This window comes from Macaca thibetana, chromosome 14, assembly GCF_024542745.1.
Source record: "Macaca thibetana thibetana isolate TM-01 chromosome 14, ASM2454274v1, whole genome shotgun sequence".
NCBI classification, from domain to species: Eukaryota; Metazoa; Chordata; class Mammalia; order Primates; family Cercopithecidae; genus Macaca; species Macaca thibetana.
The window spans coordinates 79583282-79655370 of record NC_065591.1 but is presented as its reverse complement, the minus strand read 5'-3'; positions in this window follow the sequence as shown (position 1 = coordinate 79655370).

Below are 72089 nucleotides of genomic sequence, written 5' to 3'. Positions count from 1 at the left end.
TAGTTGCTCATCTGTAAAATAAGGCTAATAATACTTAGTTGGGAAGATAAGAGAACTAAATTAAAATACTTAGTTAAGTTGCCCATCCCATGCTTGAAATGAAACAAATTTCAGTACTCTGCTATTCTTTCTTCTCTTGCTCTCCAAGACAAAGCCTTAAGGAGCCTGGCTGTTAGTGAGCCAAGTTGCCCTCCCTCAGTACCCAACACAAGGATCTCAATCCTGTATTCCTACAACTTCTGTTCATTTTCCAATTTATATACTGTATTTGACACCAAGAGAAAAGCTATTTTAAGTGTTTATTTTCCCCCTCATCTGTTCTGTGTTTGACTCACATATGATATGGGCAAGAATGTTTAATGGCCTTCAACTTAGCAAACACTGTCATAAGCCAGACAAGCTGCTTTCTTTCCAGAGCCCCGCTAGAGCAATTCACCCTCATTTTACACCCGGGGGTGCTTTTCTTCTTCCTGTTAAACAAATTCAAGCTGATCTTCAAGTAAGCATTTCAGTTGAACTCCATCAACCCTACAAAATGGGGCCAGAGGGTCCTGAACAACAGCACATTTCTTTTACAGAAATTGAAATGACTTAATACTTTGACAGCTTGTAGCTGTTCCAGGAGTCTCATTTGTAATCAGAGCTACTTAATCCTTTCTTCTTCCCAATGAAAATAAATTCAATATATCTGTAGTTCTAGTTCCCCCATAATACTATACATTTTGCCTATGTTATCACCTCATGTCACAGAGATGTTATGGTAAGTAATATATATATATATACACACACACACACATACACGTAATTATATATATATATATATATAAAATGCATACATATTATTTCATACATAAGGCACTCAGCCTGTGTCCCACACACCAGTAGGCATACTTGATGTTATTTCAATTCTATAGTCTCAAATTTTGGAATGAATATCATCACTATCAGTTAAGACTATAAAATGCCAAATGTGTTTTTTAATAACACAGAGGATTATATATGTTCAGATGATTTTAATACAACTATCTCAAAATGATCTCTTTAAAAGGAAGCACACTTAGTGTAATATTTTTGTCATTAGTCCAAAGTATGTTGGAACTTCTCCCAGGGAATTTGTAGCATATGATATATTATTAACATGATTATCATCATCAATCATCATTATCCTTAAAAAGACTACTATAGTAAATATATATTGCTTCTGGCTGTCTAACAAAACTCCTTCACACTGGGGAATAGCATATCCTTTCCCTGTAGAATTATTTATTCCTCCCTCATACCTTGCCTCTCAATTACTGATTGGCCCTCTTATTTAGTTCTGGGGCTGTCCTATTATCAAAATTCTACCTCCTAAAGAAAACAATCCCATTTATGATAGCATCAAAAAGGATAAAATACTTAGGAATGAATCTAACTAAAGAAATGAAAGATTTATACATGGACAACTATAAAATGTTGCTGAAAGAAATCAAATAAGATAGAAAAAAATGGTAAAACATTCCATATTTATGGATTGGAAGACTCAATGTTGTTAAAATGTCCTTACTACCCAAAGGGATATGCAGGTTCAATGCAGTCCCTATCAAAATCCCAAAGGCATTTTATTTTCACAAATAGCAAACAAACAAACAAAAAAACAAACAAAAAATCCTAAGATTCATATGGAATCTCAAGGGACCACTGAATAGCCAAAACAATCCTGAAAAAAAAAAAAAAAAAAAGAACAAGTTGGAGACCTCACACTTCTTGATTTCAACTTTCACCCCAAAGTTCTTCTAAGCAAATAAACTGGTCACGAAAGGACAAATACTATATGATTCCACTCATGCAAAGTAGCTAAAGTAGCCAAAATCATAGAGAAAATAAGTAGAAATTTGGTGGCTAGAGGTGGTGAAATTACGAGAGGAAGAGGATTGGAAAAATTTGTTTTTAGTGGATATATAGCTTCAGTTTTATTAGATGAAAAAGTTTTAGGGCTCTATTGCACAACAATGCAAATATACTTGACACTACAGAACCATACGCTTAAAAATGGTTAAAATGGTAAATTTAATGTTTTGCTTTTTTGCTACAATTTTTTAAAAAGGAAAAATAAAGAAAACAAAGTATCTTCCTTCCTCCTGACCATAGTTGATTGGTCCAGCAGTGGGCTCTTGACCTAAGCTTAGCCAGTCAAATATCTATGTAAAAAATAATAGTAATATATAGTAATATAATATAATAATAGTAATATAATAATAGTAATAATATATATATGTAAAATATATAGTTATATATATTATATGTGTAAAATATATGTGTGTATAGATATATATACACACACATGCACACACACAAAATTTGGAAAAAAAGAACACCAGTCATCTTTGATAACTAAAACTCTGAGTTACAAGGTTTGGAAGCTGCCAGCGTGATATTTCCTGCCCTATGAGAGAACTGGTCTTTGGTGAGAGAAAAATACCAATAAAAAATGAAGAGAAAGCATCCCAGCATCTAAGCATTAGCCATAACTAAGCCACTAATATTACCATCAATATCGTGGAAACAATTTATACATGGAGTATCTATGGAGCAACATACTAAATGTTGTATGTTTATTGTCTTGTGTTGTAAGTTTACCATTATACCAGGGTCTCTAACATCTGTAAAGTGTATAGTCTACCAGGATGATCAAGTACACAAACAGGCAATTTCAAAAATATGAATAAGGTAATATGGTAATTTTAATAATGAATAAGGTCTAACAATTCCAATAATACTTTAAATAAGAGCTATACAATTCTCATCAAAAATGAGAAATATTGGGCTAGTCCTAGTTAAGAGAATACACAAGACTTTCTTGAAAGAAATGGTACCTGAGCTGAATCTTAAAGAAAGGATAGTATTGAGCTAACCAAAGAAATGGGGATATATCATGCCATTAGACAATGTAAGAAGTCAAAAATCAGTTCCTCGGGTGTTTAGGATGAGTAGAGACGGCAGTGGGGAGTGAGAGTAGTAGGAACTGAAGTAGAGAAGGGCTAGTCAGCTAAAGCTTGATTTGCCATGCTCTGCCTACATCCTGCTAGTAACCACAATCCCTGAAAAGCTTTGAGCAGGAGAATGACATGTTAGATTTGCATTTTAATTAGATTACACTAGCATCATTGTGGAGGACGAATCTGAAGGAGATGGAAAGGAAGTCCAGTTATGCAACTATTACAAACAGCCAGGAGAGAGATGGACCACCCTGTAAATAACATAGTGATAGTAGAGATTGAGAGGATCTATACTTTTCAAGCAAAATTTTTAGGACTCAGTAATTAGTTAGAAGTGTATAGGGAATAATGCTAAGGAAATAGAAAAGTAATATGCCAAGTTATGGCAAAGATTCTGCTACCTCCTTGGTGAGTGAGCTTGGACCAGAACTTGAGTCTTTTAATTTCCAGATTATTACCTAATAGGGCTGTCAGACTGCTCATGGCAGTTTGAATATCTCTTCCATGCCCATTTCTACTGCTTTTCCTTCACTCACACATTCCTCATCAAAGAGACATTGAACATGTATTGTGCTAGGTTCCATGGATAAAAGATGTATAAATTATGCCTCTTATCATTAAAAGGCTCAAGTAAGATAAACAGGCAGGCAAACAAATACTATATCACATGATACAGGGTTTCATTCAGCTGTGTATACAGGGTTGTGGGAGGAGAAAAAACAAAAGAGAAACTAAATGCATTATTGTCTTATAAAGGGTATGGAAATGAAAAGATATTTGATCACCTACATTCAAAGCTCCAGGAGGGCAAGACCTGTATTCTTTCTATTTACTCCTGATTCCTAGTGGCCTGGCTATAGTATTCTATAACACATTTCAAGTTCTTGATACACATAATGTACATTTCAAACTCTTGGTGTAATTCATTTGAACTACTGGGCAGCCTATTCACTGGGATGAGAAGAATTTTGTAGCCAGAAAAATGTTTCCAATTCATAGTTTAAATATATTTCTAATGAAAAGGGTCATTCTGATGTCCAGAAACTCTGTTCTTTAGATGATCCTTAAAACTCACCTAGTTTCTGCCAGTAAATAGAGGAAAGAGCAAAATCCATTTCAGCTTGCCAACCATTGGAAGCACAATCCAATCACAAAATCTGACCGATCAATGAACAAGTGGTAAGCAGTCTCATCAGGTGATATTCATTCTTCCTCTGTGTGTAATGATAAATATGACATACACAAAACATTAGATTCAGGGTCAGGGATTATATCTGTATTTTTTTCTTGATACTGAAGTAGAAGATTGTAAAGTTCCTTTTTTGTCACATTCTTTAGGGTGTCTGTTAGATGTCTAGTGTTTTAGCAAGGATGAAAAGCAAGAAAATGGAGGAACAAATGAAAAGCAGACTTGCTAAGGTCACTCCAAATGAAGACCTGTCTTTACCAATACTCTTCACATCACTGTGTAATTATTTTTCTTTAAAGATAGTAAAAGTTGAGGGGGTTTTGCTCTTTCTCATGGAATGTATTGTGAATCAACCTAATCTAGATGAGAGAGGGTGTGTCAGAGCTGGTTTCATGAGAGTGTGACCTATGCAGATGCACACGGCCTTATAGTTAGAAGGGTCTTACTCTTGGTTTAATGCTCTGCTCTTGCTATCTTGACATTCTTACCAATATTTTTCTTAACAAGAGTTCCCATGTTTTCAGTTTGGACTAGGCTATTCCTCCTGAAATGGATATACTAGTGCAATATCTAGCACATAGTGACTACTCAGTAAGTGAATGAATTCATAAATGAATCAAATTTTTCTTGAAAAATAAATTAGAGATTTCCAAGTTGAAGTGCGGAAGAATTAGTACAAGAAAAACTTGCACAAAAACACAGAGGATAAAGAGAACTTCTATGATTCAGGGAGTGGCAGGAAGTTTCGACTATGGCTAGAGACCAGCCTCTTTGGAGTCAGTTATGGGAGAGATGAAATTGGGAAAAAAACAAAACAAACAAACAAAAAAACCAAAACACAACAGTTAGTAAAAATTTTGAAAGCTTTAGATGCCATTCTAAACAGCTTAGGCTTTATTCCATAGCATAAAGAAATCCATAGAAGTCCATTAAACATGAAAGTAACAAGCATTGGGTATGAATTTTAGATGGTCACTCTGGCAGGTGAGGGATGCACCAAGGGCTTGGTATGGTCATGGGATACTTAAGCAGCAGAAGAACATAGGAGGAGCTGGCTGCTGGGAGGGAAGACACATCTCTCCTGGAAGGAAACAGGTTGAAAGTAATAGCAAAGTGAATGTGTTTGAACTTTAAAATACTTTTAATCTTAGGCAACATACTTAATCTTCCCATACGTACTTCTTCATACATATTATAAATAGTCTGGATCACATGATCATTGAATTGTTTTCCAGGCTTAAAATCTGTGTGATTTTATAGTTTTTCAGATTTTATTAAAGTTTTATAAAAATATACAGAGGTGATTCTGTAACTTTACTAGATTGGTGCTCCTAGAAAGCAGATGCTTTTTCTTCTTCACCTCTTTATAGCTAATTACTAGAGTAGTGTCCTGAACATAGAAGGTTTTTCACAAATATTTGTCAAATAAATAATACATACAATATTCTATCATTTATAATGTATATAATTTTTATACTGTTAATATCATCAACGAACATTTAGTGTTCCTCTAACATAATGAAGCTCTGTTAGATACTGAGAACACAGAGGAGAGGTACGATATCTGCCCTTAAGGACACATTCTAGTTGCAAAAATAACAACAAAAAAACCACACACAAACACACACACATCTACATGTTGAATAGAACAGTAAGTGTCATGTATAAGGAAAGTGTGATGTAAGAGAAAGACTATGGGCTTTGAAGTGAGAAAAACTCTGGATTCAAACCTGATGCTTCTATTTAGCTACTCTGTCGGTGTGGGAAGCTAACTTGGCTTCTGTGTGCTTCTTTTACAAAATTGGAGATAATACCTTTGTTGTAGAGATGCTAAGAGGATTTTAATATATAATATATGTAAACAATCTCACATAGAGTAACTACTCAAAAATTATAACTATCATTATTATTACTGATCATAATTATCATTATTGATAATTATTATAATTATTACTACATACATGCAGGAAAAAGTAATCCAGTCAACAAGTTAGGAAAGGCTTTTTCAATGAGGTGATCTTGAGCAGATTCTTGAAAGGTGAGAAGAAATAAATTAGGCCTCATCCTGGGCAGAGGGAAGAGCACATGTGATTTGGATTTGGGAGGTCACCGGTACTCAATGCAAGCATTCTTGTTTGGCCCCAGCAAACTCTGCATGGTAGAATCAGTCACAGGGAGGTGGAGAAGGGTGGGAGGTGGAGAAGGGTGGGAGGTAAGGGGCCCTTTGCTCCCACCTTCTTTCCTTCTTCTGTACTTCCTGGGCAGACAGCACCTCAGCAGTTTCCTGGCCTAATAATCAAGGAGTTCTTCCATTTGGAGAAAAACATAAGGTCAAACTTTTTTCACACTCATATTTTCAAACTTTAAAAACTATTGCTGATAAGAGGAAAACAAAGTTATTAGTGAGTGTTCTGTTCTGTATGTTTTTTCCTTTAGAGTTACATGAGCGCTAATTAGGGAAACATCTTTTCCTTGAAGCAGTATTCAATGTTTTGTCTAAGCATCCCAATGAACCGCTTGCAGACAGCACTAATTGCTAGTGGTGTCTCCTTGGAAGTAGCCTATGCCTCCATTGTCCCTTTGGAGTTCAATAGTGCAGTACTTCATTTCACCTTTTAGGCAACCAATCCATTGGGCTACGTGTGTGAGAAATTGGCTCTAATGTATTACAACAAAGGTAAAATAATCCTTGATGTAAACCATAGCTTATTGCTCCTCATCCCCTAAGAGCAGCACTAAATCTCATTTCTTGTATTTTTCCAGCAGGGTGGAAGGAGCAGGCAGCGAGGTCCCTTCTAACCCCCTTGTTCTTGAATATTTACTAGAAGAGCAGTTGAAGAAGAAGGAAAGGTACAGATTAGTACATAAATGATGCTTGCACATATGTAATCTGATTTCCAACATTCTTTCAAGGCACAGATTATTACCTTTATCTTAGAATGAGAACTGAGGCTCAGAGAGTGAAAGTATGAATGTTCCAGATCTCACAGATAAAGAGTGATAGAACTGGGATTTAGACACATATTTGTCTAACTCCAAAGCTGGTGCTCTTTTCATTATCACATGCTCTCACTTTTTCTGGCTGTTTGCAACTTACTGTATTACATCAATTCCAAGACACATTTTTTTCCACATTGCAAGCATAGCTGAAATGGAAATGCACAGTGTTTTACAACTGCTATTAGCCAAGAGAGAATTGTAACTATTAGTCACTGCCTCTGTGTGCATAAACTTGGGTGTTATTCTCGGAGTCATGATTGGATAACTGCAGTCACTTGATGTCTTTGTCAACAAACCACTTAGGAAACATTTGAAGAAGGATTATGTGTCCTAGTGGTCTTCTGAAAAATCTTCCTTTGGAACATGGTAAGATCAAGAAAGCACCACCACTAAAATATACAGAACAAGAGTCTGGGGCTTGGAAAAAAAAAATCTTTAGGAAAAGAGTAGAATACTTTTCAGAAATGCTGCATCAATAATGCCCTTGATAGTACAGGGGACAATGTTGTATAAAAAAATGCACCAACTAGAAGATTTTTATAGCAAAGTTTACTCAGAATAGTCAAACTAGTTTTTCTTATATTGTTATTACATTTTGCTGTATTACCTCTGCTTACATTTTATTTTTATGTAACATTGGTAGGTGATTTTAAAAATCCATGTTCAAAATGTCCCACATAATTCTGGGATTATTCATGAATTTGCCTTCTTCCTTTAGCCAGATGTATATTTCAAAGAGCAAGGTCTGGCCATGACATGAATAACATCATGTTTTTGAGATCCTATCATCTTCCAAATTTTATGTTATGACATATATCTTTTATTTCAAACAACAATCTTGTCAAGTAGCTATTACTTTTCTCATCTTATAGATAAGGAAATGAGGCTTAAAGACATTAAATAATTTGCCTAAATTCATACTACTAGAAAGAGAGCATTTTAACACAGAGTAGTCAGACTTTATCATCTTGGTGTGGAATATCATATTGTATTACTTTTCAAATATTTTCTGCACATCACACCAGAGATCCTGAAGCACTCTGCAGAGCCTATGCTAAGTATTAGTCAGTTTCTGGAAAATTAAGTAACAAATTCCTGTTTTGGCCACTGAGGAAGAAGAGGGCAAGGATGCTCAGGGCAGCAGTAAGTTGCTAAAGACATCTAGCCTTTTCTTGCCACAGCACAGTGAGGTCAGGCAGACTTTGGAGCAAAACATAACTGAGTTTTAATTTCAAATAAACCACTCACTTACTGCAAGAATTGGAAAAGTTACTTAGCCTCTCAGAGACTCATTTGCATGTAAGAGGATGATAGCCTCAAACCTGCTGGGCTTTTGGTTGCCTTAAAGGAAATAATGAAGGTGATTTTGTCACACTTAGCACACCACCTAGCACAAAGGCCCCCATGGGAAGAGAGTTGTTTTCCCATTTCATGGGGTTAGTTTGGGGCTGAATGTATTAGTCTGATTTTACTCTCAGGCTTTTACTTCATGAAAGTTATATTGGTTGATGAAAATTGTTTTCTGTTTGGGTGACAGATATAACCTTATATTGATGAAACATATACCCATTGAACATAGTGATGTATCAGAAGATGGGCTGACATCAGTGTAAAAAGAAAAAAAAAAGCAAGTGCTTCAGCATCAGGACATCTTCATGAAACCCAGCTCCATCAAGTGGTATCAGCTTGGACAATCAGCTCATCTTTCTTTCTCATCCTCATCTTGTTTATTGAAAGTGAATAACAGTATCTCTTTTCCAGGGCAGCCATGATGATTAGAGGAGATAATTTAAATAAAAATGTTTGTACCAAGAAGGAGTTAATGTAATAGCTATTTCCCCTGACCTTGATAGCCATGGGTAGAATCACGATCCTTGATTAGTTGCAAATTAACCAACCAACTGCTAGTGTGCTGGTAAATCCTTAACCACAGGTTTTCTGGGGGAAAACAATCCCTGTTTGTAGCACTTGATGATTTCCATGGTGTAAATTCTTCCAAGAAATTCAAGCCCAGCCCCGATAGCTATTTCTCTTACTCTGTCTAACAACATGCAGGCTCACCAGCGGAGGACTGGAATCATCAGGAAGGTTAGATCTCTCTCTCCTGCACATGTGCATGCACACACTCACGACATAGACCGTTTTTCCCTCCTGAATACTGTTGGGGTGATCAGACCCAACACCAGGTCATGGGAGTGATGAAGTCCAGTGGAATTAAAGGAATGAGAAAAAGTTTGAGAAAGAAAGTGGGACCAGCCAGAGGGTCACCACGAATGTGGAGGCTGCAAAGGCCCGGAGCTCTGGGAGCCCATGCTATTTATTGGTGATCAAACAAAGAAACAGGTGGTGAGGATGTGGGAGTTGAAAGGAAATGGTGTATCAGGTGAATGAGAAACATATGGCTACTTGAGATAATGGGAGTGCTAGAAGCAAGGAGCCAGCAAGTCTAGCAGACATGCAAGCCCTGCCTCAGCTTCTCTCCCAACACTCAGCTTTTCTCCCAACAGAATACTAGAAAAGAAAGAAAAGAATTATGAGGCAATACTTCAATAGATGATTATAAATTTTAGTGTAATTTTTGCACCATCCCTATTCATTCCTTGATTGATACAAGTAACTGCAAATTCCTGGTACCTCATTTTTTAAAAAAATCCCATGCTAGAGGCCAAGGCCACAGGGCAACTGGTCCCCAGTTTTACCTTTTAGGTAACACTGCTTTAAGAAGAAACAAAAATGAGGTTCATTACCCCCAAACTCATTTCCTGATGATTAGAGGAATAATCATGACATCTGCTCACATCAGCCAATATTAAGGCTAGGTGCAGAAGTATTTTGAAGAGTGACTTCAGTACAGCAGAACTTATAGCCCTGAATTTTACACAGGAATGGGCAGGGTTCCAGTGTCAGGCATTGCATGTGTTTACCTGCAGTACACTGCCAGCCTTGTCTCTCATTTCCTGCCTATGCTACATGGTTCAGGTGTCAGATAGGATAACTCCAAAGCAGAGAGAACAGAAGCAGGAATGTTCAGGGTGGTAAGTGTAGCAACAGAGCAACTAAGGATCACACCTGACACACCCAGTACATTTGAAGTATCACGTATCATTTTGATTATGTAGTAGGATGAATGTCTTCTCTTAAAATAGTAGTTCTCAATTCTGATTACATATGGAAATCATCATGAAGAAATTTTGAAAACACACTTGCATGCAGATGATTCGGTTGTTCTGAGATGGGACCTGTGGGTCTCTATTTTTTGAAGTTTTTCAGATGTATCTAATGTAAAGGTAGGTTTGGGAACCACTAACTTACAGCAAACCCACAGTTAAATGTTCTACCTGATCCAGGGCCATAATGATCAGATAATCAACATTGGAATCATCTGGAGATTTCGCTGAACTGTAGATTCTTGATACAATAAGTCAGAGGTAGGAAAATCTGCATTCCGAATGGCATCCAGGTAATGTCATGATAAAATGGAAGTGTAGGGCCTTAGTTGTTTATTATTATAGTGGGAATTAAGACAGGAGTCCCTCGACTGATTTTGATATTCCTTTTTTGCCCATCTAGTCATAGAGACTAAAGTGGGGGTATTTGGGACATTGTCTTTGGCTTCCATTTATTTTAGTGCTCAGTTTCCTACAGTAATAACTCAGAACCTCCAAAATTACCTCTCTGTTGTTAACCTGTGAGCACAGTGTTTTCCCGCTTACTAAGGAAGTAATGTACCAGTTCCATCCCCATTGCTATGTGAAGGCCTTCTTTCTTCAGGACAGGACACATCTTTCTCTGCTATGAACCATCTTGTCATTTTCATGGTGTTGCTCCAGGTGAGGCATTGCCCCATCTCCCAGTCTGAGGCCAGGCCATTTGACTAACAATTGATCTTTCCTTTGTTAATTTGTCCCACTTCAAGGAAATAACTATTATCTTCCTCCCCAAGGAATCCTGCCTTCCTTTACTTCAGGGAGCATTTCTTTTCTTCACTCTGACACATATCCCCACTCTTATGAGCAGAAGCAACCTCAAATAATGTCATCAGATGTTAATTCTAGGGGTTTTGTTCCATTAGTTATTACCATTTTATTAATAGGTGACCTATAGGTATCTAATCTAAAGATAAGGATAGATGATGGTTTATAGAGACCATGTATGTCAGAAATTCAAGGTCATCATCCTTAGCTCAATCGTATAAGAGAATAAAGCATTTTTTTCAAATGTGGTCATGATGCTTAATAATAAGAGTAGTGTATGAGTTTTCTATTTCTTCCATAACAGATCACCACAAACTCAGTGGTTTAACATAAAATTATTATCCTACAGCTTGGGATATTAGAAGTCTAAAATGACTTTCACAGGTCTAAAATTAAGCTGTCAGCAGGGCTGAGTTCTTTTCTGGAAGATCTAAGAAAGAAACCGTTCTCTTGCCTTTTTCAGCTTCTGTAAGCCATCTACATTTCTTAGGTCATGACTCCTTCTACTATCTTCAAAGCCAGCAACAATGCATCTCTCTGACCTGTCTTCCATTGGCACAGCTCTCTTTATAACCTGGAAAGGGTCTCTGTTGTTAAGAATACAAGTGATTAAGTTGGGCACACCTAGAAAATCCAGGCAACTTTTTCCCATCTCAAGGTCCTTAACTTTAATCACTTTTGCAAAGTTCCCTTTGCCATGTAAGGCAACATATTCACAGGTCCCATCCTTTGCAGATCATTTTTCTACCTACCACAAATGGCTGCCATTTATAATGCTTTTCGTTATGTAGAGATTCTTATCTGCATTTTGCAGATAAAGAAACTATGGCTCAGAGAAATGAATACGGTAAGGTGACCTAGCTGGGAAATTGCAAAGGTGAGGTTTGAACTGAAGTCCTAAAATTCTCAAGCCTATGTCCATATTCACCTCCTTCTGCTATCTCCCTTATCAAGGATTCTGTAAGTCAATTCCATGGTTTGACAGAAAATTTCCAAGGCAACAGTTGGCTTGCTGTAGTGGTGAGGGATGGAGGTTTATTTGGAGATATGTGGGGTGATCTAGAGTTGATAATGCAAATAAAATTTCCTCTGGATGGCATGTGCTGTCAGCAGTGACCTCCTGCAGTAACCAGAGAAATATCTACCAAGAGTATTTCTATACTTTAGCTAGGCTGATTCCACCAAGGCTTGTCGACCACAATCACAAATATCATATAGGACTAAAAAAAGTAAAAATAAATTAGTGAAAATTCAATGAATCATCTGCAACATAGTTGTGTTGGAACTCAGAGCTGTCTCTTAGAGCAATAAAAATGGGGAAAACATAGTACATTCTATTTTAATCTCAGCCAAACTTATTTTTTTTTCTTGGGGAGAGAGGAGAAAGTTCACAAAGACCATGCCTCATAAGCCATTTCCTGAAAAATAACTGAAATTCTCCTTAAGAAAATAGGTTACCTCAGTTTCCATGGGAATGGTTTCTAATGCCAAAATTTTACTGCTGACAACAAAAAGTGACAATGACAGAGAGCCCAAAATGAGTGTACCTATAGAAACTGCTTGTTTCATTATCACATCCTATTCTAATTGTTTCTTTACATGTCAGACATCACTCCCTATTATATTTTGAGGACAGAAACTAACTTATTCAGTTTGTATCCACATTATTTAACACAATGTCTAGCAGGAAGCAAATGATTCATAAAAATTGGTAGATACAATTGAATATTACATTACCTACTAGAGTGGTTCTCAAACATAATCTGCAGATTGATCGTCCTAGAATCACCTGAGGAGAAATGAAAATATAGGTTCTCTATATTTATCATAGACATTGTCAAGTATAAGATCTGATGGGGCCCAGCCATTTGCATTTCTTTAAAGCCCTTTAGGGACTTCCAATATACACCAAAGTTTAGAACCACTACCTAGCCTTATATACAAATTTATAGGCAACATGCTAGATTCACATTTGCCAAAAGCCAACCTTGAATTAATACCCCCCCATGCAAAAGCATAGAAATAACTTATTTCACTAATTATGGGCCTATTAATGTGGCCAAATCTGGGCCAGAGGCAGTCAAGGATACAAGAATGAGGAGCTCTATCCCCACAAAATGTAAAATTCTATTAGGAAACCAAGGATATTTTTAAGATTCAGGTCGGTCTGGGATAGTTTGGGAGACTGGTAAGGAGCTAAGGAGGCTTCTGACAATAACTGCTAAAGGGGGAGATTTGAGTGGCATTAATTTGCATCAAGGACAATGTACAACTGTGGCAGGAAAAGAAGAATGGCACTAGTTACTGTTGAATACAGGGGCTCTCTGCCAGACACCAGCCAGCCCTTTGCTCATTGAGCATCAGTGGTCTTGGCATGGACACTGAGGCATGGCCAGCAACATGGTTCACAGGTTTGTCTGTTATGCTTTTAGCAGGATAAAGAATATGGCTCTAACTTTTGGTGTTGAAGGTATAAGAATGTAATCAGAAAGCCAGAGCAGAAAATGGGGGAAACCTGAGGGAAAAAAACACTTAGTGGCTAAAAAGAACTAAATTATGGAGCTCATATTAGACAAACCCATAATAATCTTAAGTAGCTGGAACTAGAGAAAGATCATATTGTCATTACAGTCCTATTCTTACTCACAGGTTAGTGTAGTGTGGCAAATAATACTTTAGTTTTATAATAATGAAACACTGAGAACAGTAAATGAATGTAGAGAAAAGAATAACAGATCACTATGTGACATGATGCAGTCTCTACATTTATGAGTTCATGCCCAGAAGATACGGGTAAAAATTAAAATCATGTGAACCTAATAAAAAATAAAAGTAGAAAGAAAAAGAGAAGACAAAAGAAGAGTCAGAACTGCTTTATTAACAATTGGATAGGCATTCAATAACCAAGTGCCTAATCTGGAATCTTTCTTTTAAGTCAATAACCCACGGATAAAACATGAATCAACAAATATCCTGGGCTCTGAACATGAGGGCAGCAGGAGCCGTGCATTATCCAAACAACCTATGTTATTCCATTCTCTTCAGTATTTTCTATGTGCCAGGTGCTATTAGACATTGGAGATGCTATTACAACAAAGCAAAGCGGTCTGGGCATGATAGCCCATGACTTAATCCTAGCAATTTAAGAGTCCAGGGTGGGAGGACTGCTTGAGCCCAGGAGCTCAAGGCTACAGTGGGTTATGATCACGCCACTTCACTTCAGCCTGGGTGACAGAGCAAGACCCGTTGCTAAAATGAAACAAAGTACCTTCTTTATTTTTCACCATAGCACTCAGCACTAGTTGATACTTAATTATAAATTTATTTTTAAAGTGTCTGTAATATTTATTCCATATATGAATATAGTTCATGAAGTAAAGGGCTTGTCCTTGTCACCACTCTATGCCCAATGCCCTTTATAGGCCCCACTCATTAACTATTTGTGAAATAAATGAATAAATGAATGAATAATTGAGCGAGTGAATAATATTGGCCATTAAATGATTAAACAGCAAAGTAGTTTCTTTTGAACTATTATCTTGGAAGGTGCTTTTTCAAGTGTATAATGTAGAAAGAGCAATGTTGTGGGACCCTATATATTCTTTCTGCTCTCACTGAAAATACAAAGTGACTCTTCTCTCCAAAACTGAATATAAACTGCCTCAACTGGAAACAGTGTATTAGTCAGTGTATTCTAGGCTAAATGTGGCAAAAAAATAAACCCCACAATTTCAGTAACATAACACAATATGATTTCTTTTTCATATTACTGTCCTTTGAGTGGCTCTTCTATAAGCTGTGACTTGGAGATTTAGGCTGTTACCATATTGTGGCTCTACCATCTTGAACTCTTTGTTTTCAAGGCTTCAAAACTGGGATAGAGAGAGCAGGAAAGATATGTGGAGCATGTTGTGGCCAGGACTCGAAGGATGTACATTACTTCCACCCATATTCCGCTTGCAGAGTCTCACTGAGTTGTAAGAGGGCTACAAAACATAGGTATGTTGTATGCCAAGAAGGAAAATGAAGTGGTTTGGTGAACACATGGCATTGTCTCAATGTTACAGTTTCAACATTAGGTTTAAAATTAAAAAGAACAATAGTATTTCTAGTCATAGCCAACAAGTGTAGAAAATACAGATAGGAAGCAAAATTATCTATGGAAATCCCTCGATAAATATCTAAGAATCAGATATTCATTCATTGATTCATTTTATATCAGAACTTATTACTATGTACCACTATTCTCACTCTCTTAAAGCTTACAGTCTAGACAGGAGGACAAATGAACCATTAAATGAAGATGAGTGCTTTGATAAAGTACAGCATATTATAGGAGATCTATAATAATATTTAAAATATAATTACTAATATTTTGAACATTAGGTACTTTATAGATATGATTGTATTTATTTCTTTACAATGTGAGGAAATACTATTACTGTTGTTGTTTATGGTTAAAACAGCCACTTGCTTAGGGTCTCACAATAATTAATGCACTTTAAGTACCTCAATGAGCAATGACTAACATTGTTCATGAAAGTTACTAAAACAAGAACTGGTAGTTTTACCCCAGATTAGATAATGTAGAAGGAAAAGAATGGAAAATCTCCAGAAGAGAGCCCACGTGAGATAAGCATAGAGGTTACTCCATGAGCACTCAGAGGTTCTCACTAGATTCCTAGGGAAGAAAAACTAGAGGTGAGAGCAGAACCCACTCCACATCCCCTTAGTCCACTGCATAAGCTGTAAAATTAAAGCTCAGAGTTCCCATTCCAGAGAGCAAGTCTTGCCTTTTAAAATATTTTTTGTTGTCTTTTCATAGTCACAATTGAAAAAAAAAAAAAAAACTTCTCACTTACTGGAATACACTCCCCACCCCCATCCCCACACGTTGAAAAGTAGGCGGTCCCTTCCAAATCTGTCCCTTATGCCTGGTGCTAGGATGAATCATGTTCTCACAATGTGGTTACATATTCACATAAACACATAAGAAAATATTTATGAGTGTATACAGTGCATAGCCATGTAAATGAAAATTTTTATGCTCAACTTAAGCCATTTATTGTTTTGGTAATTGATGTAGGAATTGGTAAACAATGAAATTTATATTTATGATATGCCTAATATAAAAGCAATTATATTTCCACAATGAAAAAACAAAGCAAAACCACTAGAGTGTTGCCTAGCTTTAATATGACTTACCCCTCTCCTCAACATTTCTGTAAGAATTCAAAATCCTAGGCAATACATATTTTCCATTGAGGCAAAAAAAAAAATCAATAATTGCTCTGAAAATTAGACAAGCCAGCTAAGATAGAGTACTTAACTTGGATATTTTCCATTGTAATAACATGGAAATAACAGAATGCACAAGAATAGCATAATGAGGTAGAGTACAAATTTCATCCTTGAGCCAAAGTCACACTTTTCTCTCCACAGGATGAATTAAAAAGGTGGATTGAGCAAGAAACTCACCTGGTGAGCATATTGCTTTTGCAGATGTAAGTGGCACACAGCTGGCTTTAAAAGCTATGATTTGCTTACCCATATGTGGTATTACATGAACTAAAGAGAAGCTGAAACTAGGGAGGGGAAATGCAATTTTTAGCACAGCCTCACTGTCAGCAATGGGAATTGCTTTTTCAAAACTGGTAGTAGCTTTGATGAAAACATCCTCCGACATTCTCAACATTGCCTTGGGATGAATTCTTCCAGAAACCATAGAACACTTCCTCTTTATTTGCAGTTTTATAACATTCTATTGTCTACGTTCATTTAATGTCGTGAAGCTCTTGCACTGCCCTCTGCTGTTTTCTGAGCTGCATAACCAGGGTGTTCACTAGCAAACTACTGAGTTCATTTAATTCTTTCTATCTATCTATCTATCTATCTATCTATCTATCTATCTATCTATCTATCTATCTATCTATCTATCTATCTTTAGCACATATTAGGCATCCAAGATAAAGGAGCAATGTTTTAAAAAAGCAGTAAATGGATAAAGCATAGATTTTACAGTTAGGCAAAATGAGTTCTGATCCTAGCCCCACCAACATTTTCAGCTGTGAGACTGTAGATAATTTAAATGCTCTCTGGCTCAAGGCTCAGTTTCCCTACATACAAAATGAGATATTAATACTTATTTGCATCATGTTACAAGGATAAGTCAGGCATGCTTAGTGCCTAAAACAGAGAAGACACCATGGTATGAAGCTATTATAATATAAATTAGTCATGCACTCTACAAGAAGATAAGGCAAGTGAAGAATCTGGCAATTATGTAACAGAAGAAGAGATAGATTAGATGGCTATTGTAGAAAACCAGATAGTAAAGTGAACTTAAATGAGAATTTCAGCCGTGAAAATGATACTGCTTTAGTAACCAAGTGGAGACCATGCAATTAAGGGGGCAGAGACTGGAAAAAAAAAGAATAGCTAGGAGGGCTAGTGTTATAGTTGAGGATGAAATGTAAGGTGGACATAACTATGGAGGCACCATTACTAAAAGGAAGATAGGCACAGTCAACAGTCATGGTGGAGGTTGAATATGAATAATTTGGTAATAGATTGGATACAGGACACAAATGAAAGAAAATTGGATTCTGGATATGTTGGAAGGATGATAATTGGCATATTACATGGATGCACAGGAGTCAGAGTTAGCAAGAAAAGGAGATAACATGGGTGTGGGGGGAGGGAGGAAATTCATAGTTACCTGGCATCAACTAATAGAAATAATTTTCCTTTATTCCTTGCAATAATTCTGCAATGTATACTTTATTATTCCCATATTTCAAATGAAAAAATTGGGTCCCTGAAAAGTAAATATCTTGTTAATGACACCCATCGCAGCATAGAGAAGTTAGGATTCAAATAGTTTTATGTGCTTTCCAAATTCTAGGCCCTTTCCTCTATGGCTTTACAGATCAGTGCAAAAGAAGCGGTATAGTCCTGATTCCATGGATGAGGTCCTCAGCACTTATGGTACTTCCATGTATGATACTGTTTTCCTTAGGTATAAAAAGATGACACCTATCTGTCCTGTTTATACTGTTTATACAGAAGTCCACTCATGGATATTCTCATGATATTTACTGTTGATGGGGATTTCACTTTTGGTGATGGTGAAAAGGCACATTGATTTGACAGCTGATTTAAGATTTCTCCTAATGCCCATTTGCTGTTTTAGGATTCTCTATTGAAACTGCATTATGTGTTTAATTTCCTGAGAGATACTATAAGGACACTTCAGCTGAATGGCAAAGGAGAGAATGTGCCCGGTATCGCTGCTCATCTGCTACCAGGTGAGCCGGTCTAAATAGCATTAAAGAATACCGTTTCCTTCTCTCTTTCACCAAAGTCTTGTTTGAAGAGTAGTCTCACACAGGCCTCACTAGAATTTCATAATCCAGAGTGACTTCTAAGAAAAGAATTTTCAAACTTAAAGACAATGGAAAGTCAAAGATGTGCATGAGCTCTAAAGAAACCACCTATTAAGAAGAGACATAGACTCAAACTAGCCTCCCACCAACTCCAAAGTCCTAGAAGCTTTCTAAAGTCTCCTGTCTTCATAATCCCTTCATTCTAACATTTTTATTAGGTAAGAATTAATATTTGTTACTTTTTCAAAGCTGTGTTAGTTTGGATTTGCTGAGGAGAAGTCAAGAGAGAACCAGATACACAAAAGGTTTATTGAAGGAGGAAGAAAGAGGAGATGGAGAGAGCTTTTGGACCATCACACTGGTCTAACATCTGTGAAAGAAAAGAAGGAAAAAGGACTATGGTAGAAAAATGGCTAGTAAGGGGTCATCATCATGCCCAGATACCCACTAGAGGAGGTTTCTATCTCTATAATAGACCCACTTTATTCAGTCATTGGCATGAATGTGGTAGTTGATCAGAAGGGCATCAGCTAAGACCATCACTCAATTCTGTTACCTGCAGCTAGAGATCTTAGCAGCATGTTTTCATAGCAGTTTCAAATTCTACCCCCAGAGATCTATATTGAAATATTAGAGGAAATTATAGAGTAATAATTAAACATAGAGTTTGGAGACGAACTTCCTAAGTTCAATTCTTAACTTCATCACTTGGTTGGGTAAAGACAATGGATAAAGAGTCTCCCTACAGTGCAATAGATCTAAAAGATTATTCCTCCTTCTATCTGAAACTTTGTAACCTTTGATCAACAACAGATCCATATCTTGGCCATTGTGAATACTGCTGAAATGAGTATGGCAGTGTAAGTATCCCTTCAACATATTGATTTCAACTCCTTTGAATATATACCCAGAAGTGGGATGACTGGACCATATGGTAATTCTATTTTTAATTTTTTGAGGAACCTCCATACCATTTCCCACAATGGTTGTACTAATTTACATTCCCACCAACAACCTGCAAGGATTCCCCCTTTTCGCCTCATCCTCGCTAATGCTTATCTTTTATCTTTTTGATAAAAGGTATTTTTAACAGATGTAAGGTGATATCTCTTTGTGGATTTAATTTCCATTTCCCTAATGATTATGGATGCTGAGCATTGTTTATTTATTTATTTATTTACCTCTTAAGCCATTTCTATGTCTTTAAAAGGTATCTGTTCACATCCTTTGTCCATTTTTAAATTGGGTTATTTGTTTTCTTGATACTGAGTTGTTTGGATGCTTTATATATTTGGGGTATTATCAGATGTATGGCTTGCAAGTATTTTCTTCCATTCTGTGACTGTCTCTTCACTTTGTTGTTTCCTTTATTGTTATCAGTATTTTAATAAGTGAAAGAATGGTACTTCACACAATACACACAATATGCAATAATTAATTCTAGATGGGTCATAGATCATAATGTAAATGGTGAAACAATAAACTAGAAGTAAACATAGAAAAATTCCCCTATGAACAAGGAGTAGGGAAAGATTCATTAAACAGGACCAAGATGCATTAACATAAAGAATATTGTCAAATTGGACTTAATTATATTTGTAACTTCTGTTCATCAAAAAGTAACATAAAGAAAATAAAAAGGGAAACCACAGATTGAGGTATCTGTCATATGAAGACCTGAAGAAGAACTATTATGCAGAATACACACACACACACACACACACACACACACACACACACACCCATATACACTGGCAAATCAGTAAGAAATGTAAACATATTCAATTTTAAATCAAATTTATAACAGAGAGTTAAGAAAGAAATATAATACAAATTGAGTCAACTGATCTTTGACAAAGAAGCAAAAACAATTCAATGGAAAAAGGATAATTTTTTTCATAAATGGTGCTGGGACAACTGGATGTCCACATGCAAAACAAAATCTAGACACAGACTTTACTCCCATTGCAGAAAATCAACTCAAAATGGATTATAGTCTTAAATGTGAATGCAAAGTTTTGAAACTCCCAGAACATAACATAGGAGAAAATCTAGATGACTTTGGATTGGGTTTGGTGATTACTTTTTAGATACAACACCAGGGGCATAATCCATGAATGAAATCATTGATAAGTTAAACCTCATCACTAAATAATAAAAACTTCTGCTCTGCAAAAAATACTGTCAAGAGAATGAGAAAACAAGTCAGAGACTGAAAGAAAATATTTGCAAAAGATATATTTGATGAGCGACTGTTATCTAAAATATGCAAAGAAGCCTTGAGTTTTAACCCAATAATAAGAAAACAGATATTAAAAAGTGGGTAAAATATCTGAATAGACACCTCACCAAAGAAGATATACAGATAACAAGTAAGCGTATGAAAAGATGCTCAACATCATATATTACTAATGGATTGCAAATTGACACAACCATGAGACATTATTACGTACCTGTTAGACTGTCTAAAATAGAAAACATTGACACCAGGTGCTAATGAGAATGTGGACGAACAGGAACTCTCATTTTTTGTGGGAATGAAAAGTTGCACAACTATGATGGAAGACAATCTGGAGGTTCTTACAAAACTAGTATTTTTGCTATGCAATTCAGTAATTGTGTTCAAATTATTTATGGAAATGAGTTGAAAACTTACATCCATACACAAACCTGCACATAAATGTTTATAGCAGCCTCATTCGTAATTGCCAAAACTTGGAAGTAAACAAGATGTACTTTAGAGGGTGAATGGATAAATAATCTGGGACACATTCATACAACAGAATATTATCCAGCATCAAAAATTCTGAGCTATCAAACCACAAAGAGTTGTGAAACAACCTTAAATGCATGTTACTAAGTGAAAGAAGCCAATCTGAAAAGGCTAAATACCATTAAGTAAAATGAAATAAAAGATTCCAACCATATGATATCCTGGAAAAGGCAAAATTATGGAGACAGTAAAACGATCAATGATTTCCAGGGTTAGAGGGCAGGGAAGAATGAATAGGTATAGCATAGGGGATTTTTAGGGCAGTGAAACTATTCTGATACCATAATAGTGGATATATATCACTACACATTTGTCAAAACCCATAGAATGTAAATCAAGAGTGAACGCTGGTGTAAACTTTGGACTTTATTTTATAATAACATGTCAGTGTTGGTTATCAGTTGTAACAAATGTACCAGCCAGGTGCAAGATGTTGATGGTCGGGGAGGCTGTGCGTATGTGAGATGACGAAGCATAGGGGAACTATTCATACTTTCCACTCGACTGTTGTGTACCTAAAATTACTCTAAAAATATATTCTATAGAAAAAAATCCAATTTAAAAATAGACAAAAAGTTGAATAGTCTATTCACGGGAAAAGGAAAAGGATATTTCAATGGCCAATATGCATATGATAAGATATTCAATGGCTTACTACTAAATGCACACCAGAATGGCAAAAATAAATGACAAACAAGTGTCAGTAAAGACACCAGGTAAATAGTACTCTCAGATACTGTTGGTAGAAATGTAAATTCATACAACCAATTTGATAAAGTATTAAGCACTATATTATAAAGCTGAGCCTATGACTCTGGAGTTCTATTCTTTGATGTATATATATCCAACAAAAATATGTTCACTAAAATACAGGTAACACTATTTGTAATAGTCAACAGTGGAAACAAACCATGTGGCCATCAATAATAGAAAGGTTAATATGGGGTATGTTCATTCAATGCAATGTAATGAAAATAGGTAAACCATTACTATATAGAAGTCATGGATAAAATACACAAAATGTTAGGCAACAAAAATGCAGCATATATCATATGCTTCTACTTATATAAATTTCAAAAACAGTCAATCCTAACTCATGGTGTTAGCAGTTAGAATAGTTGTTAGCCACAGGGAAAATGTAGTGGCTAGGAGAGAATAAGGCACTTTTCCAGGATATTGATAATGTTCCATTATATTTTGTGGAAAATCATATATCTACATACTTATGATACATCTACTTTTCTATATTTATATTTTTATAAAATTATACTTTAAAATATGCAAGCTTTTTATGGAGTAATTTATGCTTTTAATTGGAAAGCACTAAAAATAATTTTAAGCATAGGTATATGACCGTGTGCATGTGTATATGTATTTGTGTGTATACCACAAACTTCTGGGTCAAGTTCAAAATCTTAGCATGTATCATATATTTGAGAATTTGTTTTGTAGGTGTAGTCTTTTTCACATGAAGCCTCACTTCTTACCTAAGCTGAGCCAGTCTAGCTCTGATTCCTGCTTTATGGGAGCTTGTGGCAGACGGTAGGGAGGGGTTGCTGGGAATGGATCACAGTCTGTTGCTCTGGAATCTAGACGTTTCACAGCTTGTCCTGGAGGCAATCAGAATATACAATGACATGCTTTGACAAACAGACTAACAACAAATTTGAATCATGTTTAGACCCTCAGGTGAAATCAACTAAACATAAAAACAATTTTCTCAAAATTGTTTGGTTTAATTTTTACATGTTACATATGAAACCCAGTGTTTGCATCCAGATTAAAGTTTGAAACAAATGGAATAGTTTGTACATAAAACATGGTTACAAAATATTTTAACATTTTGCATGATATACTAAAACACAACGTAATGTTATGTGTGATATAAAAAATTCAATTGCATAAAATGCAGGATTAAATAACTGCATTGCAAATGAAAAAATACGTTTTTCATTTGGTCTGAACATAAAGCACAAATATACAACGATAGTTATTCCATGCATAAACACCAGACTGAAATAAGGTCCCACATGATGATAAGGTTGTCACTTTCAACCCCTTCTTTCCCCTTCCAATCGCAGAATGTAAGTCTATTTCTATTAAAAATTGGCTTGGGCAGAGGACAGGAACAATTGTGTTATATCCTTGCTTGAGTTATCACTTTCCTGCTCCAATTTATGTGGGCATCTTCTTAATGTCACACATTAGTTGATAATACAAATAGGAGCTATCTTAGCTTAGAAACACCAAACTAAAAACAAGAATAAAGAAACAAATTTAGGCCGGGCGCGGTGGCTCAAGCCTGTAATCCCAGCACTTTGGGAGGCCGAGACGGGCGGATCACGAGGTCAGGAGATCAAGACCATCCTGGCTAACACGGTGAAACCCCGTCTCTACTAAAAAAAAAATACAAAAAACTAGCGGGGCGAGGTGGCGGACGCCTGTAGTCCCAGCTACTTGGGAGGCTGAGGCAGGAGAATGGCGTAAACCCGGGAGGCGGAGCTTGCAGTGAGCCGAGATCCGGCCACTGCACTCCTGCTTGGGCGACAGAGGGAGACTTTTAGCCGGGCGAGGTGGCGGGCGCCTGTAGTCCCAGCTACTCGGGAGGCTGAGGCAGGAGAATGGCGTAGACCCGGGAGGCGGAGCTTGCAGTGAGCTGAGATCCGGCCACTGCACTCCAGCCTGGGCAACAGAGCGAGACTCCGTCTCCAAAAAAAAAAAAAAAAAAAAAAAAAAAAAGAAACAAATTTAGTATAGTCAGAAAAGCCAAAGACCACAGTGAGGAAAAGTTATGGATCCCTGATGACAAATGTGTGTAGACCCTTAAATGATTTTTTTTTTTTTTTGACAAAAGGAATTTCTTAAAATTTGAATTAAGAATGAAAATGGACATGAATAGCTACATCACAAACATAAGACCTATATTAGTTTTGGTTTAAGTCTGTTCCAGTAATTGTGGGACATTTTCACGATGACTCACAGTGGATGATGTCTCTGTATCTGACATTCTGGGCATATACAGATATTTTACAGAACTGTGAAAGCTTTTGAAAGGAAGTACAGTAAATAGTCCCACAAAAATATTTTCTCTTTAATGAGGTGCTCATAAAAAAGATTTGTTGTGAGCATATGAATAATAAAATCAGTCCCAACTAAGTATTTTAAAAGGCTAGATAATATAATGACTAAACTAAAATAGTATTAATTTTAAAAGGTCTTATATGTTTCCAGACTTCTACAGATAATATTAAGATGAACAATATTACATAATTTAAGCATAAGTATGAATATACTTTATTTTATTGTAAGGGTTATTATGGATTTTATAAATTAAATAGGCACATTATAATGAATTTTAGAATTTTCTGACTTTTAACATATCTATAGAACTTTTTTTTTTTTTTTTTTTTTTTTTGAGACGGAGTCTCGCCCCCTCGCCCAGGCTGGAGTGCAGTGGCTGGATCTCGGCTCACTGCAAGCTCCGCCTCCCGGGCCCACGCCATTCTCCCGCCTCAGCCTCCCGAGTAGCTGGGACTACAGGCGCCCGCCACCTCGCCCGGCTAGTTTTTTTGTATTTTTAGTAGAGACGGCGTTTCACCGTGTTAGCCAGGATGGTCTCGATCTCCTGACCTCGTGATCCGCCCGTCTCGGCCTCCCAAAGTGCTGGGACCACAGGCTTGAGCCACCGCGCCCGGCCTAGAACTTTTTTAAGTGTTAGCTTAGTTGAGTTGCTTTGATTGGCAACAGGCATACCCTTTTGTGAATTTGGTAATAAAATCATACTGCTCTTCTCCTTCATTTATATATACTGAAGAGATGGCTGTGCAGGAATGCAGCTGATCATTTGGGCTGTATTGTGTAGATGGGATGTCTCCTACTGAAGAAAACATAAGGGAATACAAACAAACAATTACAGTGTTATTATTGGGATACTCTTGAAAGAACCCTAAAGTTATTTTTTTCAGTTGAAAACTTCACGAATACTTGAATATAGTACAAACAAGGACTACAGACTTAAAATGTACTTTTTAAACAATAGCACTCCATCTGCTGCTGTGATTTATCCAGTAACTATAAAATTACTGCATTTTCCAAAAAGATTTGATACTTCTATTAATGCAGACCTGTTTACAGGGTACATATGCACTGTAGTAGAGTAAACAGAGCAGTAATTTGGGGTGAGTGAGCTGGGTTCTTATTCAGGCTCTCAAGGCGTACTGACCAAGTAACTATGAGGGATTATTTAGTTTCTCTGAATCTCAATTTTCTAATATTTCAGTTTAGGATAATAATACTCACCACATGAGTGTTAGGAAGACTAAATGAGATAGATGTTAAATGTTTATCCCAGTACCTGGAGTATAATAAATAATCTAAAGAATAGTAGCTGACCTTGTGTTTTGGTTGATGAGAGAGCAGATGATCATTCAGCAGACAGCAGTAAAGGACAGTTTACCACAAAAATATAAGTGATCATGATAGTGACATTTAAAATGATTTGTTTTATGGCTTTGCTCCCTAGATTCTGATACCGGAATAAGATAACAGGATAAGGCAATGGAAAAAGTGAATCAAAAGCAAGTTCTCGGCTAGAAAGTCATGGCAGTCTGTTTTTTGTGGGAATCTCTGGGAGCACAAACAGTTGCAGTCTTGGTTTCACCTTTGGGCCAGGGAGTGGCCTTTGTTACCATCTAGGCAGTCAGACATTAGTGACAGCGTATGAACCTGAAGAAGGTAGGAAAGAAACAGGCCTCTCTGTCTTGTGGGAGGCAATTCTCCTGAGAAGGAGGTGACACTCAAAGCAGCTGAGATGGTACACCAGCCAGAAGAGAGGATGTGGGCAGGGTACCAAAAGTTGTGTCCCCAGTAACTAGCATCCTTCCTCAGTTGGATCTATTCAGTAGCAGAGAAATCCTGTGCTAGGAGTATATGGCCTAGTTGTGTGTCTATCCTCCAAATTAATTATCCCGTCTTTGTTTATTCTCATTGCCTCTGCCTGCCTCTCTCTCTCTCTCTCTCTCTCTCTCTCTCTCTCTCTCTCTCTCTCTCTCTCTCCCTCTCCCCGCTTCTTTCTCTGTCTCTTTGGCCTCACCCCTTATCATTTTAGCCCTAATCTGGATCACTCTTTAATTTCTGTTGCCACATTCTTTGTCACATAATGTCTTAGTCTATTTGTGTTGCTATAAAAGAATACTTGAGGCTGGGTAATTCATAAAGAAAAGAAGTTTATTGGCTCATGGTTCTTCAGGCTTTACAAGAAGCATAGGACTAACATCTGCTTCTGTTGAGGGCTTCAGTCTGCTTCCACTCATGCTGGAAGGTGAACAGCAGCTGATGTGCACAGATCACATGGTGAGAGAGGAAGCAAGAGAAAGAGGAAGGAGGTGCCAGGCTCATTTTAACAACAGCTCTTGTGGGAACAAATAGAATGAGAACTCACTCACTACCTCAAAGATGGAATCAAGTCATTCATGAAGGATTTGCCTCCATGACCCAAACACCTCCCATTAAGCTTCACCTCCAGCACTGGGGATCAAACTCCAACATGAGACTTTCAGGGGCACTCATATCCAAACTATAGCACATAATGTTCCACATTTCAAGATATTCTATATGAGACTGACCATTTCCATGTATCAGTCTTGACATATCAACTGTGAAGGGTTTCAGCATCTTTGTTCATAACTGTTGAGTATTCTGTTTCATAAAGTGTGAGATAATGCATAGTGTCACTCAGATTAGGGCCAGGTGACTTGGGTTTGGATCTTATCTCTGCTGTTTTCTAGCTCACTGAGTTGAGGCAGATGATTTAACTCTCTGGATCTTAGTTTCTTCATCTGTAGCATAAACATAAAAATTTCACTTACCTGTTAAGAGTCCATGGTAATTCAACTAATTGATACATTTAAAACACATAGAATAGTATCTGTTGTTCTATTGTGCTTACAGGGTAAGCACCAAATATTAAGTGTTCATAGTCATAAAATGCAGAGGCTGCCTTTTTCAATTTCAGACTTCCAATTGTGTTTCTAGTTATTACCATATCTCCCAATTGCTATTTATTACCCATATCTGTGAAATTTTTGCATAATCATAAAGCCCAATTCTTGAATGTCAGGAAGCTCCACCAATGTCTTCTACCTACAATTTCCAGAAAAGCCTATGAATAGTTGTTGTGACTATACTAAAATAGATTTGGCTTTTAGCTAAAGGATAAATGACTTTTAGATTAAGTTTTGCGTAGAAGACTCTCACATTACAGTGGATTCTTTCTTTTACTATGGCATTTTAATTTTTCTGTCTTGTATCTAATGTACCCCAAGATCTAAACATTGAGACTAAAACTGCTTCATGGAGACCAAATGTTAGTCTTTAAAACTGAAATAACTATTTGGATCATTGTTTGGCTACTATGGTGTCCAATGAACTCCAAAAGTTAACCTGAGAGGTATTATCCCAATTAGCTCTGTAGCTATCATATCTTCTGGTCTGCTGCCAAGCATGTGGTAGTGGGCCTGGATTTCTGTTAATCTGGACAACCAACATTCAGAAAGCTGAGCTGGATGCAAACCAGAGAAAAGCAAGAACAGGTTGGCTCCACCCAGTCATGTCTGCATTCAACCATCATCATAACTGATTTCAAATACCTTCCAAGGCAATGGCCACCGATTTACTTCTGTTTCCCAAATATTTTGCATGTTTCTCATTTATCCAACTCTACCCTAGGACTCTATAGGGAAAGGTGTTTGGTAAAACATAGCTCCAACTTAACCAAGTCTCCATAGCAAAATCCAGCCCATGCCAGAAGCTTTCCTGACTCTCCACATTCAGTTGAATGCTCCTTGCTGTGACCCTCTTCCATCTTGGGCATGTCAAAGTTATTCTGTGAACACAAATCAGCTCTTCACATTTTGGTACAGGGGTCAGGGGAGCTTGCATAACTACCTATTATTCCGATTAGTTTAAGTTCTACCACTTTGCCCACTACATGGCACATGGTAGGAGTTCAATATACATTTATTGAAATGGAATGAACAGAGACAAGAAAAAAATGAAAAGGAGGTTTGGTAGAAGGTAATTCTCTCAATAAGTATATATCACAGAGACAGAGCCAAGACTCCAGAAAGCAGCTAAAATCAATAATAGAATTCAGCTTATTTCAGTTATGAAGTAGAATTGACTTATTTGTGCCTGATAAACATGTTTATAAAGAGAAGTGAATGAAGAATAAAGCAATGCCATGGAAAGCAATGGTACTGGAAGAGTCTGTATTGGAAAGATATTAACCATGGAGTAGTATTAGTGCTTGCCAGAGAACTTGCCACAAATTAATGTACACATAGAGGCCCCAAAATCTTGATATTTGTTTGCTGCTTAACTCTTTCCTCAAAATTCTGGCAAGCACATCAGTAACTCTAAGCCATTTTCTCTCCCTCTTCCCCTATGCCCCACACTCTTCCTGCTCTGGATATCCTTGTCCTTCCTACTTTTCTCCTTTTCAGTTACTTTAATTCCTCATTCCAGAGGAAGATCAATCTGGCTTGGAATACTGACTCCACTGTTCATTCATACTTTCTGAGACTCAGATTTCTCTTCTATAAAATTAAGAATATTTTCTATTGCAAAGGCTAACAACTAATTTATTGTGAATATTTATTCAGTGTATATGTAAATGCCTCTCCGTTTCCTTCTTTCCAAGACTAAAAAGATAAAGATTAGGGGCCATCTGCTGTTGCACCAACATAGTCCCTGAGATATAACCTGACATGTACAATATTCTCCTGAGAGAAATTCTAGTGACTACAAAACCCCTTCCTCTTTCCATTGTGTATTTACCCTGATTGGTTTTCCAAGTCTGCTGCCTCTCACAATTTCTTAATCTTTCTCTGCTTTTCTTCCTTCCTTCTCTTTTCCTTCTTTTTTTCCTCTACCTTCCCTTCCCTTCATGTCCTCCTTTCTTGATCATGTATTAGCTTCCTATTGCTCATCTAACAAATCACCACAAAACTAAGTGGCTTAAGGCAACATATTTCATCTTACAGTTTTGAAGTCAGAAGTCCAAAATCAGTTTCACTGGGCTAAAATTAAGTGTCTGTGTTCCTGTGGGAGACTCTAGGGAGGGAGACACCCTTACTTTGCCTTTTCAAACTTCTAGGAATGCATGTGCCAGAATTCTTTGACTATGACCTCTTCCTCCATCTTCAAAGCCAGGAGAATAGCATCTTCTCTCCTCTATGACCTTTGCTTAGTTCCTTATATTTTTCCTTCTGATTCTTCTGCTTCCCTTTTGTAAAGACCCTTGTGATTACGTTGAGACCACCTGGAAAATCTAGCAAATTTCCACACTTCAAGATCCTTAATCATATTTACAAAATCCTTTCATTAAGTAACACATTCACAGGTTCCAGGCATGAGTACATGGACATCTTTGGGGGATGTTATTCACTCCATCGCACCCCATTTCTTCAAGTTCATCTTCCCTTTTCCCCCATTTCCTCCATCCTTCCCTGTCCGTGGTCTTCCTTTCTGGTGACCCTCTTACAGGAACACATCAGTCTCTCCTCATATTACGTGCAGTAAAAATAAGTGACTCTCATTTTGTCAAATCACAAAATGTAGATGACAAGAGAATGGTCATGTTAGATAAGGTAAGATAGAAAGATAGAAAAAGATAAGATAGAAAATCTAACCTTTCAGATACACAAGCTGGATAGACGTTCTGCTGAGTTATCTCTAGAAGTTTGTTTAGGTGATGAGCAACCACACTGAGCACTGCTTCTCTGTGATATTACTCAAGTTAAATTCTATTTTTACCTTACCACCATCTAACAATATTTTATACTTTGTCTAACTCGTTTCTTTCAATATTTGAAAGTCTTCCACTATTCTTTCACCCATCTAGTGTTGAGGGAAGAATATAAATTAGAATTCCAAATAACTGGTATCATATTCTAGTCTGACACTCACTAGCTATGTGGCTATGGGAGAATTATTTTATTTCTTTGAGCCTCAGTCCTCTCACCTAATTAAAGGATAAAATGTTACATTTTCTGTCAAAAAAGTAAGATAATTCATATTATACCTGAAAACCATGATATTCCAAGAAAACATGAAAGAAGAATATTATGTTTGAGGCTTTCTGACAAGATTGTTGCAAGGACTAAATTAAATGATGTATTTAAATTATGAGGTAAAATACTGCTACTACTACTACTGCTAATAGTAGTAATAACAATGTACATATATTGAGTAGGCCCAGTAGAGGGAGAACTGTATCAACATATTATATGATATAATATATAACATATTAATATAAATAATATATAGTATAGTATAGTATATTAATTATATGGGCATTGTGATTCCACCAGCCTTGAGAGTGGAATGATGAGGGGACTGACACAACTAAGAAAGAAGTTTTGGTAATGTTTTCTCAGTAGGGTGTCATTTCCAAAATGTCCACATATCTACCTATGAGGGACTTTTGCTGAAGCCCTGGTTAAGAACAGTTAGCTTCATCTTTGGAGCACGAGTTACTCTCTCAAAGCCCACATATATTGCTGCATGTGGGAAATATAAAGGGTAGATTTTTACCATGATCATGACCACCACTCCCCCAAAAGCTCTACTAGGTTCAGCTGCTCAGCCTTGGTAGTAGAGGGGGTGGTAACCGCTTTGCCCTGAATAGGAAGATATGTATTAGCCCATGGGGCAGCATCCATTTATAGGAAAAAGCACTGTATTATTTAATTTAAAGGGTTTTCATATTATGCTTAGACATTTTTAAATTCTATAAGGATTTTAGGTGATTAAAGTCAGTGAGGCTAGGTTGCATAGTAAACTATGCTTATCTAAAGATTTAAGAGCTATACACTTTATTATGAGTATCTTTAATATAGCTAGAAAGATGGTTTAAAAATACGGGATCAAGCAGAAAGTGATTCTATCAAGCAATGAATTATAAACTTTGAGAAGGCCTAAAATCTAGCTTTAGGTCTCCAGGTTTTTATTTAGAACACTGTCTTATTTACACTATCATGCACCAAACAGAGTCCTGCCTTCTGTTTCTGTTTTAATGTATTTCTGCAAATTCTGTCGTAGGTCTGAAATTGGGACTTTTCACCACCCAGTGGTTGTAACCCCCTTCTCCAGCCCACTACCTACTTCATGCTTGCTGGTGAAGTGTGAGAAACACTACTCTGTGGTTGTCTTATGAAAAGAGTACAGAAGGAAGAAAGGAAACTAACAGGTATTGTCATTTACCATAAGTTGGGTACTTTTGGGGTACTTGACACTTTCAGTATGTTATTCTCTTTATCCTTCTCTCCCCCTTATAAAAGCAAGATTATTTTCTATTTTAAAGATGAGGAAATAAGAATCAGAGAAATAATTTACCTAAAGTCACATAACTTTTACTATTGCAGAACTGATATTTGAATTCAGATCTTTTTAACATTGGAAGACCATTCTAGTGCCATTCCTCTACTATTCATTCTTTTCTCACTTCTTCCTACTCATTCATCCACCCATCAACATTAAGCATTTTCTATACACCAGACTGTGTTCAAGATACTAAAGAAGTATATTAAATAACATTCAGCCTGTGTTCTAGAGAAGCTCAGTGATTAGTGCAAAGGGACTGCTATAAATGAATTACTATATTAGAGTGAGTGCTATTTTAAAATATGTGCTTTACAGGTAATGGTTTATTCATTCATCAAGACAAAGGCTTTATTTATTTATTTTAATGTAAACTTTATTTATCAACATTAGTTCCTTCAAGTTCAAGACACTTTTGTGATAATACCAGCCATTTAGTCTATCTTTTTAAAAAAGATTGTAAACATTTACTTAGTATATTGTGTCAAGGTTTATATAAGATATACTGAATCTTTGCACATTTATTTGAAGGTCAGCATTATTAATCTCATTTTTTAGTTTTTATTTAACTTTTGTTTTAAGTTCAGGGGTACATGTGCAGGTTTGTTATGTAGGTAAACTTGTGTTGTGGAGGTTTGTTGTACAGATTTCATCACCCAGATATTAAGCCCAGTACCTATTAGTTGTTTCTCCTGATCCTCTCCCTCCTCCCACCCTCCATCCTCTGATAGGCCCCAGTGTGTGTTGTTTCTTTCTATGTGTCCATGTGTTCTCATAATTTAGCTCCCACTTGTAAGTGAAAACATTCCATATCTGGTTTGCTGTGCCTGTGTTAATTTGCTAAGGATAATGGCCTCCACCCCCATCCATGTCCCAGCAAAGGACATTATCTCCTTCTTTTTTATGGCTGCATAGTATTCCATGTGTATATGTACTATATGCACCATATTTTCTTTATCCAGTCTGTTGTTCATAGGCATTTAGGTTGACTCTATGTCTTTGCCATTGTGAATAGTGCTGCAATGAATATATCTGTGCACGTGCCTGTATATAGACAATTTATATTCCTTTGTGTATATACCCAGCAATGGTATTGCTGGGTCAAATGGTATTTGTGTTTTGGTCTTTGAGGAATTGCCACACTGTCTTCCACAATGATTTAACTGATTTACACTCCCATCAACAGTGTATAAGCATTCCTTTTTCTCCACAACCTTGCCAGTCACTGCTATTTTTTGACTTTTTAATAGTAGTCATTCTGACTGGTGTGAGATGGTATCTCATTGTGGTTTTGATTTTCATTTCTCTAATGATTAGTGATGTTCAGCTTGTTTTCATATGATGAGGGTCCTGGAAATTTAACCATATAAATGCACTCTGTTATACATTATTAACTGAGGAAAAATTGATGCTCTTTTAAGACTAGGAAACAAAAATAAGTCAAAAGGAGCCAAATCAGGAATGCAAGTTGGGTGCCTAATGATTTCCCACTGAAATTTTTGCAAAATTTCCCATGTTTGATGAGAGGAATAAGCAGCAGCATTGTTGTGGTGGAAGACTCTCTATGAGGGTGTCCTGGGTCCTTTTCTGTTAAAATTTTGGCTTTCTCAAAACATTCTTATAATAATCAGATAGTATCACTCTTTGGCCCTCTAGAAAGTCAACAAGCAAAATGCCCTGAGCATCTCAAAAAACTGTTGCCCTGACCTTTGCTCTTGACTGGTTTTTGTTTGCTTTGACTAGACCACTTTCACCTGTTGGTATCCATTGCTTTGATTGTGCTTTGTCTTCAGGATTGTACTGGTAAAGCTATGTTTGATCCCTGATTATAAGTCTTTGAAAAAAATGCTTCAGTATCTTGATTTTTCACATGTTTAAAATGTCCATTGAAAGCTCTGTTTTTGTCTGCAGCTGATCTGAGTGAAACCATTTTGGCACCCATTGTTCAACTTCAATTTTTCAGTCAGAATTGTGTAACCTGAACCAACTGAGATGTCTATGGTGTTGGCTATTGTTTGTGCTGTTAAGCATCCATCTTCTTCAATCAGGGCATGAACAAGATGGCCTTTTCCCATGCAAATTAATGTCGGTAGTCTGGAGCTGTGGGCTTTATTTTCAATATTGTCTTGTCCCTTCTTAAAACAAATTATCCATTTGTAAACTGCTGATTTCTTTGGGGCATTGTTCTCCTAAACATTTAATAAAGCATGAATAATTTCACCTTTGTTCCAGCAAAATTTCACCATAAATTTGATTTTTGTTCTTGCTTTAATTTTAGCAGAATTTATGTTACTCAGATGCGGATTCCTTTTGAACTGATGTCTTGGCCTTATAAAACATATATGACATATAAAGTGGGATCCTTATTTTAAATTATAACATACTGCTCCTTTCTCCAAAAAACTCCAACTCATTGTGGAAATAGCTCTGACTTGTAAAATAAAAATAACAAAAATAGCTTTCACATTTGACTCAGAAAATAAAAAGTCCAGATGTTACTTATTTTATTATCTCTACCAAAACAATCTGAAGTCTTTTTTCATTTGTATTATTTCCTTAGCATTATTTTAAATCAGCTTAGTGAAACAATTAATCAGTCACTCAACAGATAACTCCATATTCTTTCTATTTACAAAGGTTTGCATTTATTTTAATATTTATGTAAGAATTTTATTTATACACTTCCTTATAAAATTACATACAATTAAAAAGTATTCACAATGAAAGTAAATGTCTCACTTTATCTTATCCTCTCAATTGTCTACTCTCTACTCTAAAAGTAATTAGTGTTAAAGTTTGACATCTATTATTCTGTAAACTTTATATACATTGCATATAAATGTAACTTTACAAGTTATAATTTAATTTTTACAGAAATAGGGCCATGCCATTTATGTTATTTGGCAATATTATCATTTCACTTAATTCTGTAACTTAAGAGTTTTTTCCTAAAGCAATACAATTAGATTTCATTGGGTTAAACTAAAGTCATGTTGCTTTATTGATGCGTATTTAGTATTGTTCCTATTTATTGTTACTATAATTATATGATGAACATCCTTATGATTCCTTTCTCTAGTATAGTGAGCACTTTTAGACATTGGCCCATCAAGCATCTATTTTTTAGTAATGAAATCTAAATCACCTTTGTTAGAATCTCCTCCATCGCCCTTCTAAGTAATTCAGGGAAGACCCTACCTACCCAATTAGGGTGGAGCATGAGCTTTAGGCTGATGCCAGTTGAAGTATTCCATATCACAGACACGTAGTTTGGCTTATAGATGGGTACATGACCCAACTGGCCCATAAGCACCATGGCTTTCTCTTAATTTGAAAGAAAGAGAAACAATATTTTCTGCTGACTACAAGCTTGTTACAATACAATGTGGAAAGCACTAAAATCTTTCTGCCACTACCATGAATGAACCTGTCTGGGAATGGAGCCAAAATAGTGGAAGCAGAGCCAAGAAGTAGAAAAAGAAGTAAGTCCTGTTGACCTATTGTTAATCTCTGAAACAAGATGTTTCTGATGCCAGCAAGAACTAGCTCTGGACTTTACAATGATGTGAGTCAATAAATTTCCTTTTGCTGCCTAAGCCACTTTGTTAACTTTTTTCTCAATCACAACCAAAAGATATGTTACTAATGCTGATAGAGACATACAAATATAATTGTCAAGCCATTTAAAGGTATCTGCAATTAAAATTATTATAAATGTTCACAAATTGCACTTCCATCAATGCTACCAATTTAAACAATCACAAACCTCCAACAATCAAGGTGTCTTAATTGTGCATACATTTCTCCTATTTTTCTATTAGGTCATTTATTATTTTTCGGATTATCTTCATATAGCCTGTAAATGTTCCCTTTATTACACAGAGTACAGCATTTTCTTTCAAACCACCCTTTTCTTGAAACATTATGTATAAGTAGTCATATCAAGGTTTTAAATAAAATTTTAAATTATTAAAATCTAGGGACATCTGCTAATTATTTCTTTGTAACTGACAGATTAATTTTTTGTCTTCTCAATAGCATATAAACATTCTTAAACTTTTATTTTTTTCCTATTTTTAAAATTTTATTTTACTATTTTCTTTTAAAACATTTAGAATTTATTCAAGTGTATATTGTGAGATATTATGATGAATAGTTAATTGTGCTAAAACTATTTATTAAAGAGTCTATTCTTTTCCAGTAATTCAAAAGGCTATTTTTATTCTTTGTTATGTTCTTCTTTACATTTTCATTTATTTTAAGTCTGTTCCTTGGCTTTATTCTGTTTTGCTGAATTATTTTTATTTTGTGGACTCAGGTGGACACAATTTTATTAATCATATTTCTTGTTTATGATATACTGTCACCATTGGCTTATGAATGAATTGTCATTTATTTTGTTTGTTTGACAATTTAATAAACACCTCCAAATCCATCACTGGAAACTAAAGTTAGGACCTTGACAATGACCTACATATAACTACATCCCTTCTTCCTATCCCATTTCTACCAATCCATCATTTCCTGTTTTCTTTATAAATACTATATGTCCCTTGTAAATTCTATGCATATTCCCAAAATTAAATATTTTATATTTCATTCCTTAACCTTAATGCAATGGCATTTGAGATTTCCTTAAGGTTTTTAGGGTGTTGAATAAATTTTTTGTGTGGAGTCCCTGTCTGTAAATAATTTGAGTTATCCCAAATAAGCATGCTAAAACCATAATGGCTTTCTAATGTAATGTGATCCCATTAATTAAATACCTTTCTGGTCTTCAGCAACAATTTGCTTGACAGGCTACCCTCCTGGAACCACTGAGTTCTTGCAACAACACATAGGCATGAGTCCAGAGTTCCTTGGAGCATTTGGTCAACTCTACAACAGAGTAGAGGATCAAAGAGGACGCCAAAGAAAAGAAACAGCAACCTGAGTCCAAAAGTTCTGGTCTGGGATCAGAGAACTCCACCTGGATGACACTGTAGGCCAATGTTGATTCCAGGCATTGGAGAGGAATTAAGAAAATTTTAAAGAAGTCACCTGCCTCAATCAAGTACAGAGAAGCCTTGATGATCTAGGTTTCATGACATACTTTATTTCATTTACAAGCACTGGTTCATATTCTGCACATGTATCCCAGAACTTGAAGAAGAAGAATAAGAAGGAGAAGAAGAAGGAGGAGGAGGAGGAGGAGGAGGAGGAGGAGGAGAGGAGAAGGAGAGAAGAGAGGAGGGGAGTAGGGGAGGAGGGGAGGAAGAGAGGAAGGGAGGAAGGGAGGAAGAAGGGAGGGAGGGGAGGGGGAGGGAAGAAGAAGGAAGAAGGAAGAAGTTCTCAAGCTATGCTCTAGTGGGACCAAGGCATTTTGATGATAAATTTGAATTATTTCTGCTATTCACAGGTTTGATGGGAAACGATGAGAAAAAAATTTTTAATAATACATTTATCTAAAACTTTTGGTGTTTGTTATGTTCACATACTAAAATCTATATAAAACATTGTATTAAGATAAGTAGGGTTAGTTGCTGCAATAAACAACAAATTTTTGTGGCTTACATTAATAAATATTTACCTTTTTCTCATGTCATAATCCAATGTGAGTTAGCTGGGATTGTGCTCCACATAGTTACCCAGAGACTCAGAATCTTTCCAACTTGTGTTGCTTCCATCTTTAATAAAAGATTCCCACAGGACAGAGAGTATATAAGAATATATGAAGAGCGTATATGAGAATCACTGAAGTGGTTTTATGTGCCAGTCATGGAAGTGGACCACACTGCTTCCACTCAATTACATTGGTCAGAATTTAGTTCATTGCTCCAAATTTATTTGTAAAGATCAGGACACATAACCCTCCCATATGTCCAGGAGGAAAATGATATACATTTGGAGAATTTGTAGCACCGTCTCTACCACAGATGACCTCTTACCACAATATGTACCTTTAATGGTTTTAAGTTTGAAATTAAGTAAATTGTGGTGTGCTCCAAAATTATTGTGACTTCTAAGAAATCTGTAAGTTTATAAAAGTTTAAGGAACACCGAACTAAATGTTGGAAAGTTCTGTGAGTGTTGTACCCCCAGATTACATGTTGCCCTATAGGAAGCATAAAAAGATACACAAACAAATACAAAGATAGAGCTTTAAAAAAAAAATACCAAGGCTATCCTAATCAAATGAGAGAACTGTCAGAATTATTTATGTTTATTTAAAGGATAAATATAAAAAATGATACAAAAATCTTTTACAATTGGGAGGCATAGGATATTTTTATGTAGGAAAAGACTAAATTCTAACCATTTCATTATGATTTGTATTCCATAGATTAGGTGTTTATTCTATAAGACAGCTTTATGTAATTTCTTTTCTCTTATCATCTATAAAAATAATTCTAAACCATTATTTGCAAAGTATATTTTAAATTTTCTACTTCACTGTATTTTTTCCTATTCTCCACCCTAACTTTAATAATAGAATGATCAACTTGCAACAATGATTTAGATTAAATAAAAATTCCAATATAATGACCAAAAAATTTCTTTTACTCCCCAGCAATTGCGCATAATTCTTACATCGCCACTGTTCTGAGTTGATAGACAACCTCAGTAAGCCAATAGAGGTCCACAGGGGTCTTGTTGAAATGGAAGAGCAAGAGATTATTGAAGAAAAGGAGATCACCATGGAAACTATGCTTTTTCCTGGGTATAATATCTGAAGACTTTATGGAAGCATTTATATACACTGAACAAATCATGAAAAGTTTGAAAAGCAGTGATTTTAATTTTTAAGAAATCTGACAGTCCTCAGAGAAATGCGGGACAATAAATTTCCTTAGCTTACTAACAGGGAAACTTTCTTAGAAAAAACTGGAGGGAAACTTTCATAAGAACTTCAACAGGTATATATATTAAGGAATCATAAATAGTCCCCCAAATGCATAAAATGTCTTCAGAATAAAATTTACCCTATAGCTTTCTGTACTGTCCAGTTTTTACATAATTAAAAAGTGTTTTCTTAAAGATGTTTTATTTTAAACATTTTTATCAATTCTGGTGTTTTCATGGTAGAAAAATGTATTTTTATGAACAGAGCTCCAATTCTAAATTTTGGTTTCTAGGAGGAAAACATTTCACTTACCATGTCTTTAATTGTGGTTAAAAGGAAACATAAATGACTTCCTATTGGATATTTAGTTCTCTCAAAATCCATATTCTAAATCTTTATGTGCTAAGAGTGGATCATTTTCTTATTCACTACCAAATGTTAAGTTTGTTCTAAGGAAAAGAGAATGTAAGAGAAGAACATGAGAAGAGAAATAAAAAGATCCATACACTTTTGGAGAGTCTCATAGCCTTCACTCTTTATGTGCACAATGAACAAAACAGGCTCAAATATTAATAGAATACCACATTTCTAGTTAAATTGTATAGAATATTAGCTAATTTATCTGATATCACATCACTAGAAATTCTTCATTTACCAGCTTTGGCAGGCAGAATGGTAGTCTAAAGATGTCCATGCCCTACTCATGGAACCTATGAATATATCACCTTATATGGCAAAAAACAAAAAACAAACAAACAAACAAACTTTGCTGGTGTGATTAAGGTCGAGGACTTGGAGATAGGTCATATATCCTAGATCATCTAGGTGGGTCCAATCTAACAAACAAACCTTTAGATAGATGCAATAGTAGAACTAGACCTGTTATTGCTGGCTATGAAGATACAGGAGGGGGACATGAATCCCAGATGGTCTCTAGAAACTGGAAAGACCCTCAGCTGATGGTCAGTAACCGAATAATCAGAATTAAATCTTCCCTGAGGCCCTCCAGAAAAACATATAGCCTTGCCAACACCTTGATTATAGGCTTGTGAAACATGTCAGATTTCTGGCCTACAAAATTGCAAGAGAAAGTTCTGTAATTTAAAACCATTAAGTTTACGGTGATTTGTTATAGTGGCAACAGAAAATGAATTCATCAAAATTTCTGTCAAATTCAAGACTGTTCTGAACCGAAGATTACAATTTTGGTTTTCTCTTTAGCCCAAGCTTCCACTACTGCCATATCACAAATGTCTGCTCCAGTTAAGCTTTCAGTTCCCAGAACATAGTATTTTTTTTCACTGCTTCTACCCTGTATTTGTCAGCTTGGGCTGTTCCATAACAAGGTACCATAGACTGTGTAGCCTAAACAATAGACATTTCTCACAGTTCTAGGGGCTAGGAAGCTCAAAACCAAGGTGCCAGCACATTCGATTCCTTTTGAAGACCTTCTTCCTGGCTTTCAGAAAGCCACCTACTCACTGTGTTCTCCAATGGTGGAGAAAGAGAGAGCTCTTATCTCTTCCTATTCTTATAAAAACACTAATCTTAACATGGAGGCCTCACCTTCATGAACTCATCTAAACCTAATTGCCTCCCAAATGCTCCACCTCAACATACCATAATATTAGGAGTTAGGGCTGAATTTTGGAGGATACAGACGTTCTGTCTATAACTCACTCATTGGCCCATGTTCTTTCTGCCTTGAATGAAATGCCACGTGCTTTGTAGGGACTTCATAAACCTTTCCAGATGTAGCTGACCATATCCTCTCTTTTAACCCAAATAGATATTCTACTCCATCTGTGATATCACAACCATAACACATAATTAATAATAGGATTCAGACTTTAAAATTTTCCCTAGTAGTTATCACATATATTTTTGTTAGGAGGCATCCCATTTTGTAGTGAAATACGTCTTGCTTAGTCAACTTTAGATAAGATAGATGTTAAGTCACCAGGATCTGGGTTTCAGCTACTGTCAAGATTTTAGAGAAAAGAAAAGGCTTATTTTCATAATGTAGGAAATATTTCTGAGAGATGCATAGGAATTTGAAAAGAGGCGAGAAAAGATGAGGGCCGGAGAAGAGGGAAGCAAAGCAAGACTGTGCATTGTGTACACAGTATACAACTGTGTTGTTTTATTCTAGTTCTCTTAGCTCTTTGCGGTTACTGTCTGGATATGTAAACCATCCTATTTCCAGCATCACTCAATTTTAATCCTGTGATGAAGATATAAATGATATTTAATGCAGAGATAAGAAAAGAACATTTTATTGTTATGTTGAAACTTTCTATTAAAATTTGAATCTGTTGCCTAGTGTTTGAACCATGGTGCACCACTAATTTCTCAATTTGGGGCCTTTTACTAGATCAATATTAAGAAAGATATATTATGGCCAGAAACAAACACCATTTTCTTAAGAATATTTTGCTCAGAATATTTTTAAACAGAATGTATTTGCAGCAAGAAGTGTGCCTCTGATATTGTTTTCAACAGTAAGTTGTGAAGCAGGAAGAACAGTGAAATGACTAGAAGGGCGATGAGATTCATGACATACTACTCCAAAATCTCGACACCTTGGCATTTGGAGAAGCAGCCAAAACAGAAAGATCCTTTTCACCTTTCCTCTGCCCTTCTCCCCTAACGTAGGTCATACAAGCTCAGAATAATTTTCTGACCTTTCCCTGAAGTAGGTCATAAAACCTTCATGTGAAAGGTGCTCTCTCTATACCCAGAGAAAAGGAATATCCTTGTCTCTGAAGACACAAGGACACAGAGAAGAAGCTGAACAAAAAGATCCTGCTAAGTTCTCTCCAGTTTATTACCATTCAATTGTACATTTTTATCCAATTATACTTCCCATGACTATTCACTTTTTCATCAAACTTAGCATAAAAAATATAGTTTAACTGTTTCCTTAGGTCTTCATTTATGAAATCTCCTGTGTCATCTAAGACTTATTAAATAAATTTGTGTGTTCTTCTCCTGTTAACCTGTTTTTATCAGTTTGATTTTCAGACCCAGTTTGAGACCCTAAAAGTGTCTATGAAAACCTCTTCTCCCCGACAATGGTACTCTTGTGAATTTCAGAGCTCAGCCAATCACTTCCAGGTAGTAGAGTTCCCAGAAAGACCCAGGCTCTCTGCAAAGCTACACATGGCAGGGTTTAATCTTAGGATCAAAGAGATACAATAACTTCAATCTCATATGAGTTTTTAAAATTTAGCAAGTGGAAACTACCTTCCCTCCCCAGCTATATACTATCTGTTTTTCTTACCTTTTCTTTTAATGCCATTAGGTTCAACTTGTGTGCATACAGGGGTAATAGCTGAGGAAAAGGTAAAATTAGCATGTTTCCCAGATGATTCAGACCAAACAAACAACAATGAAAACAGTTTATCTTTCAACATTCCCACTCATTTAGGCATGAAATGCCATTCTAAATACTGCCTTTAAGTAGTCTAAAGGCTCTGAAAATGGTGGGAAAAAATAACTTGTGACTCATTTTTATTTTAAGAGGTATGACTTATATGATGTGGAAATCAGTTCAATTCATTTTTATTATCTGCCATGTCACATGCTGAAGATACTGAAGTGAGCCAGACACAGCCTGTTTTTAAGGGGTCTACAATTTAGTTGGGGAAGGGGTCAGGGAAGAAAGGCTATCAAATAAATGTCCTTTGGGTTACAGATGCTAAAGTCAGGCTCAGTAAGAGGTGTCTAATTATTATACTCATTTGAAGGAGGTGTAGGTAACTCCAGTAAAAGACTGTCTATACTTTTTTCAGAGGGAAGGCTGAGGGACAGCATTCTGTGTGAATGCCTCCCTCCCTGAGGGGAATGGTAGACTGTCCCCAGGCTTGAAGCGAATTGGCATAACCATGAAATGCAGGCTGTCATAGCTGGAGCAGTCTTAGTGTGTATGTTGGAATTTTATAATACTGATAAATTGCCACACTGGTCAATGAAAAGGACATGTACTTTGATGTTCCATTCAGTGAGATCTGCTACATAAGTGAGTTAAAGAAAGGTGTAGCACTAAGCTAAAATTCCTCAGATTAAATATAAAGAACTTCTAAGACTTTGATGGGTAGAGTGGAGGTATTGTTTGTGTGTCTACTGGGGTGTATGTGTGTTGGGGGGGGGGACAGTGTTGTGGGATTGGATCCCCAAAAGCTAATTCTTCAGTCAGTCTTAGGTGCCTATACATGGGAAGAAAAGACGAAGAAGGTATAGATATTTTGCCTAAAATATATTGGGTAGCAATATAAAGACTAAAAAACTGGACAAAACCATGAACCAAAATAAGAGAGGAGTTTCCAAGGGGGGTTTTTGTACCCATCACCAGCCCCTAAAACATAAGAGTGCACACACACACACACACACACACAAACACACACACAGCTTTAAAAGGAATATGATTTCGATTATTTGTAGAGGTGGGGAAGTTTTACAAACAGCAACACTGTCAGAGTTATAGGGGAATGAGGGAGGGAATGATTAGTTTTCAAATTGTAACCTCTAAGGTTATGAAGTATACATATGTGTGTATGTTAAAAGGAGAAGAGAAAAAGATGACCTTTTTCATTTCTAGAAAAAAAAATCAACTATTGTGGAATGATGTCCCTGGGGAAAGAGGCTGCAGAAGAACTGATATTATTTTGTTGAGTCAATGTTTTGGTACTTTAGTTATCGTTATTTTATGAAGACTTGTTACCTTTACAGACAAAATAACTAAATTGACAGGCTGAGTGAGTCTTTGTGCTAACTTTTAAAGATTTTAATGTAGAATGTGTGTAGGTATGTGGACATGTGTGAGAGAATATGTGTACTTACAATGAAGTACCCCATGAGGCATAACTTTATTATTATTATTATTATTATTATTATTATTAGGCCAAAAGAACAGTCATTTAAAAGCTGCTTGCTATTTTTGTTGCTGATGAAGATATGATCAAGCCACCTTGAACCAGAATACAACTAGTTTGAGGTCATGATAATGATCCCTCAATTATAAAAGTCAAAGCAAATGCCTACATAGTGTTCAAAGAGGCAAGGAACAAGATCATTGTTTTGCTCTGTGGGATTCCAAGGTTAAATTTTGTTTGCAAGTCAAATTCTATGATACTTACCTATTACTTGACTCATTAATTTTATTCAGGGAAGTTTCTGGATGAAAAGATGGCAAAACAATACTTCCCTTTGAAGATTAAAGTTATTAAACACTATGTCCAGCTGGCAGAAAAGGACAACACCCAAAGATATTCACAGGAAGGAGGGGTGAGATATCTAGGCTTAACATCAAAATCTATATTATTTTAGGGAGGTACAGAGTGTGTGACTGATGCTGAAACTGTGTCTCTGATGCTGCCACACTGACACTATTGGCATGACCTGGGGGGAATGGTTCTGTCTGTGTGACAAGATACCCACCAAAAGCTCTAGTCTCTTTTTATACAGAGTACTTCTGAATGGAGCAGTCAGCATTGAGTAAGCAGATCTCAGCTGCCAATTCTATATATGGTGACCACATAACTCATAGCCCAGATGAAGAGCAGTTTAAAAGTAGAAGGATGAGGGAAGGTGACTATTAATCATGAAACCAGAAAAAGAGGCATAAACTAGCATTGTCCTGGGCAAACTGGGGTACAAACCCCAAGAAACTTGGGTCAGATGAATGGGGTATTATCCCCTTACTGCTGTAACTTCCTGTGGTGCACAGTTTTGTACCAATGTACCAACTTCTGATTTCAGAAGCAATGTTCTATGGTGGTGAAAGTCATGTTTATCAGGGCCCTTTGGTTTGCTGGGAGGAATCCATAGTACTGTTTCAACTGAAGTAAGTCCTATAAGAATCTGGAACTTATTACTAAGACTGGGGAGCGAAAAATATGTGTCTTGTAATAAGCAGGCTAGGGATAGAAGGCCGTTTTTATTAGTATAAAATGGGACCTACACACTAAAAATATGGCCACATTGGGGTTGGCATTAATATGTGACTATGTGAATAAGGAATTAAATTAATAATTACATGTTATAATGCAATATATAATTTTCTCCCTCGGGTATGTACTGATTTTCTGGTAGTTAATTTATTAATTAAGTCTCAGCTTTTTAAAATTTTCAGGTGTGGACCTGATGGGTTAGTGCTTTTGGAAAGCTTTACTGTTTATCTGACAGCTCAGAGAGAGAAGGAACTTCAAAGCTGTATGAACACAAAATGTTATTATGTATTGGGCATCACTAGAATACAAAAGAAAGACATCTTTAAATTTGGTGTTTACTGGGTCTTTTTATTGGCTGGATTTTGTCGTGGAAAATACAGGCATGTGAACATATTTTGTTATTTCCAACGAGAGCAAAATAGAGTAAGTTATAAATAAAAATAAAATCATAAATTATCAGATTTTGAGACATCACTTAATTAGGCTTACTTAAGCTTAATTTGCTCAAAGTAAGACAGAATGTCAACTTCCAATATTTTAGGAGGAGGAACAATATGCTTTCATTCTTACTATAAATCATTAGACCTGGAAGATGGTGGCAAGGGTCAAAGACAGGCTGCAAGCCAGCATGAAAGGATATGCTTAATGTCCAAAGCTGTGAGTTACTAAGAAACTTCTGGCAGAGGAAACTGGATGCTGGCTGTCCTTTGGAACATCCTGTACCCCTGTTTATCTGAAGAGCTTGCTAAGTAGATGATGATTTATTTCCCTGTATGGTAAGATAATTTTCTGAAAGCTGCAAATCAGGAATGAGGTAGGAAGGTGATGGAGCAAAGTTAGATTAGAACTACAGGTAGATATAAATGAGAATTAATTGGTTATCCTTTTAAAAACTGTAGAAATAATATGTCACAACTAGAGAATGGTTTAATAGAATAAAACTCTACTAGTAGACTTTCATTGTATACCTTGATGTTTGGAAAGTTATTTAATTGGTAATTGTTGGCCTCCAGTTAAGAATTTCAAGGTTTGTATTCTCTTAGCTCTTTTATTCTGCCCCATATTATATTCCTCAGAGGGAGGTATATTGACATGTTTGGCCCAGAACACTGACATTGTTTATTGAGGGTCAGTGAAAGAACTTGTCTCGTCTTTCTGTATTTTGATTCTTCCTTTCTTCCGCTTGATTTGTGGCTGCTCAGGTTAAATTGATCGTCACAACAAGAAAGAAGAATGTCTTTGGTCATGAAACTAAGTATCCTATGTATGAGTCTTGTTCTGCTGCAGCCTCCCATGTACCTGCTGTACCTTCCCACCATCTCACCCCTACTCATTCCACACAGGGAGCATGCAGTGATGTCGCCAAGGGAAGCATATTCACAGAAGTCAATGCCGACCCCACAGTGAAACTCAAGGCCTAGAGGAATTATTTTGTTTTGTTTAGAAAGAGAGGGAGGATTTTGATAACAAATTCAGTTTATTTAATTGACGTAAGGCTATTCAGCTTTTTTGTTTCATTTTGTGTAAACTTTTATAAGTTATGTCTTAAGAAATCTGTCTGTTTCATGTAAAGGGTCAAATTTGTTAGTCCAAAGTTGTTTATAATATTCTCTTGTTCTTTTAATGTATAGAGTCTATTGTAACAAATCCTGCACATTAAGCATTAATTACTGATATTGTTGATTTATGTTCTCTTTTACTCGTGATATTCTAGCCATAGGTTTGCCAATTTTCATTTTTTAAAAAAACAGATTTTTACTAATTTTTTTCTACCATCTGTTCTTTTTAATATCAGTGATTTCTGGGTTTTCTTTATAAAATCTTTCTTCGACTTTGTTATTCTTTTTCTAGTTTCTTAAGATGGGCCTTAAATTATGAACTTCAGATCTTTCTTTTTTCCTGATAAATGCATTTGAAGTTATGTTTTCTACTTACCTGTGCTTTAGCTACTCCTAAAAATTTTGATATGTTGTATTTTAATTATTAGTTCAAAATATTCTATAGATTTTCTTGTAATTGGGCGTTGACCCATGAATTATTTACATGTATAGTTTAATTTTTATTTAAATGAAGTTTAACTCTACAGTTACTGCTATTTGGTTCTAATGTAATTCCCCTGATGTGAGAGAATGCACTTTGTATTACTCAGCTTTTAAAAAATTCACTGCATTGTTTTGTACTCCAGATTGTAGTCTCAGTGTATGCATTTCATGTACTGGAGAACAATATGTATTCTTCAGTCATTGGATACACTGCTCTACAAATATAATTAAAGTGGTTCATTATAATTATTGAGGTCTTCTTTGTCTTTATTGACTTTTTGTCACATTGGTCTATCAATTACTGAGAGTTGTTGAAATCTCCTATGAGAAAAAATAATTGTATTTAATTCTGTATATTTTTTATTCATGTACTGCATATCAAGGCTTTTCCTAATTCTCTTATTATTAGTCTAAAATGCATTCTTTGTAATCTTATTTATCTTAAAGCCTATTTTATGGATATTAGCATAGCCACTATAGCCTTCTTATGCTTACTATTTGCATTTCATATCAATTCTTCCCATTCATTTAAACTTATTTGTGTCTTTATATATTAAGTGTAGCTCTTGTAGCAGCATATAGTTCAGTCTTGTTTTTATCCACTTTGTTCATTTCTGTCTGTAAATTGGAGTAACGAAGCCAATAACGTTTTATGTAATTATTGATATAGCTAGATTTAGACCTACCATTCTCTTATTTATTTTCTGTTTGTCTTCTTTGGTTTTTGCTTGCATATCCTCCCCTTCCTGTTTTTCCTTTGAATAATTTTAGTATTCCATTTTGATTTATTATCTGGCTTTTTAGTGCTGTATTTGTGTTTTGTTTTGATTTGACGTGATTTAAGTGGTTCTTTAGGGATTACAATATACACACTTAACTTTTCAGTCTACTTAGAATTTCTTTTATCATTCCTTTAGTAAATATCTGTTAGTGACACATGCTCTCAGTTTTATATCATGCCAAAATTTCTTTATCTTACCTTCAATACTGAAGGATATTTGCATTGGATATAGAATTACGGTTTGCAAGAATTTTTCGTCTTTCTTTCAGTACTTTAAAGATGTAGTCTTTGGCTTTGGCAGCTTCTGATGAGAAATCAACAGTCTAGGCCGGGCGCAGTGGCTCATGCCTGTAATCCCAGCACTTTGGGAGGCCGAGATGGGCGGATCACGAGGTCAGGAGATCGAGACCATCCTGGCTAACAGGGTGAATCCCCATCTTTACTAAAAATACAAAAAATTAGCCGGGATTGTGGCGGGCGCCTGTAGTCCCAGCTACTCGGGAGGCTGAGGCAGGAGAATGGCGTGAACCTGGGAAGCAGAGCTTGCAGTGAGCCAAGATCATGCCACTGCACTCCAGCCTGGGTGACAGAGCGAGACTCCCTCTCAAAAAAAAAAAAAAAAAAAAAAAAAGTCTAATCTTTGTTTCCCTATAAGTAATATGTCATCTTAAGAGGTGACAACGTGCTAGCAGCCCTCCCTCTCCGCGCGCCTCCTAGGCCTCGGCGTCCACTCTGGCGGAGCTTGAGGAGCCCTTCAGCCCCCCACTGCACTATTAGGGCCCCTCTCTAGCCTGGTCGAGGCTGGAGCCGGCTCCCTCTGCTTGCCAGGAGGTGTGGAGGGAGAGGCGCGGGCGGGAACCGGGGCTGTTCGCGGCTGCGCACTCGGAGCCCAGAGAGCGCGCCGGCCTGCCGGGGCCGCCCCTGGCCAAGCGCAGTGAGGAGCTTAGCACTAGCGCCAGCAGCTGCGGAGGTTGCCACGGGTCCCCCAGCGCCGCAGCACTGCCTGCCCGCATGCACCTCAATCGAATTCTCGCCAGGCCTCAGCCTCCTCCCTGTGGGGCAGGGCTTGGGACCTGCAGTCCACCATGTCAGAGCCCACCCCCACCGTGCCCCTGGTGGGCTCCCAGATGGGCATCGCCCCCTGCTCCGTGGTGCCCAGTCCCATCAACCGCCCAAAGGCTGAGGAGTGCAGGTTCAGCTCCATCCGCGCCCTGGCACGGGATCCACTAGGCCAAACCAGCTGGGCTCCTGAGTCAGACAGGGACTTGGAGAACTATTTTATGTAGCCTGAGGATTGTATGTGCACCAATCAGCACTCTGTATCTAGCTAATCTGGTGGGAACTTGCAGAACTTTTATGTCTTGCGGAGGATTGTAAATACACCAATCAGCACTCTGTGTCCAGCTCAAGGTTTGTAAACACACCTATCAGCACCCTATGTCTAGCTCAAGGTTTGTAAATGCACCAGTCAGCACTCTGTGTCTAGCTAATCTAGTGGGGACTTGGAGAACTTTCATGTCTAGCTAGAGGATTATAAATACTCCAATCAGCAGTCTGTGTCTGGCTCAGGGATTGGAAATGCACCAATCAGCACCCTGTCAAAATGGACGAATCAGCTCTCTGTAAAGCAGCTCAATCAGCTTTCTGTAAAAATGAACCAATCAGTAGGATGTGGGTGGGACCAGATAAGGGAATAAAAGCAGGCTGCAGGGGCCAGCCAGAGGCAACAGGCTCTAATTTTTTTCTGCCCAGTGAAAGCTTGGTTCTTTCTATCTTTGCAATAAATCTTGTTGTTGCTCACTCTTTGGATCCACACTGCGTTTGTGAGCTGTGACACAGGCGAAGGTCTGGAATTTCACTACTGAAGCCAGCGAGACCACGAACCCACCAGGAAGAATGAACAACTCCAGACACGCAGCCTTTAAGAGCTGTAACACTCACCGTGAAGGTCTGCAGCTTCACTTCTGAAGTCAGCGAGACCACAAACCCACCAGCAGGAAGAAATTGTGGACACATCTGAACATATGAAGGAACAAACTCTGGACACACTATCTTTAAGAACTGTAACACTGACCCCGAGGGTCCACACCTTCATTCTTGAAGTCAGCGAGACCAAGAACCCACCAATTCCGGACACAATTTTCTCTAAATGCTTTCAATACCTTTTTTATATTTGAATTGAGCAGTTTGTCTGTGTCTAGTATTGCTGTCTTTTGAGTTTATTATTTTTAGGATTCACCAAGCATTTTGAATTTATAAATACAAGACTTTTATGAAAGCTTGAAAGCATTCAGCCATATATTTTGATTTTTTTCCTACAGCAATCTCTCCCACCCCACCCCTTTTTTGGAACTTCAAATACACATATATTCAATCTTTGATATCCCATACGTTCCAGAGGCTGGTCATTTCTTAAATCTCTGTTATTTTCACTATCATATCCATTTTGCTTTTGTGTTTATCCAGTGCATTCTTTGTTTTGGATATTGTATTTCCAGTTCTAAAATGGTAATTTAGTTTATTTCTTGTTTTTACTTATCTTCTAATTCATCTCATGTGTGAGGCTTTTGTATTTTTGATGTTTTTCTTCTTTATTTTTTACAATTTATGAAGGAGCTAAACAGATTCCTTAAAGTTTTTGAAAGACCTATTCCATCTATGTCATCCTAGTGTTGGTATCTTTTCCTTTTATTTTCTTTGAGTTGGGCTACATTTGCCTGGTTCTTTGTATGTCAAGTAATTGTGGGTTGTGCCTTAAACTTTGTTATCTATTACAATCTGCAGGATGTTCTTATTTTTGTATTAGCAATAAATCAAATTCTATATTACTTTTTGTGGATGATGGTTCAAATTTCAGTTCAGTTCTCTAAATTATTGCTGTTCTTGATAATGACTATTATAAATATGCATGATTTGGAGATTATGTTGAGATATATACAGGTAATTCAGAACTGATTTTAGTTTTCTAAACCTTTGCTATTTGCTAGTTTGAATGTGCCCTCACATGTGTGTTTCAGAGGTTAGGCTCAGTCTTGTGCTAGTGGTTCAAATCTCAGTTCAGTCTTGTAGGCCTGTACTATGTTGGTTTGGGTCTGTCCCATGCATATTTGTTCAGGGTTTATGTTAAGGTTTGCTTATTAACTTTGTTTTCCCATATGTACAAGTCAGACTGATTAGGTTGAAAGTGAACTTTTGCTTCGGACTTATAAATTAGTCATTATAGCTGCAGAGTTGTAGCAGACTCAGTGATGAAAGTGGCAAGAGTGGTCAAAGAAAGTTAATAAGGCCTACTTTGAGAAAAGTAAGAAACCTGAGATAAATTAGAGAGGGAATAGAGCATAGTAGCTAATAGTATTGACTTTGGAATCAGACTAAACAAGAAGCAAGTTTTAGATCTCCTATCTAGCTCCTTACCTTTAGGTAAATTACTTATCTGTGCCTCAGTTTACTCAACTGCAGCAGGAAAAATGATTCCTCTCTCATAAAATTCTTATAATTCAATATAATTGTGCAAACTGCTTAGCATAAGGCCTAGAATATACTGAGATTTCAATATATAAGAAGAAGATACTTAAGGCATACCTGAAACAACTTGAAATAATGGCATTCTCATGGGTTAAACAAAAACCTTGAGTTAAAAATGAATTGCTATCCTTGTATGTTTCAGTTTTCACGCAAGCAAATTTTAAAAAGAGTAATCTCTATTTATTTCATAGGATTATTTTGGTGATCCAATACAATAACCCATAGAAAAAGGGTTTTTGTTTTTTTTTAAACTATAGAGCATAATGCAAAATGCAAAGGAGTAGTTGTAGCTTTGAATCTGATGAGACGTTATATGAAGGTCATGAACAGAAAATAGAAAATATAGTTAATTAAAGCATCCAAGGTAGATTAAAACTAAGAGATGAGGAAAGATGTTATCAAAAGTCTACATGAATTGAAAACATGATCGTATCTCCAGGATTGTCTAGTTTTTTAAGTTAAAAGGTAGTGAGTGGAATGAAGGAGTCACTTATAACAAACTGAACATTTCACGAGAGAAAGGACAGAGAATTTATATTACCCAGAACCCTATAACAGATTTTCTTTTTCAGTCATATAAATCTTTGACTTAGAACCCTTGCTTAGAACTATACTTGATTTTCATATCATGTTTTGCGGTTACTAAAATATTTTCTCATTTAATCCTCACAACAGCCTTGCAAAGTAGTACAGAGGTTACTTGTACAAGCAAATTTAGGTTTGAAGTGTTTAAGTAACACATATAAAATTATCTCATAAGTAAGCTATGGAGCTGAGATTTCAATCTGGGTCTTTTGATTCCAAGAGTAGCGCTTCCTTTTTCTTAGCATGAACTATTGATGTACATATTAGTCAATTAGAAGCACTTAAGGTGCAACTCCCTTGCCTTGGTGAGGTAGCAGAGACAGTAAATGTTCAACTTCTGAGTAATTTATAGGTAACCATGCAGCAACACTAACACATGGTTCCTTCTTATCTGGGCAGATCTGTAAAACCTCTTAGTACTTTACCTGCCCATCATAACCTCCAACAAGAAAAACTGAAGGAAAAAGGAACCAAAGTAATTCTATCAGAAAATTAGCCAGTAAAAGTCTATATAAGGAGAAAAGTGTAAGGTTGTGACTGTTTGAAACATATGTAGACTAGGCTTCCAATGAAAGATGCTCACCTCACCTCTGACCAGCATGGTATTCAGAGAGGTAGACATAAGCGCATGCAAACAAAACATGTGTGCGTCAACACGTGGTTTGTGCTGCCCACCTCTCAGCACTTCTCCACAGGGCCCAAACAGCTGTGTAAAGAATGAATCTGGGAGCTGAGAAAAAATATGTCTAGATCCTGTGGAAGGGATTGAATATAGCCCCTCACTAGAGCCCCCATTTTGCTTATTTCAGTCAACATTTTCCCCTACAGCTTGTTCCCACGGCTGCAAAGCCCAACCTGACCAGTTCTGCACTTCTCATTGAGACAAATTTCACACCTTTTATAAAAAATGTTTTTCGTTTTTCAAACTTTTTTTTTATAAATGTGGATGTGTGTGTGTGTGTGTGCATGTGTGTGTGCGTGCATGTGCGTGCACATGGGGGGGGATTTATTTTGTCTAGTGAGGAGCACTTGAGTGCTAGTGAAAGGACTACTAAGGTAGTCTTTCCAGGAAAGTCAGGTTAAAATAGAGATAATATGCAAACATCAAGTAGAAAATAACGAACAAGCTAATTTTTGTTAAGGGGTGATTAAGGAACACATTTATTTGTGTAGTTCACAGATCATTAGAGATTTTGGATAAGCACAATTTTAAAAGCATTTATGGCATAAATTAATTTCCCAGATACTAATTAGTAGTTGTTGAGATGTTCATGTACAATGAAGGCCGCTCTCCAACTGTGCAAGAGGCACCTTCGGGCTTTTGATGATATCAAATGAGGTAGGCCTTGGAGCCATTTGCAGAACTTTACTTGGACTCCAGAATTTCAACTTATCTCCTGAAACCCTCCTCCCAAACTCAGCACATACATTTTAAAATCTTATTTTTTCTTCTTTATCCCTTTGTGTCTCAGTGACACAGATTAATGATGCTCCATTGTCTCTTCTCTAGGGAAATTCTTGTCCTTCACTAGTGCTGTGGGTTTCCATGTCATCTCCCTTCACATTATTTATTCTGGTCTAGTAAGCTGCTGAAATTTCTTTTTTTTTTTGTAAGTAGCCTCTCTGATGTGTTTTTCTTTACTCATCCATGACACTTCTCAAATTCTACTTTAATGTCAAAAACGTCAGGTTATACAAAGATAATTGCATCTTTCAGTCTCTGAATCTTATTCCCTTCCGTTTCTGTGACAAAGTGTTTCAAAGAAAAATAAAACAAAAAAAAATAGCAAGAAGAAGAAGAAGAAAATAAAATAAAATAAAATAAAATAAAGGGAGGAAAAGATAACACTCAGCCAAGTGAATCTCAGAGAATATAAAACTACTCCAAATGTTCATATTCTCCAAATGTCCCTTAACAGAAAGCAGGAGTAAACTACAGGTGGAGTGACTATACAACCCATGTTGCCCAGGACATTCTGGTTCATACTTTTTATGACTCATTTAGTCCTCACAGGACACCATAAAGATGATCAGCTGTTTTGTTACTATTTCACAGGCAATGAACATGAGGCTCAGAGTGACTAAGGAGCCAGGAATGATGGAATTTGGATTTGACTTAGTCTGGTTTCAGAGTTGTCATGCTTAATACCTGTAATATGAACCTTAATCACTATGCTCTACAGCTGTTCCTTGGTGACCAGGGGAAAGATGTTATTAATATGGGCTAAAAAAATAAAGTGTAATAAAATGAAAATGTATATTAATAGTAGTGCTTTAATTTGAACCACCCTATGTAGAGGTGTGTCTATAAAGCTAAAAGTCAGATTTCTATGTGTCTTACAAATTAGAAACATCCATATTCACCAGTAATTTTACATTACTTTTTATGGTAATGTCATTTCAACACATTTCTGTCTTTGGGAACTCCTACAAAGTTCAGTATTATGAGACAAAAACTCTTAAAATAGATTTATATCACTGGGTTAAACTATAACACATACTACCTTAATTTAGCATTAGTATAAAATGTTGCAAAATAAGCTTTCCTACCAGGATGCTGAGCTATTGATTCCATGTATGTAGGACCTGTGTTACCCTGGTTGAACAGGTAGTCCGTCATTCCACTGGACTTTGTAGAGAGGTCATTTTCTTGATGAACACTTAGCAAAATCCCAATCACCAACTTTCAGATAACCAGAGGCCAAATTAGTTACCACTTGGGCACCTTAGTTTTATGCTATTTGCTTACTCCAAAGTCCAAGACCCATCATGACTCCCCATGTTTCATAATTTCGCCAAGCAAATAGGGGATTTATTTCTCTTCTTTAGCTTGAATGCCAAAAAACTTCAGTAAGCCATATGGCAGTGACCATTAATTTGTAACTTCAACACCTTCTCAACTCTTCCTTTTATTTGTTATCACTTCTCTTCTGCTGCTTCTTTTTCTATGTCCCCTTTCTCTCTCCTTTCCACCAAATAGTAGCCACAAATAGAGCCTTCTTCGTGTAAAATAATTTGCAATATTTTCCTGTTGCCGAGGGCCCAGTTTCCCTAATAATATTACATGGGCTTACTGGTCTATATAATGAGATCTAGTCTTGTTCTTTTGTTTTCATCCTCTGTACTTTTGAAACCAGTATCATATGCATTGCCACAACCAATCTGACTGAAACCTGCTGATATGCAGGACAGATAAAAAGATTTCTCTTTACTGGCCAAATGAAGGTTCATTCTTATTATACTCAAAAGTTTCATCCAGTTTATGGTATCCCAATTATCAGTAAGTTAATATGAATGGAGGTTGCTGGAGAAATTTTCCCTAACTTTCTTAGTATCCAAGTCAGATAAATCTCTATCTTCTACTTCATTGCTTTTCCAATATATCATATTAAAAGAGTTTGCATTGGGAGTTATACCTGATGTAAATGACGAGTTGATGGGTGCAGCACACCAACATGGCACAAGTATACATATGTAACAAACCTGCACGTTATGCACATGTACCCTACAACTTAAAGTATAATAATAATAAATAAATTTAAAAAAAATAAAAATAAAAGAGTTTAGCTATTTCTCAAGTAAAAATTATTTTGCTTCTGCTGATAAGTTTGACAGTTAAAAATGTAATACAGATGGTTTTTTCTTTGATGTGTTACAAAGTATCTTAAATCGTGTAATTTTGCTCCCTCTACCCAAGTTGGTTTTGGTACACTGTAATTAAAGAAGCATAGCTTGATTGATTTGTTCATCCTATGTCACTGAAAAAGAACAGCTGAAAAGCCAGGCAACCTATAATTAGAAAGCAGCCAAATATAGCCTATGTATACTCCTGTGCATTTGATAAACACAGGTCAAAATCCAGACCCGTGTAGACCACTATCTGTCTGAATCTGGACTTTCTGCAACATCTCTGGTCATTTACTTTAATTAGCAAAGCATTATTCTATGTTTTCAACTGCAAAGCAATGCATTACATATTTGGAGATACTCATGAAGTATAAAAGATGGTCCCTGATCAAAGAACACAAGACTAAAATCTATTAACACATTTATAAGCAACAGGTAGAGACAATAAAAGCACTAGGAATTTACTTTCTAGTAGCAAAATGTACAAAAACCATTAAATAAAGGATCTTTCACTAGGCTTCTGACTAGGATAAAATTACTCCAGTCTAACATCTCTCTTATGTCCGATGGATAGTAGCACACTTTACTAAAGTGACATAGCATAGTGATTAGGAACACGGACTTTGCAGTGATACAGCCTAGATTAGATTCTCAGCTATGCCTCTTACTGGCTGAGGCAGTCTGAACAAGTTACCTGTGAAATGGAGAATACATTCAAATTCACCAGGGTTGTTATGAGCATTAAGTAAGATGATGACAGTAATGAGTTTTACACAGTGTCAGCACATAGTAAGCAGTCAGTAAATGTTAGATATTTTTAAAGTTAACAGAGGATGAGCTGGCAGAACTATTTCAGGATGTCATATGTTGTTTCCACAGTGTAGGATTTGAATTAAAACATAGAAATATGAAGTGATGAATGCCCACCATGGGGTTCAGATACACCCACATCACTGGTGTTTTATTTATCCCAGAAAAGGTTTGTTCAAGATGAATGCTTCTCCTTGATAAAAGCAACAAGACCACCCAGTTTTCTCGAGAGAGCTCAATTACTGTTAGGTATAATTGCCCCTCCAAAAGAGGCAGATCTCACAAAGCCACCTTAATACCAACTGGAGAAAGATTGAACTGGTAAGTTAAGAATGATTTCTGTTAAAAAGTAGCTGCTAATTCCTGAGGCTGGTTGTTGCATAAAAATGAATGTAAGTAGGCCAGGCGCGGTGGCTCACGCCTGTAATCCCAGCACTTTGGGAGGCTGAGGCAGGCGGATCACGAGGTCAGGAGATCAAGACCATCCTGGCTAACATGGTGAAACTCTGTCTCTACTAAAAATACAAAAAAATTAGCCAAACATGGTGGCGGGTGCCTGCAGTCCCAGCTACTTGGGAGGCTGAGGCTGGAGAATGGCATGAACCCGGGAGGCAAAGCTTGCAATGAGCCGAGATCGCACCACTGCACTCCAGCCTGGGCAACAGAGTGAGACTCCATCTAAAAAAAAAAAGTAAGCATTTATTCCTATATTGTTTTATTGGGAAGTGCTGCACATGTATCACAAGGTATTAAGCAACATTCACACATGAAACAGTAACCAAGTATTTATTAAAAACTTACTAAGAGTTAAACTCTGAATGCTTAAGAGCAGGTAATTTTCAGAAAGATCAATTCACAAGAAGACAAGAAACTAATAATTTGGAATCTTGTATGTCAACAAAATCTCCAAATATTATTATATATATGTGTAATATTTCATGTTGTCATCACTACCTTTCCCTTAGGTGAATGGCTATCCATCTTGGTAAGATGGAAAATGCAAAGACTTTAGTCAAGAATTAGCTTCAAAGGAACACTGTCTGTGTGACTTTGAGCAAAAAAACCCATAGTATGCTTGATTCTTATTTATATAGATCAGTTACAGATAGCCTATGTATAAAATAAGCAAAATGATGCTTGACTCATTTGATATTCGTGAAGACTGAGTGATAATAATTGACTAGCACCAAACTGATTCTCAGTAAACATTAGTTTAATTTGGTCCAGTAGTTAAATCATTGCTTATGACACTTATACCATACCACTGCTGTATCTCTCTAATCTTTTGCTTAATACTTATGGCTTATGCAGATCTAGAAGGTCAGAAAAACATTCTAGAGCTCTAGATGTTGCCTACCAGAGTAAATTATAGATCACACTTGATGCCTCTTCTGGAAGAACTGAAAATAGAAGAATCTCATTCATTTAAGAAAAATGCATTAGGTATCCACATTGTTCTTTACATAAGGAATACAAATGTACCCTCATGGAGCTCACAGACAAGCACCCAACACTTTAAACAACGTATATGAGCTAAATGGGGAAAAGGTAGGGAGCTCTGTAAGTATGCAGGAAGCATTCCAAACTCAGTTTTGAGTTCAGGAGTGGTATGATAAGGAAATCATGCTCAAAGAGAATGGCATTAAAAAATAGTAATAACTACCATTTATTGAGTGCTCGCAATGATCACTTGGCTATCATAAGCATTTTATAAAACTTAATTCTGTTATTCTGCACAATGGCTCATTGAAGAGAATTCTTTGATATCCCCATTTTACAGATGAGAAAGCTGAAGCATAAGACTAAGTAATTTGCATAGTGTGATTCACCTAGTAAGTGAGGCACTGAGATCTGACATCTAAATAAAAACTTTTCATTAAAATGGGAGTTCTAGGAAGAAAGAGTGGGTGACAACTTCCAGACAGTGGGAATTTAAAGTACAAAATCCTGGAGACAATGAGTATAAAAAGAAATTTAATGTTGGTGTTATGGCCAGAGCAGAGCGTAGGACTGTGGGAAAAAGAAAAGGTAAGATCACAGAAGGAGGCAAAGACTAGAGAGATAGTCAAGAACTGAGTAAACTATGCTGTAAAATTCCTATGCTTTATCCTGAGGGCCATGGAAAACCAATGAAGGATTTAAATGCTCTCCAGAATCAACCTGCCGCATAGAAGACTCTAGCTAGAGTATGCAGGAAAGATTGGAGGAATGATCCCTGGAATCAAAAAAAACAATTGGGATTTTGTGGTGGCAATTTTGGGGAGAGATGATGGTATGCTGAGCTCAGATAGTAGCAAAGGGCATGAGAAAAATGGATGGGGTCGACTACTGCCTTAGGTACTGGAGTCAACAGCACACAATGATTAATTGAATGGGGAAGGTGAATCAGAAAGTAAAAAATAAAAAATAAAATAAAAAAATTACTCAGGTTTCTGGACTGAGAAATCAGGTAGATAGAACTTTTATTTGCCAGAAAAAGGAATGCCAGAGAAAGGACAGATTAAAGAGAAATATATTTAGTCATCTAACTACACAATTGTTTGTAGAAAAACCCAAAGTTAGTTTTCAATGTAGTGTTTCAGAGGTGAAATTGTCTGAAGGGTTCAAGTCTTTCTTAAAGACTTTACCATAACAACCCTTTACCATAACTAGCACAATTATTGGTCTTATAGTCAGTTTTCTAATATGCAGAATCTGCTCATTAGCATTCCTTACATAGGGGAAATTGCATTATTCTAGAAAGCTTCCCCCACATCATTATGACTGTATATTGTGTAGATATTTTGAGACTTGTTGAAGAAAAAGTATAGGTTAAAAGCTATATTTGGTGTCCTGGACCTGATTCTAATGCTGAGAAGAAAAGATGTCCTGGATGTCAATTGGTAAAATTGAAGAATCAGACAAAGAAGGAGATTACTATGTGAATCTCCTTCATATTTGTATTAGTTTGCTAGGCGCTGCCATAATAAATACATAGACTGGGTAGCTTTTATTTTCCCACAGTTGTAGAAAATGGAAGTCTAAGATAAAGGTGTTGGCAGAGGTTTTGCTTCCTTCTGAGGCTGTGAGGGAAAGACCAGCTCCAGGTCTGTTTCTTCAGCTTGTAGATGGACATCTCCCTCTATCTTCACATGATCTTCCCTTTGTATATGACTATGACAACATTTTATTTCTGATATGGATAGCAGTCGTACTGAATTAGGGCCGACCCTAAAAACTTTATTTTAACTTAATTAGTTCTGTAAAGACCTTATGTCTAAAACAGGTTACATTATGATGTACTAGGGGTTAGAACTTCAATGGGGGGAAGCGAGGACACACGATTTGGCCCATAATAGAATCCTTGCTACAATGCCCTAAGCCAGGGCTTAATACGGAGGGAGTGAATCAAAGAAAGTAGAGACAGTAGAGAGTTTATTCCAAACGCTTCAGAGATAGTAGCTACAACATCCAAGATCAAGACTGGCAGCGACTACAAGTATAACCAGCATCCGGAGCCTTTGGTGGTGACAGTACCCACCACACAGCCTAGTTCCAGTTGGTGGCAGAGGTGCCCTCGTCCAATAGTTCTTCTGGCTGGTTTCTGTCCCCTGACTTCCCTTGGTTTCTGCTCATTTTCTTAGTGTAGTTCCCCAGCTTTTCTAGGATTCTATAAGACACCCAATGCATTCGTTTCTCCAATTCAATTAGTCAGATTTGGTTTCTCATGTTTCTAACCAAGAACCATGACAACTAAAGAAAACACCTTAGGGATGCTTCTACATGTTCGAATGAAGACTTACTATCTCCTATGGCACAGGAGAAAGAGAACAAACTGCATAATGGGCAGATCTAGGTTGAAGTCTTGGCTCCACCATTTTCCAGACACATTGGCAAGTTTCTGAAACTTTCTGAGCATCAGTTTCCTCATAAATAAGTTTGAAATCATAATACCAAACATTTATTGGGCACTTATCAAATTCTAGGCACTGCTCTGGTACTATATATACATCATGCCATTTGTGTCTCATAGCAACCCTTCACTATAACTAGTACTACTGTCAGGTTTATAGATTAAGCAATGATGCTGCATGTCAGTGACTCCTAAATGCATGTTCTAAACCCAGGACCTGTCTATGAGCTCTAAACTGATATATCTGACTACCAGGTTTACATATTTCAAACTATATTTAACAAAGAACTTCTGAGCTCTAAATTCTTCCCTCAACTGAATTTCCCCCCAAATTCTGTTGACTAAATAATGACATCCAAGTTTTTCAATGCTAATCTTTATTATTAGCACTCCCCATTTCTTCATTTCTCCCACTTCCAGTCATAACTAAGCCCTGATTATTTAACCTCTGTATTAGTTTTCTATGGCTAATATAGCAAATCAAAACAAATGATGCAGCTTAAAACAACACCCAATTATATATTACCTTACAGTTTTGAAGGTCAGAAGTCTGGGTATAACACGACTCAGCTAGTTCTCAGCTTAGAGTCTCATAAGACTAAAATGAAGGTGTTGGCAGGAATGTGTTTTCTTCTAGAGGCTTTGGGGATGAATCCTTTTCTAAGTTCATTTAAAGTGTTGGCTGAGTTCAGTTCCTTGTAGTTAGGACTGAGGTCACAGTTTCCTTGTTAATTTTGGTGGCCAGTCTTTGCTCCTGAAGACAGCATTCCTTCTTCATATGCTTTCCAAATGGACCCTCCAATAATCATGACTCCAGTCTCCCTCATTCCTTGAATCTCTCTGATTTCCTTTTCCCTTGTATCTCTTAGCTTTCAGCTGGACAAAATTCTCTGGACTTGCCTGGATAATTAAGTATACTTTTCCTTAAAGCCAGCTGAGTGATAACCTTAATTGCATCTACAAAATTCATTTTGTCATGCTTTGTGACATTCACAGGTTTTGGGATTGGAGCATGGACTTTTTTTGGAGGACGTTATTCTGCCAACCACCATAAGAAAACACATGCGTACCTCATTAGAGGTAATAGCAATGTTACCTATTAGTTAGGAGGGTAGACTATGGAGCTGGATTCTTTTGGTTCTTCTACCTATTACCTGTCATTTAGGACAAGGTATTTAACAACTTTGTGCTTCAGTTTCTTCACTTGTAAAATGAAGGTAATAATAGTACTTACCACATAAGATTCTTGAGAAAATTAAATGAGTTACTATATTTAAAGTTTTTAGGCTGGGCGCGGTGGCTGAAGCCTGTAATCCCAGCACTTTGGGAGGCTGAAACAGGCGGATCACGAGGTCAGGAGATCGAGACCATCCTGGCTTACCCGGTGAAACCCCGTCCCTACTAAAAAAATACAAAAAACTAGCCGGGCGAGGTGGTGGGCGCCTGTAGTCCCAGCTACTCGCGAGGCTGAGGCAGGAGAATGGCGTAAACCCGGGAGGCGGAGCTTGCAGTGAGCTGAGATCTGGCCACTGCACTCCAGGCTGGGCGACACAGCGAGACTCCGCCTCAAAAAAAAAAAAAAAAAAAAAAAAAAAAAAAGTTTTTAGAACAATGCCTGGTATAAATTAAGTGCTGTGTTTAATTATGTTATCATTACAAATCGATATTATGAAGGGGGAGAGTATGCTATATGAAACATGTGGGGACCAATTTCTAATGAGATGTCAACAGCAAGATTTCTAAGCTCAGAACTGATGGAAAAAGAAAGGAAAAAGCTAAAACTAGGTTGCTGGGAAGAGGTAGGGTAGTGGAGGAAGCACTATGGACATAGAATTCTAGATGGGCAAAGACTCAGGAGTGAGAAAATACTGGTCTATACAAGAAACTACAAGTATGTTATTGTTACTTCAGCCTGATGAAGTGAAGGTAGAGTGAAACAAAAAAAAGAGGATGTGGAGAAATAGGAACACTTTTACACTGTTGGTGGGATTGTAAACTAGTTCAACCATTATGGAAAACAGTATGGCGATTCCTCAAGGATCTAGAACTAGAAGTATCATATGACCCAGCCATCCCATTACTGGGTATATACCCAAAGGATTATAAATCATGCTGCTATAAAGACACATGCACAGGTATGTTCATTGCGGCACTATTCACAATAGCAAAGACTTGGAATCAACCCAATGTCCATCAGTGACTGACTGGATTAAGAAAATGTGGCATGTGGGGGCCGGGCGCGGTGGCTCAAGCCTGTAATCCTAGCACTTTGGGAGGCCGAGACGGGCGGATCACGAGGTCAGGAGATCGAGACCAGCCTGGCTAACACGGTGAAACTCCGTCTCTACTAAAAAAATACAAAAAACTAGCTAGGCAAGGTGGCGGGAGCCTGTAGTCCCAGCTACTTGGGAGGCTGAGGCAGGAGAATGGTGTAGACCCGGGAGGCGGAGCTTGCAGTGAGCTGAGATACCGCCACTGCACTCCAGCCTGGGCGACAAAGCGAGACTCTGTCTCAAAAAAAAAAAAAAAAAAAAAAAGAAAAAAAAGAAAATGTGGCACGTATACACCATGGAATACTATGCAGCCATGAAAAAATATGAGTTTGTGTCCTTTGTAGGGACATGGATGCAGCTGGAAACCATCATTCTCAGCAAACTATCACAAGAACAGAAAACCAAACACCGCACGTTCTCACTCATAGGTGGGAACTGAACAATGAGATCACTTGGACTCGGGAAGGGGAACATCACACGCTGGGGCCTATTATGGGGGGGGGGAGGGATTGCATTGGGAGTTATACCTGATGTAAATAATGAGTTGATGGGTGCTGACAAGTTGATGGGTGCAGCACACCAACATGACACAAGTATACATATGTAACAAACCTGCACGTTATGCACATGTACCCTAGAACTTAAAGTATAATAATAAAAATAAATAAATAAATAAATAAATAAAGGCTAAAGAAGAAAAAAGATGTCAGTCTCACAAGTCTGTGTGGTCAGAATGAGGAACTTGGCTGTCAGAACAACGGAAGCTGTAGAGAGACAGGACCTAAGCAACATATTTTAGAGGATCACTCTGGTTGCCCCTTGAGAAGGGATTAGAAAGGGGCAAGAACGACAGCAGATAAACTGTTTAGAAGTCCATGGTAATAGTCTAAATGAAAGACTAATTTGGTCTATGGTAACAGTCCATGTGAAAGACTGGTTTGGGGCTATGGAAATAAAGATAATTAAGCATATTTGTGATATGTTTTGGAAGTTTTGGTAAGCTGAATAATGTCCTCCATCCCTTACACACACACACACACACACACACACACACACACACCCCTTCCCTCCCCCACTGTGAGATGTTCTAATGTCTGGAATTTGTGATATGTTATGTTACATGGTAAAAGGGACTTAGCAGTTGGAATTAAGGTTATGGACTTTAAAATACAACGTGTATCCTGAGTTATCTAGGTGGATCCAATCTAGTCAGGAGTTCTTAAAAGGAAAGAACACTCTCTAGATGGAAGTAAAGGAGGATGACAGAGAGCTGTGGTACAAAGAGAAGTCAGAGATTCCAAGTGTGAGAAGGATTTGGCCTGCTGTGCTGCCTCTGAGATACAGGGGCCTGGGTGCTCAGACTGGAGAGAGTCCTGCCAGAGTTAAGGGAGGCCCCCAGTGGACAGCCAATAAGAAAACAGGGGCCCCTCAGTCCCACAACCACAAGGAACTAGATTCTGCCAACAATCTCAATGAGCTCAGAAGCCAATTCTTCCCAAAGCCATCCAATAAGAGCCGAGGTAACAGATACCTTGATTCCTGTCTTGAGAAACCAGGAGCACAGAAACAAGCTGAGCCAGTCTGGACTTCAGAACTACAGAGCTGTGAGAAATAAACTACTGGGATTTTTTTAAGTGACCGACTGATGGTCTTAAGCCACTAAATTGGTGGTAACTTTTAATGCACCAATGGAAAACTATATATTTACATATTAATATCAGTCTTCCTCATAGACTGTAAGTTTCATAAGTACAAGGACAGTGACTGTTTATTTCACCATTCTTTTCCTAGACTTAGCCCAATGCTGGCATTTGATAGATGCTCAACATGAGGCAGTGAACATTTAAATAGCTTATCTAATGTCACACAATTGGTAAGTGTTAGAACCAGGCCTTGAGCTCATGTCAGAATACCATATATAACATATAATTCTTTTGAACATTAACACAGCATATTTAATGTCTTTGGCACACAGTAGACATTTAATAGCTATTACATCCTCCAGGTCCCCTTAATTACCCGGACCCTAGCTCAAACTCTCCTTTTTGCACTTCTGGCTAATAGTAATGTCCTAATGAGCCTCACTGAATCTAAGCATTCTCTACTGCAATCCATTTTCTGCCACATTAATATTCTACAAACACATATATTAAGATTATGTCTTTGAAAGCACAGGGCCAACTGTAAAGCTTGTTTATTGTTTATTGTTATTGTCACCATTATTACCATCACTCACATTAAATCTAGACTGCTGAGTCAAGCTTCCAAGGTACCAGTCTCAGGGCTTTCCTGTCCTCTCTGACATTTCTCACCTTTCTCAGCATGGACTCATTGTGTAAGCCAAATGATCTGCTACCTGTTGGAGATACATCCACGAGTCACTGTTACCTTTGGTCTTTGCTCATGCTTTTTTGGACTTTCCTATTTAAATATTGCCATGCTCCAGCCTGAAAATCCACCTTTTTCACAAAGCCTTTCTTAGCAACACTACATCTCATTGATCTTATCTGAATTCCTACAGCACTGAGGCCCTGATCCATGCTCTTTGGCACTTATTTAGTCTATTCCACACCCTAAAATGCATGCCTTTGAAGTGACAGACATGGGGCTAATCATAAACTATGACTTTTGCCCAGTACTATTTTGTACGGCTTTTGGTGGGGTTTTGGGGTGTGGTGTATGTGTCTTGTCTCTCTCCAGCTATGTAATAAATCCCTCAGAAAGCCATTTAAAAAATTAAGCAATTAAGCTCTGGAGTCTAACATGCTGGATTCAAATCCTGTCTGTCACTTATCAGCAATCTGACCTTGGGCAATTTCCTTAATTTCTCTAAAACTTAATTTCCAGTCAGGCACTGTAGCTCACACCTGTAGTCCCAGCACTTTGGGAGGCCAAGGCTGGTGGATCACTTGAGCCCAGGAGTTTGAGACCAGCCTGGGCAACATGGCAAAGCCCCATCTCTATCAAAAATATGTGCATACAAAAATTAGCCAGGCAGACTGGCACATGCCTATAGTCCCAGCTACTTGGGAGGCTGAGGTGGGAAGATCACTTGAGCCATGCAGATGGAGGTTACAGTGAGCCGAGATCACACCACTGCACCCCAGCCTGGGCAACAGAGAGAGACTCTGTCTCAAAATTTCATAGATAAGGAAATTAAATTTTATTTAATTAATTCATAAAAATTTAATTTCCTTATCTATAAAATGATGTACAATATCTAATATATTTGATATTGCATATCATTATAATCTATCAATCCTATAATATTAAATGTTATGCTATATCATTTAACAATATAATAAATAGTGTACAATATATAGTATATAATGGTAGATTATAATAGTTTTCTTCATTGGGTTATTGTGAGAAATAAAATAAGGTAATTCATGTAAGGCTTTGAAAATACTCTCCAGCATATAAGTACTCAATAAACATTATCCATTATTAGGCTTCGAGCAGTTTTTTTTTTTTTTTTTTTTTTTTTTTTTTTTTTTGAGACAATGCCTTGCTCTGTCACCCAGGCTGCAGTGCAGTGGCACAATCGTGGCTCACTACAGCCTTGACCTCTGGAGCTCAAACTATTCTGTCACCTCAGCCTCCCAAGTAGCTGGGACCACAAGTACACAGCACCATATCCAGCTAATTTCTAATTTTTTGTAGAGATGGGGGTTACACTATGTTGCCCAGACTGGTCTCAAACTCCTGAGCTCAAGAGATCCTCTTGCCTCAGCCTCCCAAGTTCTGGTATTACAGGCCTGAGTCACTTCACCTGGCTGATTGTCAGTTTGTATTCCTACCACCATTCTGCGCCTTCCACAATTCTGGGCACAGAGTAGGTATTTAATAAATATTCTTGTCTGAATATTATTGAAAAATAATGATATATTAGATGGCTAATCTGGTAGAGGAAAATCAGAAAATTGATTCAAAGGAGTATTGACTGAACTGAATATTCAATTGACAGAAATCAGGAAATAATTTGGGAAGCAAAGACACCCACAAATTATTCCATTGTATACAGATCAAACATCATAAGAAACAAGAAAATCACAATCATTAGGTAATTTTATTTTGCTTTACGAAAATATTTGATTGTTAAATTAATATGTGCTATTAGTAAAGTTGAAATTCCAGAAGTCGGGAGAGATATTACCTCTATCTTTATACCTCACTATCCACACTGCTGAGAGGCACCTCCTATACAAAGTTTCATGCCTGATCTTCCCTAAATTTATTTGGTTTTTTTAAATCATTTAAACTTTCATTTTATGTTAGATTCAGAGGCAATATGGGTAAGCCTTGTGTCCCCACCCAAATCTCATATTGAATTGGAATCCCTAGGTGTTGAGGTGAATGGATCCTGGGAGCATTTTCCCCCATGCTGTCCTCATGATAGTGAGTGAGTTCTCACAAGATCTGATGGTTTTATAAGGCAGTTGTCCCTGTTCTTGGTCACTCTCGCTCACCTGCCACCATGTAAGACTTGCCTCTTCCCCTTCTGCCATGATTATAAGGTTCCTGAGCCCTCTCCAGCCATGGGGAACTGTGAATCAATTAAACCTCTTTTCTTTATAAATTACCCGGTCTCGGGTATGTCTTTCTAGCAGTGAGAAAATGAAGTGATACAACAGGGTACATGTGCAGGTTTGTTTCATGGGTATATTGCATGATGCTAAGGTTTGGAGTACGATTAATCCCATCGCCCAGGTAGTGATCATGGTACCCAATAGTTAATGATCTTCCCTAAATTTTCTGTGTGTAGTTACTTGCCTTTCTAGTCCTCCATTTCCTTATCTTAAGAAATACCAACTCCTTTGCAGGAGTGTTCTAAAATTTATAAAGCACACAATCATTTTATCCTAGGTTAATCTGAAAACAGCAGAATTTTGTAGTCATGGAAGCAAAAGAGAGGATGTTTGTCAGAATACTTTCAAGGTGAATTAGCGATTAATTCCCTTGAAGTTTTTAAGTCCCAAATGCATCTTTAACTAAAGGTTGTTACAGAGTTTGCCTTTTCCTAAATCTATTTAAATGACTGCAATGTTCAAACAGGAAGTTGTGGATAAATTAGCTTTTAAAAATGTTTAAGAGAAAATAATATGTGCATTTATAATCATTCATCACAGAGTCAGCCTACCACACTTAAAGCACATTGTTTGGCAATCAGAAAAGCTGATGAACAAATTGAAAAAAAAAAAAGTAATTACAGAAAAAGTCAATGAATAAGCAATTACTGAAGAATAAATTACCCAAAAAAAGGCAGACTAGAAAGTACGGCATGGAGACCATACCTTTGTGCACTGGATGGGCCTCTGCAGTGTCATTGTCCGGCACTTGCCCTCTGAGCAAGAACAACCTAGTTACCTTCCCTGGCATCCTTACTCCCTGGCAATATACAACAGGCAGAAAACACCTTGCCACTGCTTTCCTATCATAATTGCACGTGTTTTATGGCAGGAGGAAAGGATGCAAACCCATTATCTGGAGTACAGATTAGAGATACTCAGACCTCTTAAACATTTTTAACTGCCAAACGTAGTAGAATGGGGATTTAAAAATGAATATCAAACTTAAAATATCTTGATGGAAATAGATCAGCTACTGAGTAAATATGACAAAGTTCTTAACATTGAAGGAACAAGGCATTCATGATACTCTAAGCAAGAAGGTGAAAATTTTTGAAATTTTAAACATAACTTGCAATAGTTTTAAAAATTATTTGGGGACCTGGTATCAAATCAACAAATATTTCTGTTTTCATAACATTGAAGTCAATGGTTTTTAAATATTTTTAATAAATGTTTTATTTTGGAATAATTTGATTCACAAAAATGTTGCAAAGATAGAGCACAGAGTTTCCATATATCTTTCACCCACTTTCAGCTAACACTAATATTACCATATACATTTGTCAAAACTAAGAAACCTACACTGGTTAATTACTATTAGTTAAATTCCTGGCTGTATTTGAATTTCACCAGTTCTCCACTAGTGTTCTTTTTGTGTTCTAAGATCCAATCCAGAATACTACACTGCATTTACAAGCTGTCAGGTTTTAATCTTATCTTTTTCCCTCTAGAAATCTAACTACAACAGACAACTTCCTTTGCTATTTCATAAGGTACAGTTTAGAGCAGCTTCTATAGGTTGCCAGAATTTGTTTGTGAGTAGAGATAAATTCAGTATGCTGATGAATTTTGTCTGAAGTTCTCCATGTAATTCTTGTCTCCAGGTGAATTGATTATTTTAATATTGGGAAAACAGGCTAACAGTGCCAAGAAATATTCTGAGACAGGTCAGTTTATATTATAGTAATACGGATTTGGAGATTTTTTTTATTTCTATCTCTGTCACTCATTAATATTCTTCCTAAATCAACACCATCAGTGAAATTTAATATATTTTCACTCTAGGGTCTGTAAAAGAAAAGCTGTGACTACATTTTTGTTGTTATTATGGTTAGGCATCATGATATTTCCTTAGAGGGAAATAACATTTTAAACAAATCTGATCAATCATGTTATTCTCAATCAGATTCTTATTGTTCATAGATTACTACTTTAAAACTTTCCAATAAAGAGCTCCTAATGAGAGAGAATCAAACCTAGACCCTTGAGATCCAGGAGACTGTCATAAAAGCTAACCAAAAGCAAAAAAATAAAAAATAATAAAAATAAAAACTTTGAAGTCTTCAGCTTCAACTTAAAAATTCGTAAGTTTTCCATTCTACTCCATGATATATTTATATTTGTTTTCATATAGAATTAATGTTTTAAATTACTTACCAACTGGTTAAGACTGATGACGCCTTTCATATTGATGATCCTCACTGGTATGGATGTCCCTGTCTGACAACCAGAGGCCTGTTGATGGAAGTCCACGTTAGGCAAGGTACTCCTTATTGTTACCTCAACTAAACTTTTCAGCCAAATCCCTGTCCACAAATACCATGATATCCACACAGGAAAAAGAAATGTCAGGCTCCAACCACGCCTGAAGTCCTCATTCTTCTATTCTATATATAGTTTATTCTGTCAGCAATATCCTCCCCTCTTCCTTCACTTACCCAGCTACTGAATATGGTGAAGAGGTTAACGACCCAGGCCTTGGAGTCAGGGAGGCTGGTTATCTGGGTGTATTCCAGACCAACACCCACAGCACTTTTTACCAGGTGGTTGTGGTATTTAAAGTTCTAGCACTGTCATTTATTAGCCAAATGACCTTGAACAAAAATCTTGCTAAGCCGTAGTTTCCTACTCTGTACAAGTGAGATTTATCATTGAAATTTCAGATTTATTATGAGAACTAAATGATATGATGTATGTAAAGCAGTTAGTGAATTGACTGACTCAGAAAGAGCTCAATCATTTTATTATTATATGTTAAGAACCAGTTCAATGTCACTTCCTGTCTTTTCCAGGAGAGTTGGTATTTTTCTTCTTTAGATTTCTTTGCATTTTTATTTTTTTAAAAAATATATAAAAAGCAATGTCATGATAAAATCACCATATGCTTTTAAGTAATAAAGATTATAAAACAGCAAGTGCCGCATGTATGTGCATTAACCACATTAACAATGAAATACTTTCTTTTGGCACCTTTATTTTTCAAATTTTTTACAATAAGTATGCATTAATCTTATCTAAAATAAAGAAAGCAATGTAATATTGTTCTAACCATCCACATTAAATTCATTTTATCAAACAAAGATATGCACATAGTCCTATTTCCTGTCACTCCTACCACTGAATCCTCATCCCTAGTAGATTTCATTTTCAAAACTTTTCATTGATTCTCCTATTGTATACCTTCGTATTTCTAAACAACATGACTATGTTATCACCCATTTTACCATTTTAAACATCTATTATCTTTCTACTATGGAAGATAAAGACTTCATTTTTGCACTACTACCCAATTTCCCAATATTTTTCATCTTCCCAAAATAGTTATACTATACAATTTTTAATTAAACCATCATTTATTTTTCATTGTAACAATGTAAATATAATTTATAGCTGAACTATGTAGTTTGACTATTTTGTACACATTTAGTTCCCTGAAGTTAACTGTTTAATTAACATCATTTAAAAATGATGTCCCTATTACTGCTTTTTCTCAAACTCTCCCATAAGAGAGTCAATCACCTCTTGATAGCAAATGCAATCAATAATCTCTCTACTTTTTCTCTACATCCTTGCAAACTCCTTGTCCTCTAGCCTTACTCAGGACTGCTTCCCTCTTTAGGCCTTTGTTATGGACTGAATTGTGTTCACCAAAAATTCATATGTTGAAGCCCTAACCCCAGATTATTCAATATATGACATTATTTGAAGATAGCATCTTTCAAGAAGTAATTAAATTAAAATGAGACTACAAGACTGGCCTTAGTCCAATCGCACTGGTTTCCTTCCAAGAGGAGATAAACACATACAAGCAGACACCAGGGCCGCTATGCTTAAAGGGACAGCCAAGTGAAGATGCAAGAAGAGGGGCTTCGAGGATGCCAACCCTGCTGGCATCTTGAGGACTTCCCACCTCCAGAACTGTGATAAAAGATATTTCTGTTAAGTTACCCAGTGTGTGTTATTTTGTTACGGCAGCCCTAGCAAACTAACACAGCATCCCTAATAGTCAATGAGGACTCCATTTTCTGAACTCCTTCCTTTCTTAATTTATTCCTTCATTTTTACTAATATTCTGATTGTTTTATAATAACAGGTGCATAGGAGATAATGCATGTCTGACAATGCCTGTATTTTACTATATAATTTAACTGAGCGACTAAATGTAGGATTCTTGATGGAAATAACTGGTCTTCAGGAAGGCTCCATTGCCTTCTAGCTTGATTCTCTGTCTCTCTCTCTCTCTCACACACACACACACTCTCTCTCTCTCTCTCTCTCTCTCTCAAATTTGTTCTTTATTCCAGATGTTCTGGAATTTCACAATGATCTATGTGCCTTACCGGTGATCTTTCATCTTTTGCAGTGTTAGGTACTTGATGGGCTCTTTTAATCTGGAAATACATGTCCTTGATTACTGGGAAACTTTAACTTTCCTTAACTGTTTTTTTCCCCCAGTCCTCACCTCTAGTGTCTCTAGGCTTCTACGTAGAACTCTCTTGCATTTTGAACCTCTTAGAATGAACCTCCAATTCACTTCTATTTTTTCCACCTGTTTTCCGTCTATTTGTTAGTTCTTTCTTGGACATTTATCCAGCTTTTTCTTTCAATCTGTCTATGTAATTATTTTATTTGTTTCATTTTAAATTTCCAAAAGCTTTCTCTTAATCTCTTAGTGTCTTTTTGGATACTGATACGATTTTTTAGTGGATTCGATAACTTCCTTGTGTCTCTGAAGTGTCAATTACAGTTTTTATTTTAAGCTTTCTTGTTTTCTAATTTTGTATGTCTCCTACAAGTGCATTTTATGTTCATTTTTCCGACTTTTATTTTAGTACCTGTAATTACACACATGCATAGGGTTTCTTGACCATTCATTTAGATTTAAAAGGGAGGCCTTAAATAATTGATTTGCACCTTGGTGTATGTGATATGTGGGGTAATAAGGCAGAGGCTCAAATGTTTTCTGGAAAGCCTCCAAATATTAGCATCTGTAGACATTTTTTAGTGAGCCAGTTTCTCTTACTGTTCAGAGGAAAGACAGTTGATAGTCTCACTGCTCAACATGTAGACTTTTCTCTTAATCCTAGTGCAGTGATTCACCTTCACCTATGCAGTTATAAACACCCCTCCCACCATGCTGGGGAGGGTATGGCAATCTGTCTGCACAGAGATGGGGAGGAGGATTTTGGAGGCACATTGCTCTTTTTACATGCTTTTAACTAATCCTCATCTTTCAACAAAAACTTAAACATTTTTTTCCAAAATAAAACAAAAACTGAAGCCTTTAATTTCATGAGCTGTTTAAATATAGCAATGTGAAATTGAACGTGTCTTGTTGGCCTACCTTCACAGGCATTGTGTACTAGCTTTCTCTGATTTTATATAATATGTACTTATTTGAGTCCAGCCTCTTTCACTTTGTATATTCTTCTTAAAAATCATCTGTGTTCCTTTTTATTGCTAAATAGTA